Source organism: Trichechus manatus, unplaced genomic scaffold (genome assembly GCF_000243295.1).
Source record: "Trichechus manatus latirostris isolate Lorelei unplaced genomic scaffold, TriManLat1.0 scaffold00028, whole genome shotgun sequence".
In the NCBI taxonomy this organism is placed as follows: Eukaryota; Metazoa; Chordata; class Mammalia; order Sirenia; family Trichechidae; genus Trichechus; species Trichechus manatus.
Genome location: NW_004443964.1, coordinates 14,454,994 through 14,509,396, shown reverse-complemented (window position 1 = coordinate 14,509,396; position 54,403 = coordinate 14,454,994). Strand labels below are relative to the sequence as shown.

The 54,403-nt window shown below is 49.7% G+C and overlaps 1 protein-coding gene across 1 annotated transcript; it reads left to right on the top strand.

Moving 5' to 3' along the window:
• The first annotated feature begins 15,047 nt into the window (after nucleotides 1-15,047).
• On the top strand, nucleotides 15,048-49,759 carry AXIN2 (axin 2). Its single transcript, XM_004374195.1, has 11 exons — nucleotides 15,048-15,254; nucleotides 18,053-18,989; nucleotides 27,342-27,482; nucleotides 36,271-36,373; nucleotides 39,776-39,916; nucleotides 40,064-40,563; nucleotides 40,799-40,993; nucleotides 41,321-41,554; nucleotides 42,707-42,802; nucleotides 43,944-44,111; nucleotides 48,237-49,759. The coding sequence occupies exons 2-11, from the start codon at nucleotides 18,175-18,177 to the stop codon at nucleotides 48,361-48,363; spliced, it is 2,520 nt and encodes an 839-aa protein (XP_004374252.1). The 5' UTR covers nucleotides 15,048-15,254; nucleotides 18,053-18,174; the 3' UTR covers nucleotides 48,364-49,759.
• The last annotated feature ends 4,644 nt before the right edge of the window (nucleotides 49,760-54,403 follow it).

The following is a 54,403-nucleotide window of genomic DNA, read 5'->3' as shown; positions in this document are numbered from 1 at the left end:
AGAAAAAAACCTGATGGCTTAAGAGGTTTTCTTGAAACGTCTGTCAGTCACTGCAAATGCACCCAAACACGTTGTCATGTTTGACCAGAGTGAACAACTCACCTCTCCCTGCACACTAAGTATCCACCCTGGGCAGTGGATGCGGTTAACGCTCTCGGCTGCCTACCAAAAGGTTGAAAGTTGGAGTCCACCCAGAGGCGCCTCAGAAGAAAGGTCTGGAGATCGACCACAGAAAAATCAGCCATTGAAAACCCCACAGGGCACAGTTCTACTCTGACACACCTGGAGTCACCATGAGTCAGAGTCAGCTCCACGGCAACTGGTTTGGGTTTTTTTGGTCATCCCTGCCAGGTGCTGGGCTAGCTTCAAAAGCAGTGGACATGCAGATGGATGAGCACACTCCTCCATCGTCCTGTGGTGAGGCTTTGCCAGGAGGGCCCTGGCAGCCAAGGCCAGGAGCCTCCAGAACATGTAGACCTGCACCAGGCACACAGGGCAAGAGGACAGCGCAGGCAGGGGCAAAGAGCCGGGATGTGAGCAGGGCGTTGGAGGAAGTGAGTAGTTGTCCCGTGTGCAGAGAGGCTAGAGATGTTGGAAGAGGCTGGACCCTGGAGTCCAGCCGGCATCTTCGAAACCTCTGATCCACTTCGGAGGGTGGCCCTGATGCCACCACAGTCAGCCGTCTCTCAGGAACACTCAGAGGCCGTGTTAGTGGGTGAGGCCCAGCCCCGCCTTGGGGAGCTGTGCCCGGCTCTTGCACCCCGCAGTTCTGTAGGAACCCTGGGCCAGCCACAGAAGAGGCACCTGGCAGGAGGGTTTGAAATGTCTCTGGCCGTCCTAACATTCGCCCTGAGGATTCACTTTGAACCAGCCTTCCTCCAACGCAGAGTATGAATGAGTAATGGGATCTGTACTGGGAAGAATCGATGAAACTGGCAGGATTTACCAAGGGAGGAACAAATGTGCGCGAAGAAGGCATCGTAAACTCGGTAATCATCCCTCATCATTAAAAATATTGTTGAAAGAGAACCGAGATGCTGCGGTGTGTGTCCTTGCCAATCACGCAACAATACTCTGGACGATGAGGAGGGAACGGGCGCTGCCGGGAGATCTGAGGGATAACGGCCTGGGATGGGTACCTGGCTTTCCTGACCTCACCCCGTGGGGCCCGATCTTGCAGCTCCAAGAATTCTACAAGTCAGTGCTGCTCATATTGGAGCAGGGGAAAGGCCCGGAGGGCAGGGAGGTTGTGGTGATGGGGGAAACCAGCCCAGCTGGGGGTACCGATGATGTACACGGGTTCAAGGGTCCTAAAAACAGAACACTGACCGTTTGCGAGGACCTGAAAGTCCTCACTGTCCTCCCAGCAAGAGTTGGAGGAGGGTAGCCATGCATTCTGAAGGAGACTCACAATGAGGTCAGGCTGGTCGTAACCCCCTATCCCCAACCCTGAGCTGAAGACTGACAGTAAGCAAAGAAAGGATTAAATATAGGCCAAACCTTGGCTGGCCTTTGCGCCAGAGAGCCGAGCACTTACTTCTTTCAGAATCTTAATTTACTGTTTCCACTCTAACCTCGCCTTAAACATGCCCATTATTTTATTCCCCCTTTAGAGCAAAGGAGCACTGGTGGTGCAGTGGTTAAGAGCTTGGCTGCTAACCACAGGGTCAGCATTTCAAATCTACTAGCCGCTCCTTGGAAACCCCATGGGGCAGTTCTACTCTGTCCTATAGGATCTCTAAGAGTCAGAATCGACTCAACAGCAACGGGTTTGGTTTTAGGGTTTCAGAGCAAAGGGAAAGGAGTCTTAAAAGCGCCTGCGACTTGGGAGGGAGCCAGGCCCAGAGCCCAGGTTGTTCGCTTCAGTTTTTAACTAAGACATTAAGTGTCCTTACCAAGTGCTCACAGGTGCCAGGCGGGGTTCTACCCACTTTAGACGTATCACCTCATTTGATCTTCACAACAACCCCTGAGGCAGGCATTGCCATTCCTCTCATTTTACAATTGGGGAAACAGGCACAGAGAAGTGACAGATTCTTGTTAGGGGCCAGGCCAGGACTCAGGGCCTCCACATTTAACCACTGAGCCACACTCTCCTGGCTGTTAACTATACTGTTAAGTGCCACGGAATCTCCTCCAACCCTTAGTAACCCTATGTATAACAGAATGAAAAGTTGCCCAGTCTTGCACCAAATCACCATAGTAGGTCTGCTTGAGCCTATCATTGCAGCCACTGTCTCACTCCATCTTTCTGAGGGTCTTCCTCTTTTTTGCTGACCTTCTGCTTTACCAAGCGTGATTTCCTTCTCCAGGGATTAGTCCCTCCTGATAATGTGACAAAAGTAAGCAAGAGGAAATCTCCAAGTCTCGCCAGCCTCGCTTCTAAGGCTTCTAAGGAGCATTCGGCTGTACTTCCTCCAAGTCAGATTTGTCCATAAATACAGTTGAGGATAAAGAAAATACCTGCCCGCCCGTGGCCCCCAAGGCTCTGCCAAGCCGGCCTCGGCAGGTAGGCCCCGCCTCCCACTCTCCCTGGCTCAGTTCCTGTGCATTTCTGGGAAAGGCAGAGAGTTTCTTCATGCCTGGGGCCTTTGTGGTCCGTTCCCAGAGGTCTACAGCCCCAGCCCACCCCCCAGGCTGTGCTGTTACACCTATTCCAGCTCAGAGCTGTTCCAGGTTGTTCCTCTAGACTTACTTCCTGAGCCCAGCTGATCAGAGCCCTGTCCTTCTAGTCCATTCCACTCCTTCCGGTGGACGGCTACAAAAAAAACTTAAAATAGCCACAGGGCTGTTTGGTATCTTCCTCCCCACCCTGCCGCTAGAGTGGAAACTGCCCGTGGGCAGCACTCCGCCCTTCTGTTCCACTTTGGGGCCCTGGAGCCCCATCCCGGCCCTGGCACGCAGTGGGCTGCAAGAAGGCTGGGGAGTTGGCCGGCCAGCAGCATTCGGCTGCCCACTGCTGAGGAAAAGCAGGGAAGAGCCCAGCCACGGCTGCTCCGCCTTTCTCCCTGCCTTGGCTCCAGGAAAAGGCCCAGGCCCTGTCCCAGGGAACACACAGGACTCTCCATTGTCTTGGAGAGTTTAAGGTTGACACCTTTTCACAGGGAAATTTGGACGAGACCCCCTGGAGATGGTTGGAGAGGGAAAGGAAGGCAGCCTTTGTCGGGGTAGAAAAGGTCAAAACTCAAGGGGTGGGGGATGGGAAGGTCAGGTTAGTTAAAGATGAGCCAAGTTTGGGTGAAGCAGCTGCTTGACCCCACACAAGGTGGGTGGCCGCCTGGGAAAGCGGGAAAACGAGCAAACAGCCTCCTTGCCATCCCACGCCCCCATCCCCCTCCTGGGTGGTAGAGCTCACGAGGCCCTTCTTGGTCTTGACCTCTGAAAGCCGTTCTGCAGCTGGGGGGCTTCCCCAGGGAGCTCTCTGGCCACCACCACCCTGACCCCGTCTCACCTCTCCACTAGGCAGGCTGCAGTCTCTCACCTGCTCCTTACACCTTCTATGTCTCTCTTGCAAGATGTTCTGGTTCTTAACCTGACCTTCCCATTACCAAGACCATAGTCTCTGACCCCAGAGTCAGGCCTCCAAGTCTTGATTATTTTCTGATTTGTAAATTAATTGATGCAAGTTTCACAAAGGTAGGAGGATATTTAAAAATCGAACAAATTGATCTTCTTGAAAATAATTCAATTCTGCAAAAAGAAAGACTCAAGGGGGAGGAGGAACGGTCTAATCAACTAAAAGATTTGCCTTCTTGTCCTTGTCATTGAAGTTAGCATCTTGCTCCAGTCCTCCTCGTCTGGAGAGCTTGGCTGTTTGGCCAGTCAACAATGGCTTATTCCACTTTACGTTTTTTTCCTAACATCTCCTAAGTGTCTGGGTGAGTCACTGAGATTATCAAGACAGATTCTACAGTTTCAAGAGTTATTTTATCTTCTTCTGTGCTTAGAAGTATATATCAAGACAGCAGTCCACACATTTTAATCTATGTTTGAGATCCTGATGCTTTTGCTAAGAAAACCCATATGTTCAACCATACCTAATCTGCAGACAATTTCTCCCTGTTCCTTCAGGGGACATACTTCTACCACACCCTGTCATTAAAATGGTCATCAAGTAACAAAATGGGAAGAACACTTTTCCAAAGGCTTTTTTGTGTCATTCCCCTGGGGAATGTTTTTCCCTCTATATAAGTTTACGGACAGAGGCTTTGCTTTCCAAAGATCATCATCACTCAAAGAATTAACCCCAAGCCCTCATTAATTTTGGTACCTCATCCAAATCCCAGTGATTCTCTAGTAGCATTTTTTTTCCAGGTTCCCCAACACTCCAAAGGGAAGCTCCATTTCCCTTTTCTAAACTTGGATGGAAGAGGTAACAAATAATATTCCCATTGGCCTTCTAGACCAATAGGTTCTGTCTCTCCATTTAGGAAGAAAAAAAAAGAAGCAGGCTTGGGGTAAAAGTGACAGCAAAGCAAGTATTGTTTTTGCGTACAATCAAATATCTATATACTGTAATTCAGTAAAGTCTCAAAATGATTTTGTTTTTCCTTTTATTACCTATTTGGAGAAATGTTTTAGCAACTTCATGGTTAGCATTAGCAATATTAGCTGCTAGGCAGAAGTCTTATTGTCTTAGTCTCTTAGTACTGCTACAACAGAAATACCACAAGTGGGTGGCTTTAACAAACAGAAGTTTATTTTCTCACAGTTTCAGAGGCTAGAAGTCCAAATTCAGGGAGCTGGCTCTAGGGGAAATCTTCCTCTCTTTTTGTCTGTCTGGGGAAAGGTCTTTGTCTCTTTTCAGCTTCTGTTCCTTGACTCCTTGGTGATCTTCATGTGGCATAGCATCTGTCTTCCTCCATCTCTGCTTGCCTCTTTGTGCCTAATCTGCTCTTTTTATATTTCAAAGGTGATTGGCTTAAAATACACCCCACACTGATATGGCCTCTTAACGCAACAAAGAAAACCCATTCCCAAATGGGATTATAACCACAGGTATAGGGGTTAGGATTTGCAACACACGTATTTTGGGGGGATGCAATTCAGTCTATAATACTTACCGACAGGTTTGTTTTAGCCACTCCCCTCCTCAAAGGACACATCTCACCAACTGTGGGTCTAGAGTTTGGAAGGGCTCAGCTGGGTGCCTCTGGCTCAAAGTGCTGCATGAGTCTGCAGCCAAGCTACCAGCAGGGGCTGCCTTCATCTAAAGACTCAACTGGCTAGTCAATAATTGCTGATTCCACTTAACTTGGAAGGGGTCAGCTTCCAAGATCACTCACTTGGTTGTTGGCAGGCCTCGGTGCCTTGCCACGTGGGCCTCTCCATGGAGCTGCCTCACAATCCTGGAGAAAGCACCCACGATGGAATTTGCAGTCTTTTTATAACTTAATCTCAGAAGGCACATCCCATCACGTCTACCATATTCTGCTCATTTGAAGCAAGTTAGTAAGTCTTGCCCTCACTCAAGGGAAGGCATTACACAAGGGCATGAATGCCAGGAGGGGGGTCACTGGGGACCAACTTAAACGCTGCCTACCACAGCTCCCCATGACCCAGCAACCAGAAGCTTGGTGCTTACAGGGGGCCTCCAAGACCCTGCTCCAGGTCGAGGATGGTGTTGGTTCTGATTAGCCAGTGCATATGTTTTACCAATTGTTAAATATTTCACACATTGTCCTTGTCCACAATCCTGCTCAACCATTTATTGAGTACCCTACCTTGTACTAGGTACTTGGCTAAGGGACACAAGTACATTTGATTCTTTTTATTTGCAGATTCTCCATATTTGCAAATTTGCCTACTTGGCAAAATTTATTCGTAACCCTCAACACTTGCAATACTGTTTGCAGTCATTCATGGACACGTGTATGTACAGAGTGGTGAAAAATTTGAGTCCCCTGACTTGCACGTCCCCTACTGAGGCCGAACAAGGCAACGCTCTGCCTTCTGGTTTCAGTTCTCATATTGTAAACAAGTATCTTTTTTGTGGTCTATTTAATGCCACATTTTTCGCATTTTTGTGCTTTTTTGGTCATTTTGCTGTTTAAAAAGGCCTTCAAGTGTAGTGCTGAAGCACTGTCTAGTGTTCCTAAGCACAAGAAGGCTGCCATGTTCCTTACAGAAAATACATGTGGCAGACAGGCTTCGTCAGGCATGAGTTGTAGCGTTGTTGGCCGTGAGTTCAATGTTAATGAATCAATGATATATTTTATTTTATTTTTATTGTGCTTTAGATGAAAGTTTACAGAGCAAATTAGTTTCCCATTTGATAGTTTGTACATAAAGTGTTCCATGACATTGGTTTCGTTCCCCACACAATGTGTCAGCACTGTCCCCATTTCCGCCCTGCGTTCCCCGCTTCCTTTTGCCCTGATTTTCTATCCCTTCCTGCCTTCTCATCTTTGTTTTTGGGCAAATGTTGCCCTTTTGATCTCATATAATTGATTATTCTAAGGAACGTGTTCATCTCCGGTGTTATTGTTTATTTTATGGAACTGTCTATAGTTTGGCTGAAAGGTGGTCTCTGGGAATGGCTTCAGTTCCAGGTCAGAAGGGTGTCTTAGGGTCACAGTCTCGGGGGTTCCTCCAACCTCTGTCAGACCAGTAAGTTTGGTCTTTTTTGTGAATTTGAATTTTTTGTTCTACAAATTTTTTCTCCCTGTCTGTCTAGGACTTTATTTTGTGATCCCCATCAGAGTGGTTGGTAATGGTAGCTGGGTACCATCTAATTCTTCTGGTCTCAGGATCATGTAGGCTGTGGTTCATGTGGTCTGTAAGTTCTTTGGACTAACTGCTCCCTTGAGTCTTTGGTTTTCTTCATTCTTCTTTGCTCCAGATGGGAAGAGACCAATAGATGTATCTTAGATGGCTGCTCACAAGCTTTTAAGACACCAGACGCTACTTACCGAAGTAGGATGCGAAACATTGTCTTTATGAACTATGTCGTGCCAATTGATATAGATGTCCCCCAAATCTATAGTCCTTCACCTTCAAGCCTAGGAACTTTGTTCCATGAGGTGTTTGGTTATGTTTAAGAAGTTTCCATGACTGTGCCCCTTGAGTCCTCTACTGTCTATATTAATATACATGCAGCACCTACAATTATGTATGCAGAAATATCCACAACCAAACCTATATCTGCAGGTGGGTGTACTCCCTTGCACCCTCCCACACCTCTTTAGCATACCTGTCTACATATGTATCTATTCGTAGATCATTGTTTGTTAATACTATTGTTGCAGGATTGCCCTCTATAGGTTATAGTGATTACCATAGTTGCCCTTTATTCTTGCGTTCCTCGGCGTCTTCCTTTACCTTAGTCATGTTGTGCTGACCTCGCCCATATTCAACAATACATTTTACATAAGGTATCTTTAGAAAGAAACACACATAAAACAAAGTTATGTATTGACAAGTAGATGAAAATGTTGTGACTAGAGGCTTGAAGGAACCTAACCCTGTATTTCCCCTAGAAGCAATGGTTCAGTCCTTGCTAATTCCGTGTTCACAGCAATTTTATAGACCATAACTGCAGTGAATATCAAGAATAACCCATTGCCTCGAGTCGATTCCAATTCATAGTGACCCTGTATGACAGAGTAGAACTGCCCCATAGGGTTTCCAAGGCTGTAATCTTTAATCTTTACAGAAACAGACTGCCACATTTTTCTCCCATGGAGTGGCTGGTGGGTTCGAACTACTGACCTTTTGGTTAGCAGCCGTGTGTTTAACCACGGTGCCACCAGAGTTCCTTAACAAGAATAGCCTGCGTTATAAAACAGGCTTTCATCCGCAGTGAGTCCACGGTTGAGTGGCTGGGACACAGAGTAGACCAACCTAATTCTTTTGCTCGAGGTGAGGTCTAGGTGCTGTGGGAGTATAGAGGGAGTTGTCTACCCCAGTCCATGGAGGACAAGGCAGGCTTCACCGAGGGGTACAGGGACCCACAGGAGTGAGGAAGCTGAGGACAAAGGCACAGAGGAATGGAAGATGGGAGCCACCACACAGGGCTGTACCGGGCAGGGGGAGGAAATGGCAGCAAGAGAGAACTGGAAATCAGCCCAGGCCTACCACCTTGTGTTAAATTTGAGGCACCTGTGGCCAGCCCATCACCGTGTGAAGATGATCAACAATGATTGTGAAAGAGGCTGGGGCTGTAGGTTTGGGAGGTTCTGGTCTCTAGAGGGAATCCCTGGGTGGAGAATCCCCAGGTGGTACAAATGGTTAAATGCTTGGCTGTTGTTGTTATTGTGTGCTATCGAGTCGGTTCCAATTCATAGTGACCCTGTAGGACAGAGTAGAACTGCCCCATAGGGTTTCCAAGACTGTAATCTTTTTTTTTATTTTATTATTTTTTTATTGTACTTCAGGTGAAGGCTTACAGAACAAATAGTTTCTCATGAAACAGTAGTACACATATTGTTTTATGACATTGGTTAACAACCCCACAACCTATCAACCCTCTAACTTCTCAACCTTTTTTTTTTGGTGAAAATACACATAGCCAAAGATACACCATTTCAAAAATTTCTACATGCACAGTTCAGTGACATTGACTACGCTCTTCCAGTTGTGCTGTTATTCTCACTTAAGATGAAGGCTTACAGAACAAAATAGTTTCTCATTTAACAGTTACTACAAATGTTGCCCTAGGACAATGGTTAACAATCTCACAACACATCAACGATATCCTTACTCAACCTTGGGTTCCCTATCACCAGCTTCGTTGTCCCCTTCTGCCTTCTGGCCCCTGTCACCGGACTCCTGTACCTTGTTAGTCTCATTTGGTTTTACGGGGCTGTCCACTCCCAGGCTGAACAGTGAACCTCGGAGGTAACTTCACCACTGAGCTAAAAGGGTGTCTGGGGGCCATATAAGACTATAATCTTTATGGGAGCAGATCACCAGGTCTTTTCTCCCTCAGAGCCACTGGTAGGTTTGAACTGCCTACTTATTGGTTAGCAGCCGAGCTCTTAACCTTCATGCCACCAGGGCTCCTTAAGTGCATGGTGCTTGACTACTAACCAAAAGGTTAATGGTTTGAATCCACCCAGAGATACCTTAGAAGAAAGGCCTGGCAATCTACTTCTGAAAGATCACAGCCATTGGAACACAGATCTACTCTGGAACACATGGGGTGGCCATGAGTTGGAGCTGACTTGACCACAACTGTTTTTTTGTTTGTTTTTGTTTTTGGTCTCTAGAGAGTAGAGCTTGAAACAATGGGTGTGAGTAGGAGATTGTCCAGAAAACACAGTTTAGGGGGAGGAAAACCAGGGAAAGCATAACACTTGAGGGATAGGAGGAGGAAGACATGTCCTGTGTGTCCTGAAGAGTAACTGGAGAGGCAAGGCAATGACTGGGAGAAAGTCTTGTCAAATAAGTGAGGTGGGAGGGGGGGACTTCAAGAAGGAGAGAGATGAGCCAAGCAACATACACATGAAAATGGGCCTGTTTGACTTAGTAATTTTTGTTGTTATTAGTTGCTGTTGAGTTGGCTCTGACTCATGGCAACCCCATGTACAACAGAACATCCTACCCCATCTTCCTGCTCATTGGTATGCTCAAGTCCATTATTGCGGCCGCTGCGTCTTCCAACCTAGGGGCTCACCTTCCAGCACTACATCTATTGGACAATATTCTGGTGTGATCTGTAGGGCTTTCATTGACTGATTTTTGGAAGTAGATTACCAGGCCTTTCTTCCTAGTCTGTCTTAGTCTGTCAGCTCCACTGAGACTTGTCCACCATGGGTTACCCTGCTGGTATTTGAAGTACTGCTGGCATAGATTCCAGCGTCATAGCAACATTCAAGCCACTACAGTAGGACAAATGACAGATGGGTGGTGGGACTTAGCAATTAGAATGTCTTTTACCTGGCTATGAATGCCTTCCATGGAGTTGTGGGAGAGGAAGAGAGACTGCGGTGGGTGGAGGAGACAAGCAGAGGAGAGGAAAGATAAACAGAAAGTGTAGACTCCCCTTGAAAGAAGTTTGCCAGCCACTTTATACCGCCTGGTTGCTCTGACTCCAAAAGGGTAAGGGATGGGGGCATTGCTCTGGCATTGGCAGGTTATATTATAAAGTGGCACACTGAGGACTTGATGTAGGGAAGGTTCTTCAACATGGAGCAAAATCTGGAACCTCCCCAGATGTTCTGGGAGCATCTCACCCCATGGTGGCAAACCCTTTAGAGCCTGGGACAGCAAACAGTTAGCATGTGGAAATGTTCAAGGCAAATCAAAACACAAATTGACCCGAAAGAATAAAGAAACTTATTTCAAGTTCAGCAAAACTTCACTTTCCAAACGTTGCTTAAAATGAGCAAAATGGAACATTAGGAGCAGAACATGACTGTGGAAATGGCTTAGGAACACACACCTCAATATTAGCAACGCTTCACATGTCATCAGTTGGAGTGATGACTATAGGGATTTTTTTTTCTACTTATTTGTCAGTTCCTTTTCTGAAAATGACCTATTAGGTGAGTGTGCTTGAAACTATGAAGATGTTAACTTCAGAAAACGGAATCTCTTTCTGGATTTGCTTTGATATTGATGGTTTCTTCTGGTTATGAGCTCAGGCGAACTCTTAGCTAGACAAGACAAAGAAAGGCGAGATTCAAAAAGATCAGCAGTTTGCAGCTCCATTTATATAAATATTAAAAACATTGGAAAGTAAATCAAATTAGGAAGATTTAAATTATTGTTTAATTAGCTCTGTTTTAAAGTTCATATATCAAAGACGATACCGTTATTAACAAAAAAGTTTTCCCAGCATCTCTACTGGTAGGATTTCTTAGCGAAATCTCACTTTGCCCTTTTGGAGTCAAAATTTCTACCTTGACATTTCCAATCCTTTTTCTGCAAAGGGGAGCTGAGGTAGGGAGAGAGAATGAGAGGAACTTGGCCCTGTCTTTTACTCCTCTCAGGCTCTGTTAGTCAGCGCTCCCTGAGGCTGGACCAACTCCGCCAACATGCGGGAAACGGCTGCCATCATTCAAGAATTGCGGAGCCTTCCAGGATCAGGCTGTGGGTAGCCCAGTTCTAGGGGTCAAACCTTTAGGGGTTGAATGAAGCGTGCTTCTGCGTAATTTGAGGCTGAAGCTCTGTTGTGATTCTTTGAGGAAAACATCCCAAATCATATTTATTAGTCCTTCCGTGGAAGTCAAGGAATCAAGATGCTCGGGCCCACCTCTTAGCAGCCCTGCCCTTGGTCTCCTTATCTTGGTGTGGAGGAAAAAGTCGAGGATGGACCAAGAATCAGGACCTCCAGGAGGTTCTAGCTCAGCTCTGACAAGGGCAAAGTGATCTTGGGAAAATCCCTTCATCTTCTCTTTGCTTAGTGTTCCTCATCTCGCAAATAATGGTGTTGAATTAGCATTTTAAGGACCCCTCAGGCTGGAATATTCTGATATTTCTTTTTGGGTACTAGGTGGGTGGGACTGTCTTTGAAAGAGAGCAGAAAGGCTCAGTCCCCTTTGTCCCCCCAGCCCCAGCCCCTCTGTGCAAGGATGACAGCTGCGCTTTCTAGGACCCCCTTGGTTGGGTTCCAGGTCCCCACCCCCAGAAGTGTGGCTCCTAATTGGAGGGTGTCTTTGCTTTGGAGATGGGCAGTTTCTTCCAGAACAGGTAACAGGTTATTGAGGAGATGGGACAATTACACAGAAATAACTACTGTGTTTTGAGTGCCTACTATGTGTTAAGCACCATGCTGGGCATTTTTCTTACGGCTCATCCTTACCACAGCCTTTTGAGGGGGCGTTTTTTTCCACTCTCTAGGTGAACAAATGGAGACTCCCAGCGGTTAGGTAACCTACAGGCTTGGGGAAGGTTACCTGTGTCTCTCTCCACCTCCCTCCCTAAACAAAGCTACATTGTCTAAGGCGGCACTTTTCCAAAGAAATTAAAGACAACGTTTCTGAATTTTAGAGAGCCATGTCTTGGGTCTGAGCTCCTCTGGAGCCCCAGCAGTGTGACTTTCCTTCCAGAGTGGCTTTTGTGGGGCTGACTAAAGGTCAGCAATCTGGCCGGATGCCTCTCAGGGAGCTCTGAGTCCTGGTTTTCTGGGATTCTAGGATTTCAGTCCAGTACATAATTCCAGAAGAGAATCACCACCCTACGCCCCCCCATCCCCAGCTTTATTAAACTTGTCTGCACTTAGGCGAAGTGGCCTGTTTATTCTCTGTAGGGTTTTTCTTTAAAGGGGGGCGGGGAGTGAGCATGTGCAGAGATCCAGCACCTTGCTTTCTGGTTCCCAGGCAACCGCGCAGGATTACAACAAGTCACATGACAGCGCTGCTGCCAGGGAGAAGGGGAAAATGGAAAACGGTGCTATCTTGAGAAAGGGGCTGAGTATAAGCAAAGGACTCTGGCTTTTCCTCTAGAAATATTATCAACAAGTCGTCGAAGACGCAGAGGCTGGAGAGAGCTTCTGGCTTCTCAGCACTTTGCCCTGTCTCCTGCTGGGTGGAAAAGCCACCACAGATATGAAGTAGGGAGGGGAGGGGAGCAGGGCAGGGGCGAGATGGGGGGGGGGCAGTCATTGGCCCGAGGTGACCAAGCACCTGTTATGGAAGCCAGTCTCCCTCTCGGAGGGGCTATTCCTGAGAAGCTCCAAAGTGAGCCGGGCCTTGCTCCTGCTTCCCATCTCCAGCCCCTCCTTCCTGCCACTGCAGCACTGGGATAATGCGGGCACTGAAGACGCGTCCTTTGGTTAAAGCGATCCTATGATGATGAGGGCTGGGTGGCGGGCCGCGAAGGGTCAGTGGGGACAGCTGGGAGGGGAGGAAAACCACCCATGAAGACCAAGTTTCCACTTCCTGTTTTGAACCCTCTTCTTTCTGCACACTGTTTATTTTGCTTTCGATGTTTTGATATTTCCACCTCCCCTCCCCCACATTGTGTGTGTGTGTGTGTGTGTGTGTGTGCGCGCGTGCGCGTGCGCACGTGCTGTTGTTTATATTGTAGATGCTTCTATGGCAATTCATTCCATTCCTCTCTATATACTTTTGTTCCTTAATAACACCCTCTGTGGCCTAAAGACTCGCTGGAACCACAGGTTCTAACCCAAGGGACAGCTTTGTTCTTTGCTCTCCTAGAGTGGGATGGGTGTGCCCTTGGCCCTGAGTCCCATACACCAGCTCAGAGCTCACACGTACAGGCCACATGAGAGGGGCCGCCAGCCATTCACCCTCCGGAATTCCAGGAGGCTGGGCAGTGAGACGGAGCTGACCTGAGACAGACTGACTTCCAGTGTCCTCACACCCAACTGGTGACCCAAAGATGACTCACTGGGCCACACTCTTTCTCCAGCCTTCCCGGTTTGCCCTGAGGTGGCTGTATTTCATAGCCTGGACTGCTGGCTTTATGCCAGCCCTGCCACCCAGGGAGGTGTTGCCCACAGGGGCAGATGCAGACACAAAGAGGCAGATCTACTCGAGGGAGATGCTGCTCTCCATGGCACCGGGGAGCTGAAGACTGTGGCAATATGGGTGCAAGAGCTCTGTAGTCCCTCATCCTATCCATTCTAGGCTGAGGGCAGTGGAACGCTGTCCCTGAGGTTTTCGCTTTTCCAGAATACCATGGGTGGTGTATCTTACTTGTCTTTTCCTGTGGAAACCTAAACAGCCAGATAGAGGAGTTTCTTACATTTTTTAAAAGTTCTGAAGGCCTGATGAGGGGTTAGAGGCACCTCTACATTTAAAAGGGCTTGTCAGACCTAAAGGTCTCTGGGTGGAACAAGTGGTTTGCAATCAGCTACTAAAAGAAAGGTCGGTGGTTCCAACTCACCCAGCAAGAAAGGCCTTGTGCTGCTGTTTCCATAAAGATTACAGCTATGAAAATCCTATGGGGCAGTTCTACTCTGTAACACATTGGGTGGCCATGACTCGGAATCTATTCTACAGCAACAGGGTTGGTTGGTTTTGGTCAGACATTAAGTTAAAGAAGAAAGTAAATGAAGAAAAAGTGAGTAGACTTGGAGAGCCAAATCCAGGCTTAGCTCGGATGAGGCTGGGGGCTCTGCCCAGCAGTTCTTGGCCCTCTCTGGTTTACACTCTTAACCCGTTTTAAGAAGAAGTAAAGTTAACTATTTAGGTCATCACATGAGAAATCATTCTGTAGCAAAAGATGAATAAATAAATAATGTTCTGGGTTTTGTGGCATATTTCCTTACTGTTTTAAACGAGAAGAGAAGGTTGTGTCCCATAAACATTATTGGGGGAAGGTGGGGAAGTGGCAGTGGGGTGAGGTGCTTTCAGCACATTAAAACCGCGGCGTCTAGAGGAAAAAAGACAGTCCATGTCTGTTTAATATGTAACATATGGGAGGATGGAGGATGCTTGGAAGACAATGATGGGTGTGCAGCTGCTACAGAGAGATGGTGAACGCGCGTGCAATGAAGGATCCGCTGGGCCAGGCCAGACTGGGAGTTGGGATTAAATCTTCGGGGAACTGAGGAATGCCTTCTAATGAGGTGTCAGGGAGCGTCTCCAGCACTCAAGCCTGTGCTAGCAGACTCACACCCTCATCTTCACACATCCACGAACGCATTTAGCGCTATGTTTACCCAAACTCAGATCGCAGGCGCAAGCACGCACCCGCCTGCGCGGCCGGGCCCGCGGACGCTCTATGACACTTGGCCAGTCGATCCCAGGGCTAGAAATCCCTTTACAAGGAACTCCAAGGCCAAATTCCCAGAGAAACTTTAATAGGAGGTGGAAAAGTGTTTGATGATAGGGAAAAAAAAAAAAAAAATCTGCTTGCTTGCAGTTCTGGCGATGGCCAGAATGCTACAATAAACTGTTGCATTCCAGAGTTGGGGAGGGCGAGAGAAGGCAGGGGGAGGAGGAGACAGCAAAGAGACCAGAGAACTTGGAAGACGAAATCAGAAACTCGGGCTGCGAAAGCCACTGGGGCCGCGGGGGGCTGGCAGGGGGCGGAGGAGCCCGGGGAAGAGTTAACGCGGGAGCCGACCGTGCGGCGTGGGCGGGTCGGGCGCGGGCGCTGTCCCTTTAAGGCGGGCGGCGCGGGCCGGCCGAGCGCGGCTGTGATAGGCGCGGCGGGATCACTGGCTCCTGTAGCCCGGCCCGGGGGAGTCGGCTGGAGCCGGCTGCGCTTTGATAAGGTCCTGGCAACTCAGTAACAACCCGAGCGCCTGGAAATAAAAATACCCCCTAATAGCCTAGGATTTTGGGGCGGTCCGGCGTTGGAGCTGCCCGTCTTCCCCGCAGAAAACTCTGGTGTAAAAGGTGGGGGTGGAGGCCCAGGCCCCGAAGAGCTGCTTCCAAGAAAGCCCCCGCTTGGCCAGGGGGCGAGCTCGCGCCAAGCCCCGTCGCGGGCGGAGGGGAGGGAGGGGCCCGGAGGGGCAGAGGCCGAACCGGGGAGGGGGCCCCTGGCCGGGTAGCCCCGAGGAGGGGGCGCCAGGGGTGCGGGGGCGGTCCGGGGCGCAGCGGGCGCGTACCTCCCTTTCAGGACCGTGCGCTCGGCTCGCGCCTTTGAAGTGCACAGTTAAATCCACAGCGCAGTTTTTGTTGGAAGCGCCCGGAGGACATTTGGTGCGCGGAGTGACTGCGGGAAACAGGACCTGTGTTGAAAGCCGGCCGGGCGGGGGCCGAGGGGCCGGGGGCGGCCGCGGCGGGGTGGCGGGGGCGGAGGCCCGGGCGGGTCTTTTGCATAAAAGGGGCGGCGGGGCGCGCTGCGCGACCCTCCCTAGCCGGTGGATTGCGCTCTAATCCCGAGCTTGTTGTTCCACTGCCGCCTCCCCGCCGCGCGACTCCCCATGCTCCCCGCCGCCGCAGCCGGCCCGGGGGGGCCCGGGGCTGCCGCCGCGAGCCGAGCCGGGGACCGGGGCCCTGCCCAGGGCGCCAGAGAGGTTTCGCCGCGGAGCGCGCGCGCGGAACAGTGGTGAGTGCCAGGCAGCGTCTGCGGGGCGGCCCGCGTGCTTTGATGTGCCGGGCGGTCCTTTGAAGTTCTGGAGAGCTATTTCGGGGCGCGTTCCCGGCCGGCGTGCAGTGGAGCAGCGGGCCCGGCGCCCAGCGCTCCGGGGGCTCTGCCTGGCCGCCCTGAGTCGGAGCCCCCTTTCCAGTGCTGGCGGGGTTGGCTGGGGGCTTGGCCGGGAGACTTGGCCAAGTGACGGCGGGGGCGGAGAGGGGCAGGTCCCCCCGGGGGTCGCGCCGCTGTCGCTGTTATAGATGGGAGTCGGAGTGTGAGTGTGCGCGGGAGTGCTTTTGGAAGGTGGGATGAAAGGGTGGTGGCTCCCCGCCCTCCCTGCGCGCCCTCCCCCAGCCCTCTCCCCAACCCAGCTCCCCTCCCTCCCCCCTCCCTTTCACCCCTCCCTGCGCTAAGGGGCCCCGAGCGCCGGCCGCGGCTCAGTCTGCGCGCTGGACGGGCCCGAGCCCGAGCGCCCGCGTCCCTCCTCCCCGCCCGGGCCCCGCGCCCCTGGCCCCCTTTGCGGAGAGGCAGAGACTCCGCGCGTCGCCATTTCTGGACTTAGCTGCTGCTTTCCGTGCTTTTTCTGCGGGCGCCTGTGCGAGCGGCGGAGCGGGGGACCGACCCGGTTCGGGCTCGGGGCACTATTCGCACCCCCTGGAGCTCCGGGCCCGCGTTCGACCGCACGCTCGGCGGGTCTTCGGACGCGTTCGGTTTGCTTTGGGCCAGGGGTCCGGTGCGGAGGGGTTTGGCAGAGATGAGAGCTCAGCCTCGGTCCGCCTTCGTCTGCCAGGTAACGGGGCCGTCTCACCTCCCCTCGCCCGGGTACCGTGGGCGGCTGCCGGCGGCCCAGCCATTCCGCCCGCTGCTGTACCCGGCCCGGCCGCGGAGGCCCCAGGCGGGGGCCGCGCGCACCCACCCCGAATCGGGGAGCCCCGGCGCCTTGCCTCGGGTCGCGCCTCATCCCCGGCCCGCCCCTGCCCTCCTTAGTTTGATCCTTTCCGTGCTATGGAAAGCGGCTTGTTTATTGGTTAGATAAGACTTTTTTTTTTTCCTTTTGGGAAAAAGGGCTTGAGATCAGTAGAGTTTGGGATTCTTGGCACAGGCAGTGGTAGCGTGAGACGGTTTCTGATCCGGTTTTGTAGGGTTCGCTCCGGGAGGTGGGCGGGAGGGGGGAACGGGGGCAGCGGGTCCCGAGGCTTCTCTGTTTTTTGGCAAAGTTTGAAGATTAAAGGCTCGGCTGAGTGAGTTGGGTTCTGGTTTGGGGGAGCGGGGGAGACCGAGGTGGAGACAGTCGGATTCTTGGCTGGGGGAGGGTGCAGCGGACATTTACATCTGGCTTGGGGTGGGGGGCGTTTGCCTGCTGAATCTGAGTTGGAGTGGCGCGTTTGCCTGCTGGATCTGGATTGGGGTGGGGGCGTTTGCCCTCTAGATCTGGGTTGGGGTGGGGGCGTTTGCCTGCTGGATTCTGGGCATCCGGGAGCCGATTCTGCCCTGTGCGGGGTGGGCTGCTTTAGGGCGCGGATCCTCTGAATTTTTAAGGAGTGGAAGGGGGAGCGCAGAGGGAAGGGGGTGGATGGGGGAATGGGAACCAGATGCCGAGGAAGGGCACGTTTGGAGCTCGAGTTATCTGTGCGGAGAGCTGAGCTGGGAAATTTACCGAAATTGGTTTCACCTGTACCCAGCCCCGCGCCTCGGAGTTGGTCTTTTGGAGTTGATGCTATCCGGGGAGGGGGAGGGGGAGGGGAGGTGCGGGCCGCGCTGCCCTGCGTGCGTGGATGGCTGGGTCGAGCGGGTTTTTGGAAGGTTATGTCTTGCACACCCCCTACCCCCCTTGTATCTCCCTTGCTTCCATCTTCGTTCTTCCCCATCTTCGCTTCCCTGCCCCTCTCCGCTTGCCCCCCCTCCAAAAAAAATACAGGGAGCTCAGATTTCGCCTTTGAAAAAGCAGCGTCTGATACTTTAGATGCGCACCTCGAAGATAGCTGGGTTGCTTGATTTGAGTTTGAGGAGTTGAAAAGCCTGTTTACTTTCTTGCTTTGATGTTGGGTAGATCTGGTTTTGATTAGATCAATACCCTTTTCTCTCTTCCCACCTCCCCCCTTCCTTTTCTTTCCAGAGAGGAGGCTCAGATGAGCCCCTGCTGACTTAAGAGAGAGAGAGAAAGAGAGACCACGCTGATTGCTGAGAGGAACTGGAGGGAAAAAAAAAAGCCCCAAACTCAGTGAGAACTCCCTCGCCATGAGTAGCGCTGTGTTGGTGACTCGCCTTCCGGACCCCAGCAGTAGCTTCCGCGAGGATGCCCCGCGTCCCCCGGTCCCTGGGGAGGAAGGGGAGACCCCGCCGTGCCAGGCTGGCCTGGGCAAGGGCCAGGTCACCAAACCCATGCCTGTATCCTCCAATGCCAGGCGGAACGAGGATGGGCTGGGAGAGCCGGAGGGGCGGGCTTCCCCGGATTCTCCTCTGACCAGGTGGACCAAGTCCTTGCACTCCTTGTTGGGTGATCAAGACGGGGCTTATCTCTTCCGGACTTTCTTGGAAAGGGAGAAATGCGTGGATACCTTAGACTTCTGGTTTGCCTGCAATGGATTCAGGCAGATGAACTTGAAGGATACCAAAACTCTACGAGTAGCCAAAGCGATCTACAAAAGGTACATTGAGAACAACAGCATTGTCTCCAAGCAGCTGAAACCTGCCACCAAGACCTACATACGCGATGGCATCAAGCAGCAGCAGATTGATTCCATCATGTTTGACCAGGCGCAGACTGAGATCCAGTTGGTGATGGAGGAAAATGCCTACCAGATGTTTTTGACTTCTGATATTTACCTCGAGTATGTGAGGAGTGGGGGAGAAAACACAGCATACATGAGCAGTGGGGGACTGGGGAGTCTGAAGGTAGTGTGTGGCTATCTCCCCACCTTGAATGAAGAAGAGGAGTGGACTTGTGCCGACTTCAAATGCAAACTCTCGCCCACTGTGGTTGGCTTGTCCAGCAAAACTCTGAGGGTCACAGCGAATGTGAGATCCACGGAAACAGTTGAAAATGGATACAGGTAAGACTTTGGCAGATGCTGGGGGCGGAGGCGTGTTGGAGGATGATACGGATTTTGCAGATGTTTTGAGTTAAGTAGAGTGGATGGATGGATGAATGGGCTGCTGAGGCTGATGAAGGTCTCTTGAGAGCTGGGACTGCCGGCCTTGAACCCTTTGATCTTGTTTTTGGTTGTTTAAACGGGGAAAAGTGATGAACACACAGCTAAATACCTGCAGTCTTCCTGTGCTAACTTCAGACAGTGGCAAGCAGTATTCATTAATGTGGGTTACTTATTATCCTGGACTAGAGTCTTAGAAGGGGTTGAGAGAGAGAGAGGACAACAGCTTTTGATGGCTCTTGAGTCACCAGCTCCACTAAGTACTGTTTTTGGAAGGGGTCATGTCACCACGCATCAGTAGAAAGTGGAATTAATGTGGCTTGTGGAGGCACAGATGTGTGCACCCATTGAACGTAGGGGTAAGTGGGATCTTTTGAACTTTTATGTTAAGGTAAGAGCCAGCGATTGGCTTAACAGCTGAGCTGGTGGTTCTCTTTGTGGAATTAGGTGTTTACCCGGCAAGAAAAAACTTCTCCCAGGGAAGACCTGTGACTTTCTTGAATGAAGGACCCTTAGCTTTATATTTTGGTGGTGTATTAATCCAGCATTAAATGCCTGTGAGTCTGAGGGTCAGAGCTCAGTTGATTATTTTGTTGCTTAGTGCTAATGGAGAGAAGAGATCTTAGCCTGGGAAGACTGGGGCTCTGGAATACTTTGTCTTTCTGAGTCTTCAAAGACAAAACAGTCCTTTACAGAATGGCCAAGTCTTAAGATTCCTGACCTTTGGAGGCAACTTCAAACCTCATGTTAGAATGAGTTTTTACTTCTCTCTTCCCCTCCAAATATCCAAAAAGAGGATGAGCCTCTTAATTCTAGGTTGTTGCTTATGATACACAGGAGAATGGCTTATCTAGCAATCCATCCTGGACTCCTCCATGTGCTGGGGACCCAGGAGTCCGTCTGGTAGCTGCTTCTGGTGTGACTTGCAGAGTCAGCAGGCACCAAGTGGTTGATCATGAGCACTTTGGGGTTGCCAGCCTAAACCCTAGCAGGCCATGATTTAGGGGTGGCCAAGAGGGTTGACTGCTCTTGGGGAGGGGAGAGGGCTTGATCTCCAACCGCCAGGGGGCACTCTTACAGCCTTGGGAGTCTGTCTACCCACACTCAGCTGTCTGGTCTACACCTAAGTGGAAATGGGTTGACTTTTGCTAGGAAACATGGAATCATGTGAGGAAGATGTTTTAGCATCTTTAAGCTTATGGTTTCAAATTGTTTTGGAGGAAGATGCTGGGTCTGCTGTCAAGATGCAAGGGCTCTGGGACTAGGCAGTCACTAGGCACCTGCTAGCTATGGCCCTGCTCTACTGTGTGAACATTTGGGTAAACTCTGTGCTAGCTTCCTTGCCTTCCAGCTTGGCAGCTGGAGCAGAGACTCCTTAAGGCCTGTGGTAAGGCTGCTTCCCCAGGACCCTTCTGATAGTGGGGCTTCTGTCTCCAGTGTCAGGACCTAGTGTCACCTATGTAAATAGCACAGTGTGTGGTTTTGGATGACATCCATAAGAGAGAGCTCTCCAGACAGGGCCCTGCTGTGATCTCTCCTCTTTTGTGGGTGACCCTCCCCCTTCCAGAGGCCTCAGCTGGACAGTACCGGGATTAAATTTGTTGGATATTACTCTTGGAAAACTTTTGGGTTCCCAGAGGCAGGGGCAGAAGGTCCTGAGTGTTTCTAGTGCTACCTTCTTGGTTGTAAACTGCGGGCACCCTTGATCTATAGGTCTCAACTTTTCATTGGCCTCTTAAGTTTCCATATTGAATTTTTGTTGGTTTTCTTCCGCTGTTGGCTTGAAATGAAGAGTTTTGCCTGGACTACGTGAAGCCCATGTACTTTAACTCTGGATATTGTCAGAGAGTTTTTAAGACATAGTCAAATTATCTAATTTCGTTTTAATATGCAGATATTAAAGTGTATACATTAAGTTTAATATGCAGATGTTAAAGTGTGCGGATTAGTTTTAATGTGCAGATATTAAAGTGTATGTATCAATTTTAATATGCAGATATTAAAGTATATGTACAGTGTAGGGTATGTCCTGATGTTCAAAGGCCTGGATTCCATGTGGCCCACCACTTACTACACAAGTGAAAGCCTTTCTGAACCCCATGTGCCCATCTGTAAAATGGGTTGACACCATCCCCTCTCTCTGTTCTAGGGTTGTTATTAGGAGGAAGATAGTAAACACGAAAGCCCTTTGTAAATGAAAATGCTTTGAACAGAGATTGAGGGTCATAATTAGTATAATTAATAGTGATAGTAATTGGATGTGTGAAAAGGGCAACCAGATTAGGAGATCACGGTCAAAGAGTGACTCTTTGGTTTTAGTCCATATTTCATTATAAGGTTTTAGAGTATCTCTCCCCCTACCCTGCCCTATGCCTCAATTTTCTGTACTTGTCAAACTTAGGTCTATCTTTCCAGCTAGGTTGCTAGTTTTTGGAATGTAGGGATCCTACCTCATGCTTAGGTTAACTCTCCCCACCCTCACACACACACCCTCACTCACACACACACACACACCCTCTCTCTCTCACACACACACGCACACACACACTTGTAGTGCAAAGTACCTGGCACATGGGACAGGTTATAAGTTAGTAAATGAATGGGAAAGACAGCACAGGTCCTGCTGAGGCTCTTCCTCCGTCAAGCTATTAAAGAGTAGGCTTGGCAGCCGGGTGCCCAGGGGACTGGCCGGCCTTCCAGGGCTGTGTTTACCTTGGACACTCAGAGGAGCCTCATCTTTAATGACTTGTTTGTGTCCTTACTGATTTGGTGTCAGGTTTAATATGAATAGTTGGGACGGAAGAGCAGGAATTATCCTCGGAGGGAAGGACTCTGGTTTGAGTGGTTGAGTGGGATGCCTGGGCTTTTTGATGGTCTCTATAAATAACCTAGAGCAGAAGCAACCTGTTGGGAGAAGCACGTGTCAAAAACCCCCACACACTCAGTGTTGAGGTGTGTGCTGAGGGGGTTGTGGGGTTAGGAGCTCAGCCCAGCATTTATTTTGGGAAGGAGAATACAGTGCTGGGGGCATGGAGCTCCCTGCGCCCTTGCCTGTCTGCCCTGGCGCTTTTGTGTTCCTACCCCAGGCGACTCTCCTCTGCCTCGCACAGAACCTGTGCTCTGGCCTCACTTAATGTCGGGCCCAGCAGATGGCCCTCTGCTGGCCCCAGTGCTTCCTGCCTTCTCCAAGAACTCACCAGTGTGCCTTGTTTTGGGGCAAAACCATTGGAATTAAGCTTGGCTTCAACTATCAAAGAAAATGATGCCATAGGAAAGATATGCTGGAAGCGGGAGCCCGCAATTAGAGGAGGGAAGCTCTGATGAACAGTTTGCTAAAACACACTTGTAAAAGTTTGCCTGTTTTCAAAAGACCCTGTTGCCCAACGCTGTTTGGGACCCAGGCCCCTCATTGAGTGCCATGTGGGTCTTGCCTTAGAAGATGGTGGCTGGAGAGAGTGTTCCCTTCTGGGCAGTGACCTTGGGAGGGGATTGTCAGAGGGCTCTTGGAAAGTGCTAACCACAGGGTCTTAGAAGCCAATACTTTTTAAGTTGCATTGTTTTGAGAGGGGACCCAGGGGGAGGCCCTAAGCGTCAGTTCTATTGTGCTGCTGTGTATGACCTCTTTGCCCTGGTGTGTGGGAAGAGCAGGGGCCACAGCATCTCATCAAGATAAGAGATAAGAATACTCTGGAAAAAAAACCCAGCCTACATTCCTCTTCCCCTTAGGTCCCTGGAGCCTCTGCTACCTGACAGCTGAAAACTCTTTGCATATTGAAGTTGGGAAGGAGGTCTGTGGATGCACGCCTAATGTAAAATCTCTACCATAGGCCTCTGCTCTCTGTAGGAATTTAAAATCCTTGCTGTCACTGGGAGCAAAATAGTACTGAAGAAATAATCAAAGCATCTGGCTACAATTACTGTACCATGGTCAAATTTCTTTCCTTTTTTTTTTTTTTTTTTTTAAGTAATCACAAGAAAACAGCTCTAATCCGTTTTCTTAAAATTATGTGGCGATTTCAACAAAGTTATGGGTTCGTAAAAACTGAGTTCCTCTCTCTCCCCATAACCCAGCCCCCCTCCTCTGCCTCCTCTTGTTATGCTTGTAGGAAAAACCAAGTACTTTATTGCAGTCAACGGAGTTAAGAGCAGTATATTCCATTTTTAATTACCCAGCCGCACAGTAGTCCTCTATTTTGGAAGTCAAGAGAGACAAGTTTATTTTGGGGTCCATGTGCTAAAAAACGAGTGCAAAGCTGTGCAAGCACACGTGGGATTTGAGTTAGGTGTCTTTTTGTTGGGGAGGAAGGAATTTCTATTGAGTCATTTTCTCCTTATAGAGGCCGCAGCATAACTCTTTTGGGACGTTGTTGGTGTGTTAATATGACAAAGATAGCAGTACTTGAAAGATAGAAAGAGCATTTGAATGTCACGTAAGGCTGGTTTAGCTTTTCTCATCTTGTACTATGTTTCTTAACCTAAACAAAACTTTGCAGTGACCCATCTTATGGGCTGAGGTCTTTTAAGGAGGTTCAGACAAAGTTTTGAGCTCCTGCCACGTGTCACGGACTGCTTTCAGTGCTGGAGGGACATCTCCGAAGAAGACAAATCTGACCCTTGCCCTCATGGAGCTTACAGTCTAGTTGCACAGGACAGGCATATTCAGTATGTAAACATACACACGGTATATAAGGCATGATCAATGCTAAAAAAGACATTACAAAGGTCTCTGAGAGAAAAGGAGCTCTCCGTGTTGGTGTGGTTGGCTTTTCAGAGTATTATGGTGATCTGTCAAATTGACAGTGCCCTTGTAGGGCCCTTCAGAGGAAGGGAGATCTTCATATAGGTGGCCGTGTTTGAACTACTGAGTTTTCAGATGAATACCTCAAGTCCTGGGGGAAGGGGCTGTGACTTGCCTATGGTCATCTAGCTGGCCAGCAGCTGAGCCGACACCAGCTCTTGGCCTCTGGACTTTTGGTCTCTATCAAGAGTCTATGGAGCTTACTTATCACTGGGGTTCCTTTACTTAGGAAGGGGCCCCGAAGAAGTTGTCTTGCCCATCCTGCTTTGAGGCAGGAGCCCATCTAAGCACCCCAGATACCTGGGAACTTGGGCTGTTTTAGAGACTTACGTGATTCCATTACCGGGTCCCCACCCACTCCTTGAGTCCACCTCAATCATTTAGAAGTGCTTTCTTTCTGACTTTTAAAGCCCATTTCCTCTTGTTCTGCCTTTAGTGGTAATGCCAGACAGAGACCATCCTCCTCCTTGTGAGTTCCCCTTATCAGTTAGGAAACTGTTCTACTGAATTGTCCCTTAGCCTTCTCTTTTCCAGAAGAATCAACAGCGTTTCCTTTGTACTCACTACTCCTGTCTCTTCTTGGTGTCAGAGAATTCCAGGTTGAAGACATGGAGACCAGTTCTAAATCATGGAAGATCTTAATTCTCATTTAATCCTCACAAAAATTCCTAGGAGGTAGTGAGTTTTCTCACTCTCTACAGATCCAAGAACAGGGCCAGAGAGGCCAAGTGACAGTTCAAGGCCGCTCAGTCAAAGGTGTTTCACACACATGGGTTCGTGTGAGACACTCTTGGTTTGCATCTTTGGCCAGTTCCATGCCTACATAACACTCTAAGATCTAGCTTTACTAAAGTTCCAGCCTAGTGCATTAGAACGAATCAAGGTCTCTGCTAAAGTTGAGCTCTTCTAGGAGTTGAGGTGTGGGGTATATCTGGCTGGTAACCAGCGGATTGGTCCCCAACAAGGCTCTTGGCCCTGTGTGGGCCTCAGTTGTGAGGATGATGGATGATTGGGCAGTCGATATTCCTTGAGCATCTGCTGTGTGTAGCACTGATCTCAGTGCTGGGGGTGCAACAATGAAGATAACAAAGACCCTGCCCCTGTAGAGCTGACATTGTGGTTATGGCACGTGTCTACTTAGGAACGTGCCTAGCACATAGTAAGTGCTCAATCAATGGTAGTTCTTGGTTTTTACTAACATTTCTAAAGCGAGGGGGTTGGATTTAGATAATTCCTGTGTTCATTCTGGCTCTAAAATTTTATGATTTGATGGTAACATTTCATGTTTTCTCAAACCAGAGTGCAAGCTGTTTAAAGATAGGGATGGTCTCTTCTGCCTTCCTTTTCATCCCCACTGCCCCCCAAATTGTGGCAACAACTTCCCACTGGGCTCCCTGTCTGCCCCACCCCTCTTTATGGTCTAACCTGGTGGCATACTTTGGATCATACATGCTGCTGGAGATTCCCCCTTCCCCCCAGTTAAGGCAGAACTCCTTGGCCCTGCACTAAAGGCCTACTTCTCATCTTCCTCAGGCATTCCTAACCTAGCTAGTTAGACTCCCACTTTCCTAATCTGGGGAGGGCTTTTCACTGTCTTTCCCTTTCCTCAGTCCTGGTTGTCCTCTGTTGAATTCCTGCCCACCCATCAAGGTGCACCTTGCTTCCACCTCTCTCAGGAAGCCATCCCCAGCCATTCTAGCTAGAAACGTTCTCTCTCCATCTTCTGAATTTCCTATACCAGGTCACTCATAATCTGCCTCTTTTTCTAGAAGAACTTTCAAAATATGTTGAAGGCAGCCTTTGTATTAGGAAGCAGAAGGAAAGGTTGAGTGAGAGCCAGATGAATCAGTGCCATGCCCACCAGTTCTAGCTCTGTGATCCGAGGCAGGCTGCTGTACTTTGGGGGTCATCAAGGGCCTCATCTGTGAAATGGGCACAGTGTTCCTTCTCCCGCAGGTGGCTGTGAGGATTAAATGAGAGGACTTTGTAAAGGTGTGCCCTCCTTGTGCGCCCATGGTACACTGTGTCTACCTTCCTCATGGTACCCCGAACACATACATTATTGTGACCTGCCCCCACAACCACAGGTACCAGGAGACCAGAGACTGTGCCTGCATATTCCCAGAGTCCAGCACAATGCTGGACACATAGTAAGTGAATAGGAGATTGGTGAACACGTGCAGATGACTGATTGATGACCTTTGATGAGTCTCATTGGCCAGCCCCAAAGTTATCTTTATGGACCAGCTGCAGTAGCCTGATAGAATATGTTCTCTCCTGAACCTTCCCTTCTTCTCCAGTTGATTTCTTTGCTGTTGGCTTAGGCTTGGTGGGCCCAATAGAGTATGCCAGGGTCTTTGTACTTGAGGCCTCTTGCAACTTCAGGCTTTAACAGGCTCTTCTGCAGCCCACTGACCCACTGTGGCCCCTTCCCCTGGAAGAGGCCATCCCCTCACCCCCCACCCTCCACCCCATCCCTCGCTGGTGACACAGAAGAATGCGGCCCAGCAGGAGATAGGCACACTGGTTGTTCTGGGAGGAGATCAAGAGGGCGGCCGAAAGTGGGGAGCCAGAGGCCCCTGAAACAAAAGGGCCGGAGACACCAAGAGGAGGGGCCTGGGCCTTCCTTTGAAACAGCTGTGCTGCTCACTTTAATCCCTCAGGCTTTAGCCAGCTCTGGAAGGAGGAAGCCCTGGGTGGGGAGGGGCAGGGTGGAGGCTCAGCTCACAGGTGGGATGGGAGTCTAAACATCATTTTGAACTTTGGTGTCCTGTCTGCCTTACTCACATGTGTTGAAGTAACAATGCCACACACCAGTCCTCTAGGGTGTTTTCATCTCTAAACTCCAGTGGCAGGCCCCAGACAGGAGTTTGGATGCTCAACAGGTCTTGGGCCCTGAAATTGTATTCCTAAATTCACTCATGGACACACCTTCTCTCCAGAGTTTTGTCTGGTTTTGGATCCTTGCAGATGGATGGTTTTGATTTTTGAAGGCAGTCTGAGTCATTGGGGGTGGGGGTGGGAGTGATCTGATGAGGTCAGCAGGCCATCAGTACAGGCTTGGATGTGGGGAGAAGAAAGACACTTCATCTCCACCAACTTGCTCCCCTTGCTCACTCCATAGCCCGCTCCCAGAGCAGAGTCCATTCCTCTGTGTAAATGTGTATTTAGGACTTGGTAGGATGCCCTGGAGTGCTCTGTCCCCTGGCAGGTCTGCCTTTGGGGACAGAGGAACCCAGCCTGCTTTCTCCCTATCCTCTGTACGGATGAGTTAGTGGCTCAACCAGCTCCACGTTTGGGGCCCCTGCTTTCTGCCCAGATGGACACCTGGAGCTGACATCAGGTTGGCATTGAGCAGAATGGGGGTTGATGCACTCACTTGTCATGAGGTCATCTGTTAACTTGGGTTCCCAGTGAGGCTCAATGACCACTCCACTCTCTTGCTTTTCCGGCAGGTCCTTCAAGAGGAGCGATTCCGTTAATCCGTACCACCTAGGTTCCGGCTATGTCTTTGCGCCTGCCACCAGTGCCAATGACAGTGAGATCTCCAGTGACGCACTAACTGATGATTCCATGTCCATGACGGACAGTAGCGTGTAAGTATTCTGGGATCCCCAGCATGTACATGGTTGGGAGTGAGAACCACCAGGTCAGCTGTGCAGAATCGTCAGCCATTCTTACCTGGCTATGCAAACCCCAGCTGTGCATCTGTGGACATTTGTTTGGTGGGAGGGGAGTGTTACGGTGGTGTGGTGGTGGTTAAAGGGGGTGGCATGGTAGTCTGGGTGGTGTTAAGCTTACAGCCTTGGAATGAAAGTTGGATGATGCCTTAACAGAAGAAAACTAACTTAACAGAAGAAAACTTCTGCTTAAAGTAGAAGGTTAAGGTGATTCTCTATAGATTCCTTGAGTTAAAAAAAAAATGTATTGGTTGTTGTTTTTGCGTGCTTTCCTTGTGGCCAGAATTGCTTGGCTGGTCTTCATCTCAGGTATTTCATAGGTGCAGGACCAACAGGTGGGAGACAGGGTGGCATTAGAAGGATTTATGTTGAGTTCATTGATTTTAGAGGAAAAGTCATATTTGAAGGTAGGGGTCAGGAAGCCAGAGCTCTCTACAGGGTGACTGTGTGTGTGTGATGGTCCCACATAGATACCTTCAAATGGACATTGTTTAATTCAGTAAGTGTTGGGCGCCTACTGTGTCAGGCACTGGGGACCCAAAGTAGGGCTTCCTGCTTATAGTGGCACTCATTGACATATCTTCTCTCAAAGGAGTGTCTAGTCTTGGATCTTTTGCAGATGGATGGATTTGATTTTTGGAGGCAATCTGAGTCCTTTTGGTGGGGGGTCTGATAAGGTCAGCAGGCAATCAGGTGGGGTCATGCTCTGAATTTGGGTCACTTGAAGTCAAGCTGTGTCGATTTCCTTGTGGGTGGAGAACAGCGGTTTTCTGTGGTGGGTGGCTTGGTGTACCTTTCTCTTGCCATCCTTTGAGATTCTGATTCTGGACAGCTGTGGTTGGACATGGGCAAGACTCCTCAAGGGCTTCTCACACAACACCCAGCTGAGAACCACTGTTCTAGAAGTGGTCTTTGAGGGCTTTTCCACAAATGCTTTGAAATAGGAGTTTCACCTCTCATGGGTACAATTTTGAAAGAGAAGCCCAACCTGTGTCAAGGAAAGCCGAGCTGAATCGCTTTCAGCATTGTTCATCCGGGAAGCTTAGAGGGGATAAGAGGGTAGCAGGCTCCTTTGAAATTCCCTTGAACACACCTGTGTCAAGTTCTGGTATTCTTATTTAGAGTTTGTTCGTTTTCCGTTCCTAAAACCGGACCATCTGTTCTTCCAGTTTGTTTGAAATTATCAGGTTTCTATTGGCCAATGTCCTATTGCTTGGCTTGTGGTGTGGAACCAGTTGGAAGGAAAATCCATGAGGTTTGGGACTCTACTCTCGATTTTCTGTGTGACCTTTATTGTGTTACCTCAAATTCCCCTCTTAGTAAAGGGAGAGAGAGCCTTAAAGTGAAAAGGGTCAGTTTTAATAAAGCATTTGGGCATTAGCGAAAATAGAGTAAGATTGCACATCTTTCATCCAGTATAGAAACGTGTGAAGGGTTCCACAGAAGTGGGTTTTCCGTATTGATTGAATTCTATTTAAATATCCATACTTGGACGTATTTCTGGAAATAACAAATGTGTGGCTCTGTTTGAATTAAATACCGGTAGGCAAGGCATAATTTGTTCCTTGGTGATCCAAACAATATCAAGATTTGTTTTTATACTGTACTGTAGGATTGTCTCATAGGTTACATAGGGCCGTTTGTCTCTATGCATATTGGTGTCCCTCCTTTTTAAAATGGTTTTTCTTTTTCCTTTGTGTCATTCTGCCCACTGTCATTTTCTGCTACTGTCTGTGCTTGCTTCTAGCAGTATCACTCCTTCAGCTTTTATTTATTTGCGGATTGCGTGCAAGTCTTAGCATTGTGTGTAAAATAGGAGTAAGTTGGATTTGAGTGAGGACATTGAGTGAAGCTCCTAAATGTAGTTTACTTAAGACTGCAAGGCTTCTATTTAATTTTCTTAGAGACTATTGTTGGCTTGCTTCCTGGCCCTTGGCTGTATTTCAGTCCCCATCATGGAGGTGTTATTCTGGGTTCATGATGAGAAATTTGGGTGTAGTCCCCATACATGTTCTTTTTTGAGACTCACAAGACCCAGTTAGAAAGGCACGCAGTTATTGGTGATTTTTTTACAGATGAGGAAGTAAGGCCCAATGGATCCATAGCTATCCATGCCAGACAGAAGCCAGACCCAGGTCCTCTGCGTTCTAGATCAGGCCAGACATGGTCCCCTGCCCGTTGCCTGTCACTGTCGCCAAGCATGAACATTTTCAACATAAGATATGTTCTTAGAATTAGTTGGTAATGAGAGACCTTTGACCCATTGAGGATTTCTTTTATTTTTATCGATTAGTGTTCAGATTGCTTTCTTTTTTAATGGGTTGGTGGGAGCAGTTCACTCCCTCACCCCCATTCACCCATCTTCTTTAAAGCTCACAAGCCCCTACGCTCTCTCCCCCCTTGGCTGAAGGGCTTTGTGGACTTTTGAAGCCCTGGGAAGCCACTTGGAGGGCTCAGAAAGGTTACCTTTGCAAGTCAACTATTTTAGGTAGCAAGGGTTGGAGTGTGGGCCAGTAAGATCCACTCTGATACAGACAGAAAAGGACAAATCCCTCAGTTAGCAACTTTCTCTTTGTGGCTAGAAAGATACCCTTGCGTCCCAAGGTGGCAGAGCCTCTGGTTGTTGTGAGCCCCTCCACGGAGTAGCTGTCTTGGGTTGATGATGGGTAAGGACCCAGGCTTGGGGACCTGAGTGCTCATGTGTTCTCACTATCTCAGGCTCAGCCAGTCTCCCCAGCAGTGCTGGATGGCTCTCAGCCCTCTCCCAGCCAAGTGGGCAGATGTGGCCGTTCCAGTTGTACCCATTTGGGCATGTTGATACCCACTTGGAGCCCATTTCTCATCAGTGTGCCATCATCCTCTCTTGAGAGCTGGTTGCCCAGGTCCGTTTGCCACATGCTGCCTGTAGTGGAGGACAAAAGAGTCTCAGAAGGAGAGCCCACCTGCTGGGGTGCGCACTTGGGCTGGGATGTCCCCGTGGGTCTCAAGCTGCCATCCAGGGTTGGGCACAGGGAGTCCTCGGCACCCCCCTACTCTCTCACCCAACACACTTGGTATGAGCTAAAAGCTCAGGGTCGTGCGAGGTGCTTTCTAGCCGGCTGGCCCTGAGAGTGTATGATCTGCCCAGTGTCGGGCAGGTCACCTGGGATTCCCAGGGCTGGGATTAGACCCTCTCTTCAGAGCACTGCCAACTGAGGGCCTTGCACAGATGAGCACATGGAGCGAGAAAGAAAGTGTGTGGGGGATGAAAAGCTGAGCTGAATCGCTTTCAGCCCATTGTTCATCCGGGAAGCTTAGAGGGGATAAGAGGGTAGCAGGCCCCTTTGAAATTTCCTTGAACAAGTGAATAGGAGCGCCCCATAAAGCATGAAAAGACCCTGGCTGTTTCTTCTCTGTCACAATGGGCCGAGGGCTGGGAGGGGGGCTGGGAGGGGCTGGGGAGTGGGGCTGCTGGGAGCTGGGGTGGGGGGCGGGAGAGGGGGTCACAGGCGGCCTTCAATAGACTCCAGAAGGTTTGAGTTCATTAGACACAAGCCCAGGGAAGCAATCATCTCATTGGCGACAGAACCAATTAAGTCTCGGGCCTTCGCAAGAGGCCTGGTAGAAGTTGGGGCAGGACCTACCCGCACTTGGCTCTCCTTCAGCGGGGCCTCGATTTACAGACGGGCAGGGACTTATCGTTTCCTTCTCCCAAAGCCCACTGCTGACTTCTGTTTCCCTGTGAAGTAACAGGCCCTGTTAAAGATGGCTGGGGATTTGGGCCTCCATGTTGTTGGCCTCAGAGAAGGCGGTTTTACGAGCCTGATAGTCTGCAACCTGCATTCTCGGCAGGCAGAGCTTTTTAATGTTTTTAGAGTTAACTTCCAGACTCCCAGCAAAGCCTTAAATCCCAGTCCTTGGAGTGCTGGGGGCGGTGGGATTGCAGGACCATTGCAGGGCCTCAGGCTTAGGAGGATAAAGCTGGGCGCCTGAAAACGTCAGAAGAAGCTGGTCTGTGCCACCCAAATGTAGCTTTGCTGGTTAAAGGTGGCCAGAGCCACAAAAGCAAAATCCGTGGTGGGTAGAGGCTGCCCCCCTTTTCTCTCTGCACTGAGTTGCCCTCTCTTTTTTTTTATCTCATAGTTTTAAAAACAGCTTTATTGAGATATCATTGACATACAGTAAACTGCGTATGTTTAAAGAGTACAATTTGACAGATGCATACACCCATTGGAAACCCTGGTGGCACAGTGGTAAGAGCTCAGCTGCTAACCAAAAGGTTGGGAGTTCGAACCCACCAGCTGCTCCTTGGAAACCCTGTGGGACAGTTCTACTCTGTCCTATAGGATTGCTATGAGTCGGAATCGACTCGACAGCAGTGGGTTCGGTTTTTTGGTTTATACACCCATGACACCATCACCGCAAGCAAGATAATAAATAGACCTGTCACCTCCAAAAGTTTTTTACTGCTTGGTGATTCCTCCCCTCCAACTACTGTTCCTCCTTCTGTCACTACCGAGTAGCTCTTATACTCAGGAGCAGCTCGGTGTGTGGGTGGCTTCTGCTCTGCATGTCCCCAAATCGGCACAAGATCATTTCCTCGCGTTTCACGCAGGCAGGCGGCCCAGACAGTTTTATTTATTTATTTTTATTGCCTCATATCTCATTTATGGATCTACTCTGGACACTAGGGAATGCACCCGAGTGAACTTCAGATATCACCTTATCGTACAAACCCGGCTTTTGATGTCGGTGTGGTCCGAGGCCGCCTTTGGAGTGGTTGCCAAATGAAGGTGCCAGTGGCCGCATGTGCACGTGGGTCTGCGATTTTCAAAGCTGGCCGAAAACGGCGCTCAGGTCCGGCACGGTGGAGTCAAAAGGCTAAGCTAATTGCCTCTGCTTACATGGCAGCTAACTGGAGTCCACACTTCAAAATCAGTGCTCCCCAGAAACAGCTGAGCCGGCAGTGGGCTCATTAGTTAAAATGTTTATAATTAAAGGAGACTGTTTAGGGGCAGAGACGCTGGTACTCTTCAGGCCAGTTTTGAGCAACCAAGAAACTTATCATAGACTGAGAGCTTGTAAAAGAAGAGGGCCTGGGAATGAAGGGCTCTTTTGGAAGAAGATTCTTGACTTGGGGGAATTAAAGGTACTTTTCTTCAAGGCGCCTGTGGAGCCTTTGCAAGTTGAAATCTCCCTGTTCTGCTCTAGTGACAAGTTGCCTGCAGTTGGGTCCTTCACCTGCTCTGGTGTCATAGTATGTTGGGGAAGGGTGCTTATAAAACCATTTACTCTTCCTGTCTTCATCTGGCGGGAACTGGCTTGACCCTTGGTGTCTGCCTGGGAAGAAAGTCAGGTGAAAAGAGCCAAGGCTACTGGTGGGAACTCCAGGGTAAGTCTTGGAGGCAGACTCTTTGGGGACTCTTGAAGCCCTGTTTGTTTCATGGTGGGGTCCAATGGGTGTTTGACTCCTGTCCCCCAAGGTTGTCAAGAAGAGACCTAGAGGGAGAGCCATCCACTCTTAGTAAGCCAGGAGAAGGGAGTGGGTATTGTCTTGCAGGCCTGGGGCAGCAGAAGTTGGTTACGCCAGCTTGAGAACCCAATCTTTGGAAACTTCCACCCCTACCCCACAAGGGATACCAGGTGAGAGATAGGGAGACATTCAGTGTGCCTTGGGAACTATGTGGAATGCCCCATAAGCAGAGTGTGAAGTGGTGGTGGAAGACTTTCCAGAGCCATCCCCCAAATTTCCCATTCATTCCTTCAGAGTGTCTGGTGCCTCCTTGGGGTTTAGGAAGTGGTACGCCAAGTTCAGCAGGAAGGCTGGCTCTAGCTGGGCTGGGAGGGGATGTGGTAGAATGAGTGGGCATCTTGAGACAATGAGGGTCATGAGTGTAGGTTGTAGGTGTAAAGATATTGGTTCTGGAGTCTGACATTGGCTTCGATTTGAATCCTGGATCTAACTGCAACTGACTGTGTCTTCAGGCAAGTTAACGAGCCTTTCTGGTCACTGTAAAATGTAGTTAATTAGGATGCTTGCGAGAATTAGATTGGATTATACATCAAGGCCTAGGGCACTGCCTGACCCACAGAAGGAACTCGATAAATGGAAATTGCAATTTCTTGGAACTGTTTGCTTCAGGTGGGATTTGCTGCTAGTCATGTGAGAGCCCAGTGGGGCCATTTTCTCCTGTGGTGGGTAAACCATCCCCCGATGGATATGTTGAGTTTTGATAAATAAACTTCATGGGGCTCAGCAAGTTGCCAGGACTTAGAACTTTTTATCCTACCTCACCTTCAAAGGCCAGGGCAAGTGGCAGGCCTCTGTGACCAGGAGCCTGACTGGGAGAATTGTTTCTTAGGCCAACTGGTCAACCTCTAACCCTTCCCACAGGATACACTGTCTCTACTCCCTACTCTGACTGCTCTGGGGTAGGACCTTATGCTTTATATGTAAATTCTTGCTGTAGATAGCGATCTGCTCTATCCCCTGCACCTGTCAATAGCATTATCTTTTACATTCTTTCTTAGTCAAGATTTGGCTAGGCTAATGTAGATTGGTTGGTTGATCTGCTGTGATTGGCATTGTCCTCACCGTGGCCCTCTCTCTGATGTAGGCCAGCAGACTTCCAGAAATTGTAGTCATTTAGAATTCTAGAGCATCACAGATAAAGAGCTAGAGGTCAACCAGTTACCCCTGGCTGCTCCCTAGGTATTTTTAGGCACTGCTAATTTCCACCCACTGCTGATGAGCCAAAGGTGTTTGTCTTCCTTCCACTCTATTTCCCATACAACTCCCACCATATGATGACCAGAAACCTGGGAAAGGGAGAATAGCCAAACACCTGATACCAGTATTGACAGCCTCTGAGTATGATTCCTCATAGACATGGTGTGACCATAATGGCTCTTGAAACGCTGAGGTTTTTGTAGATAAGTGGCCAACGGAAGGGATATCGATGGGAACACGGTCACGTCTTTGACCATTTGACTGCTTTCAAGAATGAAGTTCTTAAAAACCAAAAATGGTGGCAACTCCAGGTCATGCTTCTAGTAAAGACTAGGTGAAGTGGCAGCTTTTTTTAAACCTCTTTCACTTTTGCTAATTTTTATTTTTTCATGAAGATGAAGGACATAGGAGCCCATACTTCCTTCAGGTCTTTGTTCAAATGTCACCTTCTCAGTGAGGACATCACTGACCACCCTGTTTAAAATTGCAAGCCCACCCCAACGTGGTTCTTTCTCCCCCTTTCCTGCTGTGTATTTTGTCAGAGTACTTATTACCACCTTCTAGCATACAGTAAGGAGCCCTGGTGGTGCAACAGTTAAGCAGTCTGCTGCTAACTGAAAGATTAGCAGTGCGAACCTACCCAGTGGCTCCACGAGAGAAACACCTGGCGATCTACTTCCGTAAAGATTACAACCTTGGAAACCCTATGGCGCAGTTCTACTCTGTCACACGGGGTCACTACGAGTCGAAATCGACTTGATGCCACCTAACAACAATAACAACAAAACATACTGTATATTTTGCTTATTGCCGGTGATACCCCTCAGAATGTAACCTTCACGAGGGTATATGTCTGCCCCTTTTCTCCATTTGTTCACTGCTCTCTGGCCCAGCGCCTAAAGCAGGGTGTGGCACTTAACTAAAAACCAAACCAAACCCATTGCTGTCGAGTCAATTCCGACTCCCAGTGACCCTACAGGAGAGAGTGGAACTGCCCCATGGGTTTTCCAATGAGTGGCTGGTGGATTCGAACTGCTGACCTTTTTGGTTAGCAGCCGAGCTCTTAACCACTATGCCACCAGGGCTCTGAATGAATTGTACAGAATGCAGATGGTGGGGAGCATGGGTCTTTGAGAATCGAATGGTTGGGGGGGGGTAGGGTGTGGCGCTGAGAGAAGGAAGGAGCCAGAGATACCCTTGTGATAACTTATAAAAGGAAACATGGAAGTAGCTTGGAGACTGATGATTGGAGAATTCCGCATACCTCCCTATGCCTGGTTTAGCTCTCTGGGTTTGGTTTTGAACCCTACAACCTTTTGTGCTGGTACTCTCTACAAGGACCTGATTCCCCAATTTGGGGGAGTACATCAGTGGTAGTAACAGACCATTGGGAGAACTAAAAGGGCCTTAGAGTCTCCTGTTTGAGGAACCAGTAAAATAGGGGAGCCATTACTCTGGGTCTCTGGGTGGTGCAAATGGTTTCCACTCGACTACTAACCTAAAGGTTGGTGATTGAAACTCACCCAGCGATGCTGTAAGAAAGGCCTGGTGATCTGCTTCCGTGAGATTACAGCCAAAAAAACCCTATGGAGCACAGTTCTACTCTGTACACACAGGGTTGCCATTAGTGGGAATCAACTTGACGACAATAGATTCAGTTTACTTTTTTGATTTTTACTGTCTGGGCTGGTTAGAGTATAACCCAGTTCTGAGCCTAGGATGTGGAGAGATGAGCTTATCAACTCTTCCCAAGCTGACGTTCCTGCATCTGAGAGGGAGCCATGTTTTGGGAGATGACTGATGGTTTTAAATTTGGTTTGGCAGTTTGCCCTTGGATCAAGTGCTCCTGGCGGAAAGGATGGTGGCACCTGGTGACGTGCAGTGTGCTCTCGCGGAAGCACAGCCCACCCATGGCAGGGTCTCGGGGGCACGTGCATCAGCCAGTTGCTGAAAGCACTCTAGTGAGCCTGCGGGTTCTCTTCTGTTTTCCCTTAGAGATGGAATCCCTCCATACCGCGTGGGGAGTAAGAAACAGCTCCAGAGAGAAATGCATCGCAGTGTGAAGGCCAATGGCCAAGTGTCTCTACCTCATTTCCCGGTGAGTATTGGGCTGGCGTGGGAGGTGGTTGTTTGCAACCATGTTGAGTCAGGAAGAAAAGGGGGTAGGAAGGGGGAGGTCCTGGGAAGGTAGGAGAAGCAAACAGTATGAGGGTCGCCTAGGGAAAAGGGAGGGAAGGGTAGGACTGGGCAGAGGGCATTAGTGGTTGGTTGGGGCATGAATTTGAGCAGAGTGATGTGGTTATGAGTCTCAAGATGACCTGTTTGACCCCTCAAGTTTTCTCAATTCAAAAAAGAAAATTTTCTATGAGAAAGACACCAAAGCACTCTTTCCTGGAAACCAAGAAATGTTGGGAGACACGCCATGCTTCTCTCGAGCATGGTCTGCTCATTGGTACAGATTTCACTAGAATGGAAGTCCCATGAGGGCAGGGGATTTTGTCTATTTTGTTAACATCTGTATCCGTAGAAACAGTGCCTGACACATCGTAGGTGTTCAGTGAATACTTGTTAAATGAATGAATGATGAGGCTAGAGAGTTATGCCCTAGGACATCTGCTTCTTGTGTCTTCCACACGGCTCAGGCATTTCAGTTGTCCACTTACATATCTACTTGACCATTTCTGCTGCTGATCCTGAAAGGCAGCTGCTCTGTCTTGTCTGTTTCCATCCCTAGAACTTGGCATAGTACCTGCTGTTGAGTCTTAGTTATCTAGTGCTGCTGTAATAGAAATACAAGTGGATGGCTTTAACAAATGAAAATTTATTTTCTCACAGTTTTGGAGGCTAGAAGTGCAAAATCAGAGCACCAGCTCTAGGGGAAGGCTTTCTCTCTCTGATGGCTCTGGAGGAAGGTCCTTGTCTCTTCAGCTTCTTCTTCCTTGTTCTTTGGAGATCTCCATGTGTCTTGGCATCTGTCTTATCCCATTTCTCCTCTGGTGGCTTGCTTGTTTAGTCTTTGTATCTCAAAAGAGATTGACTCAAGACACACCCTGCACTAATCCTGCCTCATTAATATAGCAGAGACAACCCATTCCCAAATGGGATTATAACCACAAGCATAGAGGTTGGGATTTACAACGTGTATTTTTGGGGGACACAATTCCATCCATAACAGTGCTTAATACATACTGAATGAGAGAAGTGTCTGCAAGTGAGGGTCACGTGAGTGGCTTCTGCCTGTGGTTGAGAGGAGAGGCAGGCTTACTGGGTGTCTTAGTCATCTAGTGCTGCTATAACAGAAATACCACAAGTGGATATCTTTAACAAGGAGAAGTTTATTCTCTCATAGTGCAGGAGGCTAGAGGTCTGAATTCAGGGTGCCGGCTCCAGGGGAAGGCTTTCTCTTCTCTGTCAGCTCTGGAGGAAGGTCCTTGTCATTGGTCTTCCCTTGGTCTGGGAGCATCTTGGCACAGGAACCTCAGGTCCAAAGGATGTGCTGTGTTCCTGGCACTGCTTTCTTGGTATGAGGTCCCCATGTCTTTCTGCTTGCTTCTGTCTTCTGTATCTCAAAAGAGATTGGCTTAAGACACTATCTAATCTTGTAGACCTCATCAATATAACTGCCACTAATCCATCTTATTACATCATAGTGATAGGATTTACAACACATAGGGAGGATTTATAACACATAGGGAATTCTCATCAGATGTCAGAATGGTAGACAGTCATACAATACTGGGACTCATGGCCTAGCCAAGTTGATGACATTTTGGGGGGACACAGTTCAGTCCATGACACTGGGGAAGGACTTCTCTGGGAGGGACACAATTCAGTCCATGACACTGGGGGAGGACTTCTCTGGGACTGCCCTTTTTCTCTCCTTGTCCTCAAGGGCTGGCAGCATGTGGTCTCTGTACCCTAGAGCTTCCCTGTCTACATTTCCATTTCAGGAGCTCTGAGATCCAGGCTTCAGGGACGCTTTTATTCAGATATTCAGAGACGGGGAGAGACCACCCAGTTTAAAGCAGGCATCTCTGCTTATGAATTCCTGTCCGCCGGCTTCAGAAAATCCAATTGACCTGTCTAGCACTTAGAAAATTAACACATCGAATCACAAAAGTCTATGTGGCATTAGAGTGGATGCTGCTGGAATAATTTCTCTCTGGTTCCTTGCACAGACAAGAACAGACTTACCTGTCTTATTTTTTTTTGAATTGAGAAAACTAAGATTGCTTTTCTGGACCCTCTAGCAGCCTCCCCCAATAAAACAACCCCCCAAAATGCACCAGTATTGATGATATATTGGGGTTGGGTTTTTTTTTTGGACTGAGGTGTGTGTATGAATGTATTTATAAAGAAAAGTCCCATCACCCAAGCTTGTAAATTAGATGATTTTGTCCTGGGGTGTGCAAATCAACTTTCTCCACAAGGCAGCGCTTTGATCAGGGCCTGATCAGCTGGCCTGTGTGAGAACGACCCTTTCTGACACCTTCTTGCCCCCTCACATATTTTTGCTGCTACGTGGTTGCTGGGGTGAGCCTGGCTGGGCTAAAGGCGGCCTTAGCAGGTTGGCCTTCTGCTCCCCCACTCCCACCCCAAAAAGTAGGGCCAGGTGAGAGAGGGAACTGAGGAAGAAGGAGGTCACACAACTGAGGAGGTGGAGGCTGGGGTGGGGCGAGATGACAGGAAAAGGACCAAAAGGCGGGTGGCAGGGGTTCTCTCTGTTTGCTGCTTTTGGCACACGTGCCCAGTGCCTTTTTATATTCTGTACTTGATTTGGAGATGTTCCCTTTTCCCTTGATAGAGCAGCTTTAGGCAGCCAAGCTCAGCAGTGTTCTGCTACTAGCCTGCAGCGGCTTTCTTCATTTTCTGTACAAAGAGATGGGGAGGAGGGGCGGAGGAGAGCAAGTGAGATCTAGGACAGCGTTGAGACAACACCACCTCAAAGGTGCGCAGTGTGCGGCCGGGAAATAAATTACCGCTTCTCCTCTGATCCCCAGCCGTCCGACTCTATTTTTTTTCCTTTTCCTCCCCCCCGCTTCCCTTCCAATCTTATTTTTTTTAATTTCCAACTCCCTTTCTGTTTAGACTCTACTTTTTATTCCTTGAGTTGGTCTCTTGCTCCCCTCCCCACATTGGAGGGCTGCCTTTTTTTTTTTTTTTTGATGTTTGACAACAGTCTTTGAAGATTTTCGTCTTCAGAGTAGCTACTGATGGGCTGGTTGTACTACACAGAGAACACGCCGGGCCCCTCGGAGTGCGACCAACTGTTCCTGCCCAAGGCGAATGCTGGTGGGGACCATGGCTCTCCATGAGGCCATGGTGCCGCCACATAAAAATCCTGAGCAGCCCCGGCCGCCTTGCCAGCCGCCTTCTATCCGAACATGGGGACGCGGCCAGCGGCATGGGGCCCGGGAAGCTAGGGCGAGGCCACCGTCGCCGCTTCCGTGCCCTGGGCCTGCTAAATGTGGCTCGTCCCTGTCTTCCCTGCATCCTGTAGAGAACCCATCGCCTGCCCAAGGAGATGACCCCCGTGGAACCCGCCATCTTTGCGGCTGACCTGATCTCCAGGCTGGAGAAGCTGAAGCTGGAGCTGGAGAGTCGCCACAGCTTGGAGGAGCGGCTGCAGCAAATCAGAGAGGTAGTGCTGGGCCGCCACCTTCACTCTCGGGCCAGGGCATGTAGGGAGTGTCCACCTCTGGACGGGCTACCCACCGGGTGAGGGGTTTCTAGAGCAGAGGGGCTGGGTGGTCCCCTCTTGTTCACTGGTCACTTCCTCCCCTTGCAGGATGAAGAGAAGGAGGGGTCCGAGCTGGCGCTGAGCTCACGGGAGGGGGGCCCCCCACAGCACCCACTTTCCCTCCTGCCCTCCGGCAGCTATGAGGAAGACCCGCAGACCATTCTCGATGACCACCTGTCGAGGGTTCTCAAGACCCCCGGCTGCCAGTCGCCGGGCATGGGCCGCTACAGCCCCCGCTCCCGCTCCCCCGACCACCACCACCAGCACCACTCCCTCCTCCCGCCCGGGAGCAAGTTGCCCCCTTCAGCAGCCACGCTGGCCGGCTGCCCCCTGCTGGGGGGCAGGGGCTTTGTGGCCAAGCAGACGACAAAGCATGTCCACCACCACTATATCCACCACCACGCTGGGCCTAAGAGCAAGGAGGAGATCGAGGCGGAGGCAGCACAGAGGGTGCGCTGCCTCTGCCCCGGGGGCCCCGAGTATTACTGCTATGCCAGGTGCAAGAGCCACCCCAAGGTGCTGGAGCCGATGCTGGGGGAGCCGTTTGGGTGAGTGTCGGCAGATCCTGCCGCCCCAGTTTGGGCTTCTCCCAGCCAGTGCCCTGGGCAGGTCTGAGGTGGGTCAGGGGTCACAGGCATTTAGCTTCTAGGAGGGAGGCAGAGGGCAGGGCAGGGTGGGGGAGGAGGGTGGCAGGTGCATCCCCCCACTCACCAAGCGTCCCATTTGAGGAGTGCCGAGATTTAACGGGGTCTCTGGGTTGGTGTGGTTCTTGGTTCCCCACAGCGGCAGCAGAGGCAGTACCTTGCCCAAACGGAGTGGGAAAGGCATGGAGCCAGGCCTGGCCCTGTCCACCAGGGAAGGAGGGGCCCCAGGTGGGGCTGGGGCACCGCAGCTTCCCCGGGAGGAAGGAGACAGGTCGCAGGATGTCTGGCAGTGGATGCTGGAGAGCGAGCGGCAGAGCAAGCCCAAGCCCCATAGGTAAACACCCGCCCGCCCCTCCACCCGCTGTGGCCACCGTGTGGGTCAGCACAGTCAATACTGAAGTATCATGGGGACGGCTATTTCTGCAGCCGGCTGAAAACAAATGTGACTGTTTGCCCCTGCCATCTTAATATTAGATGTTGGATGGAGTAGACCACAAAAATGTCATGTTTTGGCAATAGCCCTTGCTCGTGTGGTGGTAGAGCTATTTTTTTTTTTTTTCTCTCTCTGAGAGCAGAATAGAGAAGTTTCTATTGAAGTCACATTTTCCAGTTTTGCTAACCCAATTTCTTTCTTTCTGCTTTCTCTTCATTCCTTGTTCAGTGCCCAAAGCATAAAAAAGGCCTACCCTGGGGAGTCTGCCCGTGTAGCTTCTGGTGAGCGAGCCGGCCGGCACCATCTGTGGGGGGCCAGCAATGGGCACCCCCGCACCATCCCCCGGGCCCACCCGTTCACCCAGGACCCTGCCATGCCTCCCCTGACACCACCCAACACCCTGGCACAGCTGGAGGAGGCCTGCCGCAGGTTGGCTGAGGTGTCAAAGCCCCCAAAGCAGCGGTAAGTGGATGGGGGACGGCCCAAGACTGAATTCAGAGTTTAAGGCGGTGGTTGGGTTTGGAGGCAGAGACCTGGCCTATTCTTCATGGGACCAAAGCAAACCAAACGCCATCGAGTCGAATCTGACTTACGGAGACCACATGTGTTATAGAGTAGAACTGCTCCATAGGGTTTTCCTGGCTAATTTTTACGGAAGCAGATTGCCAGGCCTTTCTTACATGGTGCCACTGGGTGGGTTTGAACCATCAACCTTTAGGTTAGTAGTGAAGTGCAAACCATTTGCACCACCCAGGGACTGAGCTGTGCTCCATAAGGTGTTCAAGTGGCTGATTTTTTGGAAGTAGATCACCAGGCCTTTCTTCCAAGGTGCCTCTGGGTGGACTCGAACCAACGTTTTGGTTAGCAACTGAGCGCATTAACTATTTGTACCACCCAGGGCCTTCTCCTAATGAGAAAGACCCTGAACCCTTGTTGGGGAGGAGGAATTGCCTAAGATTTTCCCTTCCAGCCTCCAGACATTGTTTCCTTTAGCTGTGTTTGTTTCATTGGAGTGAACCAGGATCCGTTCAGGCAGGTCATGCCTAGAAATAGGAGAATAAATTCTGCCAATTCCTTACCGAGTTTTCTTCCTGTCCCAATCATTTAAAGCCAGTTAGATGCGTGTATGAGGAAACCATACCTGGTGGGGAATGCCGACCCTTTAGCATTTGTCTGGGCTGGGAGTATCCTGTCCTGGGTGTCCAGAGGTGGTTTAGGATGGCCCTTCCCAAGATGTCTTCCAGGCCTCCTGTTGTTGGGTGCCATCAAGTCAATTCCAACTCCTAGAAACCCCATGTGACAGAGTAGAACTGCCATATAGGGTTTCTAGGCTGTAATGTTTACAGGAGCAGATCCCCAGGTCTTTCCTCTTGCAGAGCCGCTTGGTGGGTTTGAACCATTAATCTTTAAGTTAGTAGTTGAGTGCTTAACTGTTGGCGCCACCAGGGCTCCTCTAGGCCTCCTGGACCCATGTTAACACAAGGCCTTGATTGGGTCCCACCAAGGTTGGAAGTTGAGTCTGTGTGTCTTCAGGACCCCCGAAAGCGACTTCCTGTCTGCTCCCTGATTGCCTTGGGGGAACTGTTCAACCCCTCGCCCTGGCTGTGTCCTTAGGTGCTGTGCAGCCAGTCAGCAGAGGGACAGAAGCCACTCGGCCCCTGGGCAGGCAGGAGCCACACCTTTCTCCACTCCAGCCCTGGCTCCCGAAGAGTGAGTGTCCTTACCTGGCTCTCCCAACATCTGCCAAGCGGGTCGCATTCCAGGGCATGAAACATCTGGAGTTGTGTTCTTTTGAAACTTTTTTTTTTTTTGGTCTATAAAACCACCTCTTGATGTTAACATGAGTGACAACAAACAGGAACACAGGTGTTGCCATAAATAGGAATCATTCAAAACCTACATCGTGCGTCATGACTTACGCACAAGTTTCCCTCCTGGGTGGGATGGATGGGCCTAGCGTCCCTGGGCACACTGTAGTCTTAGGCTGGGCTGTGAAGCCCTTAGCAGGTGGGCAGAGAGGACTCTAAGCAGGGGTGGAAGAGTTGTACCTGTCACCTTGCCAGTCAGCGGTCCTGGAAACCTATTGTGCACACCTGAGCGGGAAGGTGATTTCCACCATTGCAGACACAGGGAGGACACTCTTGGTTTTTTGCCTGGAGAGAAGAAGGACTGCCCTCCCGAGTTGTATTGTTTCTCTGTGGAGATTTATTCTCTTGTAAAGCGGACAGAGAAGACCGGCTTCGTTTAATTACGGGATGGTGCATTGAAACAAATCTGCACCAGAGATCTAAAAATGGTCTAAATAATTAAAGTTTTCTTTCTTTGCCTTTTCATCTTGAGCAACGAGCAATGTTTGAAGTCCTGGCTAAGCCACCTCCCTGGGCCCTTTTGTTTTAATTGGTTGACCTTAAGTCCACCAGCTGTCTTGGCCAACAGCTTTTTTTTTTTTTTTTTTAAGCCACTGTACAAAAACGTGAACAGATGGGGAAGTGGAAATCACTGTGGACTAACCCCAGTGAGGTCTGGGCATTCCGAGTTCTTGGCATCCCTGGAGGTGCTCTGGGCTCATCCCTGCATTATTCCTGGTTTGGGTGGGATGTGTGCCCCATTGGTGCTAATCTGAAAGGCTGCTCCAGGCCCCCACTTGGTGGTAGATGGTGTCGATTTGTACAACCAAAAGGGAGTTGTTCCTTCCTGCACACCCCATGCAGTTGATGTGGGGGTGGCCTGTGTGCCTGCCAGAATGGCTGCCTCAGTTTCTCTGAGTCTCCAGGTGCCTGCCCCCTTCTCGTGTGTGTGCTTGCCCATGGCTTTAAAATGCTGAACATGTTGCCTGTTGTCTTATTTCCAGTCACAAAGAGCCAAAGAAACTGGCGGGTGTCTACCCGCTCCAGGCCAGTGAGCTGGTTGTCACTTACTTTTTCTGTGGAGAAGAAATTCCGTACAGGAGGATGCTGAAGGCCCAGAGCTTGACCCTGGGCCACTTCAAAGAGCAGCTCAGCAAAAAGGGAAATTATCGGTAAGAGTCCTGCGGCTTCTTTCTTCTCCAGAGTGTGTTTGCTCAGGACCGAGAGCCAGAGTGAGGAGCACCTCCCCTGACCTGACCGGACCTGGGAGTGGCTTGGGAGGGGCAAGGGGGCTGGGGGAGGACGCTGGAGTGGGCTGGGCCGCTTGGCATCTTTTCTCATTTCGTCTCTCCCCTCCCCACTGACAGAAATAACACAGCAGCAAGGAGGCTGCTGGGGGTTAGGAGGGCAGGTTCTGTGGGGCCCTGGCCTGGACTTTTCCACCAGGTGAACACGACTTTGAGGAAGAAGAGAGCAATCTGCTTTGTAAGAAGGAGAGCTGGGCTTGGGCCATTTTATGGGAGCACTTTCTAAAAGAGGAGGGAGTGTGTGTGTGTGAGAGAGAGAGGTGGACAGACAGACGGAGCACTTAGGAGGGAGGAGCTGAAAGCACTGCTCTCCTTCTGGCCTAGGCCTGGGAGAGACTCCCCACACTGAAGGTGCCAGGAAGGGCAGAGACCAATCCTTAGAAACCTGGGCAGTGCTTCCTTGCTCAGCCTTTCTGCCTGAAGGACCACCTCACTGTTTGGCTCTGTTTACGGGTCATTTGAAGCAGAGATGCTGTTTTATTCTTAACAAAGGAGGGGCAGGACCTGTGGGTGGGCACGGGTTGAATAGGGCTGGCCACTGTCCCAGCCTGGGCCCCACTGCCTTCCCCTCCCTGCTGGAGCCTGAGGCAGAGGGCTCTTTCCCTCCCCTGAGAGTGTAGACACCCACACTGGCTTGCAGGCCCAGCGAGAGGAGCTGACCAGACAAGGCCCAGCCCTGGCCATTTCTCCTCCTCTTTCCCGTTAGTGAGGGGCAGGTGATTACTACATCTCAGTCTGTCCAGAGACCACCTGCCTCTTCTCAGTGGCCTTCATCCCACTGGAAAATGTGGATTCTGCCCCAGTGCTATTTCCGGTGCAGGGCTGGGACTAGGGTGAGGCCAGTGGGGCGCCCAAAAAGAAAACCAAACCCATTGCCATTGAGTCGGTGACCCCATGTGCTATAGAGTAGAACTGCTCCATAGGGTTTTCTTGGCCGTAATCTTTACAGAAGCAGATTGCCAGGCTTTTCTTATGTGGTGCTGCTGGGTGGGTTTGAACCGTCAACCTTTAGGTTAGTAGTAGAGCTCAAACTGTTGGCACCACCAGGGACCTTAGTGGGTGCCCAGGGCACATAATTCAAGGTAGCACTGACTCTCAGGCTCCTGCAAGTGCAGGTTGGCACCTGAGACCGAGGGCCTCCTTAAATTGTGCCCTGGGCACCCTGCTGGCCTCACCCTTGTCTGGCCTGTGCAGAACCACAGTATGCGCCCAAAAGGTGCCCAGCCATCCCTGCCTCCCGAGCTGGGGTCAGCGTGTGTGTGTATAGAACTCCTGAATGAGCAACCCGGCAGGTGGCAGGTGGGCCCCGGCTCCCTCCAGGACACAGGCCCTGAGACCCTGTCTCTTCCAGGGCAGGCCCTTCGCAGCCAGGAAGGCTGCCTTCATCTTGGAATTTATTTGGGCAGAGGCCAAAAGCACTGGCTGCAGTGGTGGCGGAGGGGGGCGGGGGGCGCTGGGGCCGGGCCCTGTCCGTGGTTGACAGGCAGGGCGTGGCACCGTGCTCAGATCTTTCCCTTCTCCACCTGGGCTGAGAGGATTCCCAGATGTATCAAAGGGATGGGAAAGAGGCCTGGCTGCTGCTTTTTATCTGAACAGATACAAGGTGATACTCATTCCCCACGTGTGGCCCTCCAGGGGTTCATGTTGCTCTCAGCTGTGACTTGCTGGACTCTGAGTGGAACTGCAGGTGACCTTCAGGGGAGAAGGGCCACGGAGCAGAGGGTGCTGGAGGCTGCAGGGACGGTGCCTCGCCCAGCAGCTCCGGCCACGTGTGGCTCCGAGTTTTTTCCTAAGGCTCACTGAAGCAGCCCGGCTTCGAGGCCCTGGCCTCCCGTTTAATGCACGAACACCGGCACAAATGGTCCCTCTCAGATTTTTCCCTGATTGGATCAGATTGTGGCCACGGCCCTGCCAGCTACCTTATCTCTGCTCTGTGGGGTCAGAGCTGGACTCCGGGCCCTCCTGGGGACATGGGGGCTCAGGGGTGGTGCTCAAACATCTCAACCCTCTCTCCCCCCATAAAAAGCCCCTCGTGCGGAGTTGGGGGCGGACCTGGGCCGTGTTGAGTAATCTGAACGTGGCAGAGGTTCAAAATGAGAACATTTGCCTCCAGACATGCCAGACGCTGTTGGTGCCAGATGTCAGAAGAAAGCAAAGTTTGCCACATAAAGCCTGTTGCAGTGGAAAAGCCAGTTTCTTGGAGAAAAAGAGGGCAGCACAGGGCGTTTGAAGTCTTGGGGGTGGGGCGGAGGGAATGCTGCTGCTCTGCTCTCTGAAAGGAGGTTGCAATTATGTAAAAGGTCATTGCGTGTTTGCTCCGCGCAATGCTGTAAAAGACCACATTGGTTAAGCCCCAGAGGGGTTGGAGTTGGGGGCTCAAGGGCACAGCTGAGGGCGGGGTCAGGATTTGAGCCTCTTTGGAAACTGGCTTTTTCCACTGTCCTGGGTCTCCTGTGCCACAGTGCCCCTCCCCAATTGTTCACCGTCTTGGGCTCCCCCAAGCGTTTTGATCCCCTTAATATGAAATGTTTTCATCACTGGCCCGTCAGAGCTGCGATGTCCATCCCTGGTGCCTTCATTCGCTGGGAATGCTAAAAGCAAAGTACCTTGACTAAACCCAGCTGTTTCACTTTATTTAGCCTTATCTCCTATGAAAGAATTTGGCTTGCATTCATTGAAGAGGAAAAGAAATTTAGCTCTAACCAAGGGGAATTTTTTTTTTTTTTTTAAGAGTAAAGGCAAAAACAAAAAAGTCTAACCCCAAAACAATTAAATTTTTTAGAGATGTTCCTGTCTTCCCCAGGGGACTTCGACCTTGCCCCTGTGAGTGGCCTTTATTGGCTGAAAATGACAGCTTGCCAGGAGCAAGTTTAATCCATCTGAGGGGTCCCCTTGCTGGGGATGGAGACAGAAGGGGCTCTCGCTTGGGAGGCGGATGGGAGTGGGCCTGACCCGAGAGGACAGCAGTGACTCTCCGGAGAGACTGGTCATTTATGCCCATGCAATTAAACAGCCTTAGAAGAAAGGACACTGGGGTGGGGTAACAGGAACCTTTAATCAAGGGGCATAATAGAAGGGCCCTTGGTGTTTGACCCTCAAAGGGTAGGATGGGAGAGGCAGGAGGGAATCGGGGGAAGGGGGGTGCTGGCTGCTCAACCCTGGGCAGCAGGACTGGGCTGGCCTGGCTCTGCCAGTGGCAGCGTGTCCCACAGCTGTGCTGGAGACCTTAGGAAGTATTGCAGCTAGGCGCTGGAGGGTGGGAAGGATGAGAGGAGGTGTCCCGCAGACTGATAACGCGGGCTCAAAGTCTGGCTGAACCTGTAGCCCTGAGTCTGGGGCCGCCACCCCTACCCCGTCTGCTGCTACAAGTGAGCGAGAGGCATGCTTGGCCCTTCCTTTCCCATACCCCCATCCTGTTGTTGGGTGCTGTCAAGTCTGACTTGTAGCAACCCCATGTGGCAGAGTAGAACGGCCCCATAGGGCTTCCTAGGTTGTGATCTTCACGGGAGCAGATCGCCAGGTCTTTCTCCTGTGGAGTCACTGGGTGGGTTTGAACTTCCAACCTCTTAGTTGGCAGCCGAGCGCTTAACAGTTGCACCACCAGGGCTCCTTACCCTCATCTTATACCCATAAAAAGGGAAAGAAACAGCTCTACTCTGCAAAGTATCCTTTCCACAATGTGGGTGCATCCGCCGGCAGCAGCAATTCCAGGCTGAAGGCTGCAGACCCAGAGTAGTTTGCAGTTGGAAGGCCTGCGTTGGGCTGCTTCTCCCAGCAGGCCTTGCTGTTCTCCCGAGCGCACAGGACCTTCCTGTTCTGTGCTGCTGGGCCAGCCCCAGTTGCCATCTTCAATCAAATGCGGGCAAAGATTTGCATGTATGCGCCGTCGCAGATTAAGATGTCTCAGTCTTCAATGTTGGCATACTTTTCTTTTAAACCATGCAGAACATGCACCTTTACCCAGAAAGCTCTTTTGGTTTTTCTTTTAAGGTATTATTTCAAAAAAGCAAGCGACGAGTTTGCCTGTGGAGCGGTGTTTGAGGAGATCTGGGATGACGACACGGTGCTCCCCATGTATGAAGGGAGGATTCTGGGGAAGGTGGAGAGGATCGATTGAGCCCTTCGGGTCTGGCTTTGGGGAACTATCGAATCCAAGCCCGCCTGACCTGTCTTGGACATGAGCTACAGTGACAAAACACTTTGAAGGAAAATTAAACCAATGAAGAAGACAAAGTCTGGGGAAGAATTGGCCACTGGGCCTTTGGGAGGGTGGGGGGAGGTTGGTTTTCATTATTCATGAGCTGGGTACTGAGATAAGAAAAGCCTGAACTATTTATTAAAAACATGACCACTCTTGGCTGTTGAAGATGCTGACTGTATTTGAGAGACTTCCACACATAATATATGCCTTCCTAGGGAACTGAAATTCGTAAACTAAGAGAAACTGTGTATAGCTTACCTGAACAGGAATCCTTCCTGATATTTATTGAACAATTGATTCCCCCACCCCCAGTTTATGGATATGCTGCTTAAAACACGGAAGGGGGAGAGAGGAAGTTTTAGTTGTTCTATCTAAACTGAGGAGTTGAGCTAGGAGTGCATTAATAATTTTGCCATTCGAAGAGAAACTATGCTTTGTCCTGCATTTTCTCCAAGTGAAGATAGACTTTTTAAAAATGGTGCCCTGCCATTTACACACACAGAAATTGGTGCATATTTTGTCTGTGCTGCTCTATTTTGTCAAAAAGGTCTTGAGGGTTGACCGTGTTGCAACATCAGCGCTGTTTTGGGATGTCATATTTGATGGGATAATCCATCGTGGTGGGGAGGGGGGACTTACATTGGCTCCCTAGATTTACGCTGTTTCTGGGGCTCCACGTCTTGTAGCTCACCCCAGGCCTACAGCCTGATGCCTGAGGCTTGCTGGAGCCACTGCCTTGTGGTTCAGTCTTGTGCTTTTATTGAAATACCAGTTCCTTTTTTTTTTTTTTTTAAATTTGTTTTTGGACCATAGCCATTCAGGAAAGTAGCCTCCTCCCCTGCAGAGAAGTGAACAATTATGAGAAGACCTAGCAGCACCCTTCACCCCCCCTGCACCCCAACACCTTCATTTTGATGTTCAGGTTTTTGTGTTAAGTTAATCTGTACATTCTGTTTGCCATTGTTATCTTGTACTATACGTCTGTATATATCGTACGGCAAAAGAGTATTAATCCACTATCTCTAGTGCTTGACCTTAAATCAGTACAGTACCTGTACCTGCACGGTGGTCCATGCCGTGAGTCGCCCTATATTGAGGGCTCAAGCTTCCCTTGTTTTTTGAAAGGGGTTTATGTATAAATATATTTTATGCCTTTTTATTATAAGTCTTGTACTCAATGACTTTTGCCATGGCATTTTGTTCTACTTATACTGTAAATTATGCATTATAAAGAGTTCATTTAAGGAAAATTACTTGGTACAATAATTATTGTAATTAAGAGATGTAGCCTTTATTAAAATTTTATATTTTTAAAAAAAAAAACAACCTAGCCTCATCTTTAAATCTTGGGGGTGAGAGTGGCCCTTCATATGTGTGAACACCTGTGCTCGGTTTCCCACTCTGTTTGAGCCTGTTTCTGACCTTGAGTCCTGTCTGATCTGGGCCTGCCCTGAGCTTTCCTAAGTCTTTTTTTTTTTGGAATCACCTGGCTACTGATGGAAGACTCTTGTGACAGAGCAGACTCTAGGCAATAATTCCTTTGATGTCCTCCTTCCTCTATCACCTACCTTCAGCCTCTTCCTCCCAGGACAGGTGTCTTATGCTGGGTTCTCTAGAGAAGCAAAACCAGTGAAGTGTGTATATATGTATATATATAGAGAGATTTATCTCAGGGGAATGGTTCATGCAGTTGAGGAGACTGGCAAGTCCCAAGTCCATGGGTGAGGAGTCAGGCTGAAGGGTTGTCCTCACGTAGCTGCAGAGACTGACAAACCTAAGATCTGCAGGTCAGACTGCAGGTCACTGGCTCCCAGGCTGTGGAAGCTGAGAAATCTAAGATAGGCAGGTAAAAATACAGGCTGCTGGCTGAAGTCCAAATAACCGGAGGTCAGATGATGATGAGCTGGATGCAGGATCCAGAACAAGCAAGCGAACTTTGCCAGAATATCCATGTGTATGTTAGATGCAAGCCACACTCCCGAGGAAACTCCTTACAACTGATTGGCTGATCACATCATGGAGGATGACTACATCATTACACAACTGTCAAATTACATCATTATATAACTGCCAAACCACTGAGACTCATGGCTCAGCCAAGTTGACACAACCATAACCATCATAAGAGGTCTCCAGTCAGGTCAGGTAGGCCACCAGGTGCTAAATGGCTGAGATGGGGTCCTCCCAGGAGTACTCTGGTAACTCAGTAGGTATTTCCAAGGTGAAAAGCTTCTCAGAAAATGGGTTTGTAGATGTGGAATGTCCAGGTGGCTCTAATGTTGGGGCATCTCCATGGTCTGGGCTAATCAGCCACCCTCCCCGTTCTGGGATCTCACTGACTGCTGACCTCATCTGATCTTCAGCGAGGGTTTGGGCTGGTCAGGTGGCGCAAACCAATAGCAAGTGGTTCAGGAAGAGAAGGGAAGGGCAGTCTTCCACATGCTCAGTGGACAAGTGCGCTTCGTGGGTTCTGGAAGCTGGTAGGTATGTGGAGTATTAATTGTTCGCTCAACAAACACGTGCATTCTCTCCTGGGCTGAGCACTGAAGGGTGGCAGGCTGCATTTCACATCTGGGGTAGCTGGTCTGTTTTAAGTATCCCTGTGATGAAACTTCTTTGAAAATAGTCTGAGGGCAGTTGGGCTCGCGTTCTGGCATGCGGAGTTTTTATAAAGAGTTTTCAGATGCGTTGCGTCTGGCTGCCTTTGTTCCTGCTGCAAACTGTCCTTCAGGCTGATGGTGGGGTAAGGCCAGGGTCTTTACCTGCTGCTCTGAGATGCCTTGTCCTGGTGGCACGCGTTGTGGCTGCTGGGGAAGTTCTAAGCTGCACTCCACGAGAAGACACGGGTACAAACAAAAGCACCACAGGGCAGGAGGAGCTCTCAGCTTCCTTGATCTTGGTCCCAATGCTGCTGGTTGCTGCCCCCTTCCTCTCCTGGCTGGAATGGGCTTGCAGCAAGGGTGTCTGAAGTCCACTTTCAAAATTGTAAGGCTGCTTTCCAAACCCACAGCTTGCTTTCCAAACTCTTTGGAGGTGCAGCCTGTTGTGCATGGTGGGGGCAGTGGTCTGTGGGTCTTCTGATTCATCCAGCGAGTAGAACGGTGAGGTACGTACTGCATCAGCGGTGGCCTCAGACAAGCCTGGGCTCGGGTCCAGCGCCACGCCCGCACTGGTGACCTCGGGTGAGAACTCGCCGTCTCCTAGACTGCGCCTGTGAGACAGAGCTGGACACTTTGATCCCTAATGCTTCTACCTCTTCTGAGAGGGCCTGTGTTTTTTGCTTCTCTCTCATTTTAAGAATTGAGGGTTCTTAATCTATGGGTGGGCTTCCACAATTGTGTGTCCCCGAAATTGTTTGCAGAATCACCTGTGTGCCTTCCAAGACAAGATTAGATTCTTTAAGGGATCATGCCTGGGGGGCAAAAAAAGGCTTCAACTTGGCTTGGGCTGTCAGCCCCTTTCCAATCTCTCCCCAAATCATTTAACACCCAGCTCTTCCAGAAACCCTTCCCTCCCTCCTCTAGCCCCCACTCCCGCCCCCAATGTGGTCTGAGGACCTGCGGCCTCACCTGGAAGCTTTTTTTAAAAAATAATTTATTTTTGTTGTTGTTGAGAATATACACAGCAAAATATACATCAATTCAACAGTTTCTACATGTACAATTCAGTGACATTGATTACATTTGTCGAGTTGTGCAACTATTCCCACTCTCCTTTTCTGAGTTGTTCCTCCCCCATTCCCATAAACTCACTGCCCACTAAAGTTCCTATCTCATCGTTCAAGTTGCTGTTGTCAGTTTCATCCCATATACCAAACCAAAACAAAACCATTGCCGTTGAGTCAATCGCAACTCATAGCCACCCTATAGGACAGAGTAGAACTGCCCCATTGGGTTTTTAAGGCTGTAAATCTTTACAAAAGCAGACTGCCACATCTTTGTCCCAAGGAGTGGCTGGTGGGTTTCAACCTCCAACTTTGCGGATAGCAACCAAACATTTAACTATTGCACCACCAGGGCTCCTCTTGATCCCATATAGATAAATCTTAAAAGAGCATAATGCTCAAAGCAGACATTCTTTACTAGTTAAGCTAAGTTACTGTTTGGTTTTAAGAAGACTTCAGGAGATATTTTTGGCTCAAGGTTTAAAGATTTTCTCAGGGCAGTAGTTTCAGGGATTCATTCAGCCTCCATGGCTCCAGAAATCTGGATTCCATGAGAGTTTGAAATTCTCTGAAGGTGTAATCCATAATTCTGTTTCACATTTACCCCCTTGATCAGGATTATTCTATAAAATCTTTGATCAAAATGTTCAGTAAAGGTAACTGGCACCATCTAGTTCTTCTGGGCGCATGCAAAGGGGACAGTTGTCCATGGAGCCTCGTAGCTGTTGAGAGATGGCAGAAGCCCAAGCCAGACCCACTGAATCTGACAGAATCTGGGGTACCAGAATCTCCAGGTGATTCTTGTGCACAGCAACCAGTGTTGCACTGCTCTGGCTCCCTTTGATCCTCCCTGCTATGGGTTGAATTATGTCCTCCCAAAAAGATAATGTCCATGTCCTAATCCCTGTACCTGTGAATGTGACCTTATTTGGAAATAGAGTCTTTGCAGATGTAACCAGGTTAAGATGAGGTCATTAGGTTGGGTCCTAATCCAACATAACTGGTGTCCTTACAAGAAGAGCAGAGACACAGACATACGGGGAGAACGCCTTGTGACGATGGAGGCAGAGATGGGAATGATGTGTCTACAAGCTAAGGAACACAAAGGATGGTCGGCAACACCAAAAACTAAGAGGCTGGCATGGAACAGATTCTCCCCCTAAAACCTTCGGAGAGAGCACGGTTCTACTGACACCTTGATTTTGGACTTCTAACTTCCAGAACTGTGAGAGAATAAATTTCTGTTATTCTATGCTACCAGCTTGTAATTTGTTATAGCGGCCCTAGAAAGCTAATACATCACCCTTTCTAAACTCATCCAGCTTCAAATCAGATTTGTGCAGCTTAGTCTTCATTTCCTAGGCTCTTCCATGTACTCTGTCTGCCCTTATTCCTCTGATTGATATAGTTAGCCAGATAATCAGACTGGAGAGTATAGTCCGTTTATCAGGCAACACCTAGGTTTCAATCTATCATGTTGGGGAAGATTTAAAGCCGCAGAGCTGCGGTTTCCTCATCTGGAAAGTACTTATCTGTTAAGCGGTTGTTGTTGTTAGGTGCCTTAGAGTTGGTTCTGACTCATAGGGACCCTATGTACAACAGAACAAAACACTGCCTGGTCCTGCGCCATCCTCACACTTGTTGCCGTGTTTGAGCCCATTGTTGCAGCCACTGTGTCAATCCATCTTGTTGAAGGTCTTCCTCTTTTTCGCTGACCGTCTACCTTACCAAGCATGATGTTCTTGCCCAGGGACTGGCCCCTCCTGATAACATATACAAAGTACCTTGGATGAAGTCTCACCATCCTTGCTTCCAAGGAGCACTCAGGCTGTACATCTTCCAAGACAGAGTTGTTCATTCTTTTGGCAGTCCACGGTATATTCAGTATTCTTTGCCAACGCCATAATTCAAGGCATCAATTCTTCTTCAGTCTTCCTTATTCATTGTCTAGCTTTTGCATGCATATGAGGCGATTGAAAATATCATGGCTTGGGTCAGGCACACCTTAGTCCTCAAAGTGACATCTTTGCTTTTAAACTCTTTAAAGAGATCTTTTACAGCAGTTTTGCCCAAGGTAATACATCCTTTGATTTCTTGACTGCTGCTTCCATGGATTTTGATTGTGGATCCAAGTACAACGAAATCCTTGACATCGCCAATCTTTTCTCCATTTATCATGATGTTGCTTATTGGTCCAGTTGTGGGGATTTTTGTTTTCTGTATGTTGAGTTGTAATCCATACTGAAGGCTGTGGTCTTTGATCTTCATCAGTAAGTGCTTCAAGTCCTCTTC

Coding starts and splice junctions, on each gene's coding strand:
- AXIN2 (XM_004374195.1), top strand. CDS start 18,175: ATGAGTAGCGCTGTGTTGGTGACTCGCCTTCCGGACCCCAGCAGTAGC. Junction 18,990..27,341: donor ACAGTTGAAAATGGATACAG/GTAAGACTTTGG, acceptor CTTTTCCGGCAG/GTCCTTCAAGAGGAGCGATT. Junction 36,374..39,775: donor TGTCTCTACCTCATTTCCCG/GTGAGTATTGGG, acceptor TGCATCCTGTAG/AGAACCCATCGCCTGCCCAA.